The sequence below is a fragment of the Serinus canaria genome, chromosome 3, assembly GCF_022539315.1.
Source record: "Serinus canaria isolate serCan28SL12 chromosome 3, serCan2020, whole genome shotgun sequence".
NCBI classification, from domain to species: Eukaryota; Metazoa; Chordata; class Aves; order Passeriformes; family Fringillidae; genus Serinus; species Serinus canaria.
In genome coordinates this window covers 102,873,273-102,945,361 of record NC_066316.1, presented here as the reverse complement: position 1 = coordinate 102,945,361, position 72,089 = coordinate 102,873,273, and the positions used below count along the sequence as shown (strand labels likewise).

Sequence of the window (72,089 nt, the reverse complement as noted above, 5' to 3'; positions counted from 1 at the left end):
TGTGGTGCTTAGCATGACACACCTCACAGGAGTCCAAGATGGAGAAATTGCTGGGCAAGCACCTCTGAAAATCACACATCCTTTTTAGCCAAAATATTTGTAGCCTGGGGGAAGTAGAATTGTTCTGTAAATTACTATAGACCTCAAAATAGTCTTAGGGAGAAAAAACCCTAAACTTTATTACGTTTGCTTTACAGCAGAGGTAACTAAGAGACAGGAAGGCTAAAGCCAAAAGTGTTACTGAAGAAGTCAACAGAAAATGTGGCTTCTTGTTGGAGCACTTTGAGCAAAACTCCCATTTCAGGAAAGCTGAGGAGCCTGCAGCAAGAAGGCTGAGAACCTAATTTAGTTAGCAGAATAGGAGAAATCTAGCACCAGGAATATCTCAGTCTCTGGAGAAGAAAGATCAGGCAAAGAATTAGCACCAGCACCATGGTCTAGCACCAAGAATGCTGTTTAAGTTTGATGTACATATTTAAGCTTTTGTCCAATTTTTCTGTCAAGTCCAAACAGTCTTAATTCAACTTGATCTTACTCTGAGATTAATTATTATATTAGATGTGTACTTCAAAACAGCAATATAAAATACTGCTTAATGAACAGCTGAGAAAATAGGCAAGTGCCTGGAAGAAACTTTTCAAAAATCAGTCTGGCTTTTAAAGGAACCTGAATGTGATCTGCACTTCCTTCATCCCAAATTCAAGTACAATTCATACACTTATTTACAATTTATTTAATGCCTTGCACATAGAAGTTTGTTTTAGATTCCTCAAGCCCTGGAACTTCTAAGCATTCTCCTCAGCTGCTGAGTTAAGAGAATAAAGGGTATGTCATAAAAGGCATTCATTGATCTTCCATGAATCCTGTGTCCCAGTACTGATGAACTATGTTATGACTTAGGTTTTTATAAGTCCTGAGCAGCATTTCTATCAGTGTGCCACCTTAACCATAAGTCATTTGTGTTTCTGTGGAACCCTTAACCCCAGAAAATGTGCCAAGTGACTCTATACATAAGTGACTAAGAAAATGCTGTCTTTTGTTTATAATTGACTGGACTAGTAAAAAAACCCAAGCACGCCCAAAGACATTGGATCACTCCAAGGAATCTTCCCTTGGAAGGCTCCTTCTGTCCTTTCAGGGAATGACAGCTTCCCTCCATATCACAGCACCAATCTGAGACCCATCAGAAGTTTATTTCAAATGAGAGGTGTCATTTCAAAGACAAGAATGGGCTGCTCTGCTCAGGGAATTGGACATAAAACAGAGGGAAAATAAGAGCCTGGTGGCTGGGGCCTGCCATAGAAAAAGTAGGTAGAATGAACACTGAGGTTTTATGGGTTTTCAGCTTTTGGCTGCTGCCCTACTCCATCTGTACATTAAGTCAACCTCTGGCTTTAAACTCAGTGCTCTCCTCAAGCTGTGTGCCTGCCCTAGATTATGTCTTTCTCACAATGAATACCCAATATTCTTGTGATCTGAAGGGAAGAGATTAGACAAGTTATTTGGTGTGTTAGAGCCCCATGTATTCTCCTCTTCCTCATTCATGAAAGGAATCTGAATCGCAGTATTTGACTCCCGGGAGGAGGCACCTTTGCTTTGTATGTGAACGGAGGCTAATGCTCTCCCTAGCTTGCTTGGTAAAAAGTTCTGGCTTGGGATGTAGCCTGTGTATTAACTTGAAAAACCTGGGCTCTAGACCCTTTGAAAATAGCTATAAAGAATGGCTGGGTATTGTGTGTGTGTGCAGAAGACACATTTTACTCACATTGTATGTATGGAAGAATTGACACGGTGGATAAACCCTGGATATCTCCAGGATTCATCCAAAAAGGCACCTTGGAGTTGCAGCTGGATTTAGGTCTACAATCTAACTGTTGTCTGGATTACTCATCACTTTTTTCCTCACAATTTCTCTTTGAACTTCCCCTCTTACTGGAAAACCTGTATGTTACAAATAAGCATATCCCCAACAGCTGGAAGTAAGTTAAAGAATACTCACCCAGAAGTATTTCAGGTCTTAATAAAGCCACTGACCCAAGAAATGGAAACCTATAAAATTTAGTGCTGGCAGGTGAAGAGCTTTTCACTGAACCTGTCTTCTTAGATCATGGGTTTTGGCTATGCTGTGTTTGTACACTCTAGCCATGACACAATATGGGCCATTCTCTATCCAGATCCTGCCCAACCAGCTTGCAGAAGATCACAACTTGTCCCCACTTCCCCCAGCCTTGGTGGGTATGCTAACTTTCATCCAGTCTAAACACCCAAAAAATCCCTCACTTTCTCTCCAGCACTTGCACGGTTTTGTGGGGAGCTACTCCCCTGCCTGATGGAGAGAATTCACCTTGAAAACACTTTTACTGTCAAAACTTGGCTTTTGAAGCTCTGCACAAACTCCAGTTAAGCACCTTTGACTCTGCTCCCACCACAGACAGACCTCCTCAGTGGGTCCATGTCTTCATTGCCTCAGCAGAAACTTTCTGCCACATATAGTCCACTGAAGGCAAGTGCTGAGAAACAAAATAGCTGCTGTGAGATAGGAAGTGTGTCAGTGCAAAAACAAAAAGGATGGGAAGAAAGAACAAAACTAACAGCAGTCTGAACAGCCCTAGAATTGAGGAGGGAAAAGTTTTTTCCTCCTCGTTCCTGCAACGAGCAAATACTGGGAGTCAGATGACTGTGTCTGCCTAAGTCCTATCTAAAGATTTTGGGATTTATAGTTTGATTCCAGCTTTATTAATTCCAAATAGCATGTAAAAAAAGTTTTGTCTTTGGAGTGCTTCTGTAGATCACCAAGACAGATAGACGGTGTCCCGGATAGAACAGCTGGATATTGAGCACTGGTGGCCTGTAATGCCCACAACCTGAAAGGGAAGATAATCTGAGCATACTTGTGCTCAATGCACAGTCACTTTCCTTACAAAATAGATGGGAACTGGACAAATGTATTTTGTTATATTTCTTGGTCCTGGGATGCTTCAGCCCAGTCTGAAGATGTTTGGACCTTTTGCTCCCACCCTGAGTGAAAGTACCCAAAGACTGCCGATGAAAGAAGACAAAGTGTGTTACTCTTCTGTGCACACACACACGCCAACACCCAAATGTTCCTCTGTGCACCCACAAATGGTGCTTAATCGTGAAACCAGGCGCTGGAACTACTCTGAGAACTGTGAAAATCTGTCCTTTTGGTCCTTTTTTTGAACATTTGTAAGAAATGTTATTCTTTGACTTTAAATGGGACTAAACACAGCTCATAAGTGAATGGCATAACATCAGGATGGAAGATATTTACACTGAATGAAGGGCTAGTAAAAACAGTGTAGCCTAAGGCTCAGCTCCAAACTCAGCCCTGGCTACAAACACTCTTACCCATTCTGGCTGTTCTCACCTGCCATGGACAGAGGCAGAGATTACCCCTCCCTCTGATATCTTGTTTCCTTTCCTGTGGTGTGGTGGTGGCAAAACGTGTCCCCACTGCTTTTGTAATGTGAGAAACACCTATATCCTACAGCAGGGAATAGGACATTAATAGGGATTAATGTCCCTTACTGAGACAGCCTCTAACTCCATCCCACCAGGAAATGTCTGCCTGCTTAAAAGGCAATGACATAACCAATGAACATGGCAGAGGAGCAAAATTGAACTTGGACATCTTTTCTTCCTTGTTATGAGAACTGGCAAAGAAGGTTAATAAGAGCCATGTGTCCTCCCACCCCTAACACACACCCCTTTCAAGAATGAATTCTAAGTGTTCTGCCCTTATACTGATTAGTTCAGTTTTCATGACAAATAAATGGTGTGGTCATCCTTGCCAGAAAGAAAACCCCTTCAAACCATTAATCTTTAATAAAATTTTAAAGGCTCAGCCATATTCATGTTTTATTTGGAAAAATATGGTCAACAGAAGTCATCAAGTCATATAAGGTCACCTTCACTTAACTAAATATGAATCAACAGATTTGATGAGTCCAGGCTGGGTCCTGGCAGAAAGGACTGGGCATTGCAAAGGCTGCACCCCTCCACTGGGATAACTTGGCAAGGCTTGCTGGAAGAATTGGCAGAGGAGATACAGATCAAATGAGGAGGGCCTTCCTTTTCACTGTCTTGTATCCTGAAGGGGCAAAGGCCACGAGCAACATGAGAGAGTGATTCTCTGCCAAATACAGCAGGAGTGTGTTTGTGAGCAGTAGGTGCTAAAAGAATGGGCTTTAAAACAGGCTAGATGATTGGTATCCTGCTACTGCCTGCTTCTTCCCACTGGTGCCAAGGCAGTTTACTCCAGAGGCAAACTTCTATATTGCAGATTTCTAAAACTGAATAAAACAGTGCTATTCCCTGTTGCTTTTCACACTTTCTGCACAGAAAACAGAAATATTCCAGTTATAATTAGTAGTGACTACCAGTGATCATTCTCTTGGTCACTGAAGTTAAGAAAGAAAACAACCAAATATATAAACTGAAAAAAATACCTATTTTTGCTAATTTCTCTGTATCACCTACTTTTTAAAATCATAATAAATCCTAAACATATACCAGGGTGGAAAACTTTCAACACAATTCAGTTATTACTTTCCTTATAAATTAATAGAGACTGAAGGAAAACTGAATTGCAGAAGAGGGCTTTGAAGTGAACCTTCAGCCTGACAGTCAAAATCACACTGCATAAATTATGCAAAAGTAATATCTGAGAAACAGCATTCAGCTAAAATTTCTAACTCATTTTTTTGGTCATGAATTTTGGTAAGAATGTCTTAGGGAATCATTTAATGGAAATCTGGGGAAAGTAGGGATTCTGTGAAAATGTTTGCAGCTTACATGTGCATGTTGAGAGCTCTAACACAATGGGTTGAGTCAAAGTAGAACAGTAATATATGATCAGAAAATTAGTGAACATGTGAAAACACAAATAAGTCTCCCTTGCAAACAGCTTGCAAGCAATTCATTGCCAAATGGAAAACTTAATATGCTATCCATCAAATGGTATAAAATAAAGCCAGATTAAGTAGAGCTTCCATTCAGAATCCATAAGTAAAGTGTCATGAAGTATGAAATATAAAAGTTTCATCTGATCTGAAAAGTTAAGCTCGGTCAATTTTTCCCAAGCATCTCCTTTAGCAATACAGTAGCTTGCTAATTCTAGCAGTAGTTTACTTAAACACTGTCTTTAAAATCTAAAGTAAGAACCAAAAAAGCACAGATACAAGTTTTATTTTTAAAAAATAAATACAAAGGGAAGATCTTTGACAAAGATAGAAAAGGTGGAAAGGATACTGTAGTCCTCTAAGACAGGAAGTCAGGATTGTATGGTCACTGGAAATCAATACTGTTAGTTCCTGTGAGAAGTAGATGAAAAATATCTAAAGCCAACCACAACTATAAACATCTGGATGCTCAGCTGCCCTGTTGGATGAGAGGAAGCAGGTGCAGTTGTCCTCTTGGTTTGAATTAGCCATATACTGCTGATGGCAGACATTCCTGGAAGAGGATAACAGCCCCCAGATGGAAACATGACCAGTCCCAATGCAGAGGACAGGACAGTCTGGATTTCAGTGGAAGAAATGGTGCTTGGGTAAAGCCACAGTAAAGATCTTATCTTTGAAAGTCATAACCTTTTCCATACCCTCTTCCCTCAGTATACTCTCCCTTAAGCCAAGAGAGAGATGAGAGAGCCTCAAGCAGATGGAAAAGGAAGAGGAAAGCCACTCAGCTGGCCTGCCCACAGCAAGGCTGTAAGCACTGAGGTGTGTGCAGACAGGATGTGTCTGTTCAGAGAGGAGATTTGTAACCAATATCATTCAGGTCAACTGAGTTGGAAAAAGAGCTCAAGTGTACAACTCTCCAGTTTGTGAATAACATGTTCTTACTTCAAAGGGGGCTGTGTTTCAGACAATGTTAATCAAGTTTATTTGTATGAATGAATGAGGCTGTAGATGCAAACATTGCATAACCATGTACTTTGGGTACCAAATACCTGTGGCACTTAAATTGCTGTAGAAACCACCATTAAGACCATTAATTCATAATGAAGGAGATGCAGAGAAAGTTCATCGAAAGGAAATTGGACATGAAGCATCCATCCTTCTGAACAGGATTTGTTTACATTAGGGTATAAAAGATAAGGAAAAGGAACATCAATGAAGATAAACAGTTTAAATTAGCACAAAACATATGGGTATAATAAACTGCCCATGAGATGTAAGATGTGGGATGTTAGAACCTGATATGGCTTTCTCAGAGAGATAAAAACATGAAAAAAAAGCATCTAAAATAATTCTCAGCAATTTTACAATTATGTGTAAGAAATCCATGAGAAGACAGTCAAACTGGTTTGATTGGGACAGAGTTAATTTTCTTTACAGCAGCTAGTATGGGTTTATGTTTTGTATTTGTGCTGGAAACACTGTAGATAGTGCAGACATGTTTTCATTGTTGCAGAATAGCTCTTAAACAGAGTCAAGATCCTCCCTCCACCCCACCAGTGAGGAAGCTGGGTGGGCACAAGGAGCTGGAAGTGGACACAGCTGTGACAGTAGACTCCAACTGACCCAAAGGATATCCCATATTTTATGGCATAATGTTCAACAGATAAAGTAGAAGGGGAAAAAAAAGAGGGGGAACACTCAGAGTGGTGGCATTTTGCCTTCCCAATCACCATTATGTGTGATGGAGCCCAGCTCTCCTGGGAAGTGGTGACCACCTGCTTCCCCTTGGGACCTGGGGAAATGGTTTTACAACTCTTGTTTTACTTTTCTGATATAATTTTTGTTTGTGAGGCTTTTAGTTTACCTATTAAGCTGTTTTTATCTCAACTCAAGAGTTTTCCCACTTTTACCCATCCACTTTTTCCTCCCATTCCACTGACAGGAAGTGAGTGAGCTCCTGTGGGAGTCTGAATTGCTGGCTGGGGCTAAATCATGACAAAATTACAAACCTGGACATCCAGAGAGCAGATACTAAACTACCCTGACTCAGGAAAACCATTCAAGTTCAGTTTCTACCCCAATTTTCTCCTGTAATTAAAGGTCTGAGTTGTACCTTTAAGTTACTTTCTTTCCATAAGGATTATGCTGAGTCACAGTTCAAAAGACAGTCTCTGCAGCTTCCAAAGGAGATCAAGAAATATAAGTGTAGACCTCTCTCTTGGATAACTATCCACAGGTGAGAAAAGCAGCATTATCTGGTTTCAGCATTGCTCTTCTTTGGGAGGGGGTGGTGGTGACCACTGGTCAGAAGTCATGATGTGCAGCCAGAGAATGACTGTTGTGGAAGGGGTAAGGTTCAATTTTGAGGCTCCACTCCTATCCAGGACACTCTGAGACATGCAGAATGTCCTGGTTATTTCCCACCAGAGTCAGAAAGAGTAGAGCAAGTTATAGGTTGAAGTCCATTACTCTAGTCCTGCCCAAAATCTGCCCCCAAAGAGAAGCTGGCAGTTTAGAAACTTGTCACTACTTTGTGTGAGCAAGTTTTTGTGAAAACATTCACAATTTAAGGAAGTAATTTTGGCAAGCTGACATTTCCAAGCAAAGGCTCCCCAAATTGCTTAAAAATTGCATTGTGACTGAATTCAGAATACAACAGTAGCTGAGTCAAGGCCAAATTGAAGAAAATGCAGATTGCCAGCAGCTATTTTCCCCTCCCTGAAATATGATATGTAATGTTTTTCTTTACATACTCCCTGGCAGTGAGGTGAACATTTTTACCCACCTTTCAAAGATGTGTATTCCAGAACAGAGAATTGATCAAGTACTTTGAACAAAGCTAGACATAAATTTGATAGAAGCAATTGATCCAATTCCATGCCTCTTCATTCATAGCTGCCTTTGTCTCTTTTGCCCCTTTCTTGGGTAGAAAAGTGTGGTTTTAAGCATTCACATTCACCATTACACCAGGGACATCCTCTCCTTAGTTGCTTCACTTGAATTTGTTTATTCTGCTACTGTTCTCTGATCATCCTTATTACCACACACTAAGCCAAAATTATTTTGGAGTTGTGAGAGACTGAATTGTTAATGGCTAATGACTCAAAACAATTGCCCATTTTTTAACTCTTTGGATCTTCTAACCAATATTTCTATCTTAGTTTTTCAGTATTATGCTTACATTTATGTTATATACCTGGGGGTTTTTTGTTATTTTTCACTCTTCCTGCTTTCTACGTTTTTTTTAACTTCAGTACTTTTGTCATTTTCATTATGTAGAGCATTGAATTGAAATTCAAATGCAATATAAGTTAAAATTAACAGGGTTTAAGTCTCATCTGTTTCTCTATTGTTGTCTTCCATTTTGGAAAGCTACCCATATTTCATTTTTCCTTCTCCACTGTTGGCTATTGAATTCCCACGCCCTGCTGCACTCCAGCCTCACACTGACCACTGCCCCCTTCCATGGGACACTTGGTCACTGAGTCTGGGTGAACCCAGCCTGCAGTGCCTCTTTGCTGTGTCCAGAACCTGCTGGCTCTGAGGCTTTTTTCCTGTAGCTTGTGCATTCCCAATCCTCATCAAGATATTGTAAACTCAGTGTTAGTTCTGAAGTGTGTTCACATTGTATTTTGGTTTATTGTATAATGGTCTACCCAAATTAGCTTGGAATCAATGAGATCTGTCATCTAATTTAGCTGACTGTAGAGCAGACAGTAATGAAAAAAGGCAACATATATACCTGACTTATTCAATTGGCAAAAGAACTTGTTATCACTAAATAATCTAGAGTTGCTTGCTAAAATGTCAGCATAACAAAAAGTTAGATGGTAAGCTTTAGCATTTGAGAGGTGTTCCCTTTCCCATTATAGGAATGAGAACTATTTCTAATGAGATGTCAAAATCTCCAGTTACTGTTTAGTAACAGTAAATAAAAGCAGTAACAGCAAATAAAAGACCCTGTGGCAACACAAATATCACAAAAGAAACCACAAAGATTCCTGATGTAATCATAGGGGAAACAAAGAGGATGTATAAGTTTTAAAATGCATTTAATGTAACTCACTTGTACAAAAATATTTAAGCCTCAAGAGACTATTATTCATGCTGAAATATTTGATTGTCCATTTTCAAACATCACAGCAACACAGTGTCACACGGAGATTTCAGATGAGAATTATTTTTTGCTTTAAGACAGAAGGTCCCAGAATGAAGGCTTTAACTGGCGAGAGCATGAACTGTGGGTTATTTCAGCTGCTGTGAACAGGAAAACACCGAGTTCAGCAGGAGCTGTCGGAGAGGGGCAGCACGAGGAGGCGTTCGGCCAGCAGGTGGCGAGTTTTCTTCAGGATTGCACTTCCAAAAGCAGATTTTTTTTTTTTTTTTTTTTTTTTTTATGGTCCTGTCTCTTGTTCAGTGATGCCCTGACTGTGCTATTCCTACGGCTTTAAACGCAAAAGCCTATCTCAAAATAACCTTAAAGGCCTGACCTCAAACCACGAATAGCAGGAAGTTCTGAGTTAGGGTTGAAACTCTGTCACTACTTAATCTTCCCCTTGGGCCAGTGTATTGCAGCTAATTTGGTATTTAGGATCACCTGATGGCACAAAGCCCCCCCTGGTAGGTGACCTTTGTCTCTAACACTTCAACATGACTGCGTATGACAGAAAATTGTCTTTCCAACTTGACTCTTAACTTCCTTTGCTTTTGTGACTTTTAGTTGGCCCCTCAGGTTTATTTCCATGTAGTTTCAAAGGGAAGTTATATCGTTTTTGAAAGTCAACACTAAAAAAACAAAAAACCCTAAAAAAACCTCTTTTTTCCCTATAGTACTGGTATATATTTAGTAACTGCTAAAAACAGGAAAACCATTGTGAGTGATTATACAACTGAAATTCTGATTTCATATATATTATCCTAAATAAACATCATTTTAGGGTTGTTCTAAATAATGAAATTCTCACCAGATCAATATTTCTACATACTTTAGCCAGACACAAGTCCTGTATTATTAAAACCAACATTTTTTCTTAAAATAACACCTTTCCACTGAGCAAAAGCCAAGAAATTGGATCTGCAGTGACACAATACTATAGTTGTTAGATATTAATGTCACTGAAGTCAATCATAAAAAATCATATGATTTTCTGTGGCAGAACGAACACTTGAACTCTGTGGCTGCTTCAGTGTCGTGCAGTCATGTCAGCAGTGTACATATGGCTAAGGACCAACTGGCCTCTGGCAATCATCATTTTACAGAAGAGAGAGGGCACAGATGTGGTTTAGAGGATCAAGGACTGATGCAATTGAATTTAAAATGCCCCTGTCCCCTGCAGAGAGCAGGCCATTGTGCCTGCCCGAAGAACTGGTCAATGAGCTTACAGCCAAGGGAGTGGGCAGCAGAGCTGGGACCAGCAGCCATGGACTACACATTTGTTTGGAGCAAGGAAGGTGATCCCAGTGCATGAACAGCTCAGTCTTGTAGTGAATTCCCATCACTCTACAGGACATGAAGTACTGGCAGTTTCAAATATTTGCTGAAAGAGTGGAGGACCCAAATGTGTTTTTAAAGTTGACTCCCATTGGTTACTGAGCCAGGTTCTGCCCTCCCTGGATGTCTTTCCAAGGTTCAGGCTCAGGATATTTAAACCACCCACATTTCTGAGCTTTAGGCTGTGATTCTGCAGACCTGACCCAGCAGATCTGCCCCTGGGGCCTGTCCAGGACTGTGGAGAAAGTTTGCACAAGATCTTCTCATTCTTCAGCACCTCTTCTCCCTGTTTGCAGTGCCAGACAGGCATGGCAGCTGTTGTGCCACAGGCATGGAAAGCTCACAGCTCTTGGCAGATGGTTAGAGCTCTGTGGCACAGGTGATGGTCCATTCACCCCTCATACCTCTGACATGGATTGAATGTACCTCTGGGCTCCAGCGTCCAGTCTGTTGGCATGAGGAGATAAGAGTGTTGGCAATTGACTGAACTCAGAGCCTTGTTTCATTGCATACCTATGCAGAGGACAAGGCCAAAACAAGATCCCAAATAATTAGGATGTAAATTGTGGAGCCCTGTCAATTAGTTTTGTTATCTCTAGTTCTGCTAATCCCAAAGGAGATGCTGAACTGCTGCCATGAAATGTTGCTATAATTAAACTAGGAGAAGCTTTTCTAAACCCTTCTGGTGCAGAAAATGTTTCATTTTTTTCATTTGTAACAAGCTTGTTGTCACATAGTTGTATGACCTATCAGCTACTGCAGATATTTACTTCATTAAGTTCTGAAGATAAAGCCTGATAAAAATGTAGAAATTTAAAAGACATATACCCATCCCCTAACTTTCAGGCTATGAATTGAGATAACTAAAACAAGGACCACTGGATCTGTGTATGCACCAGCATACAGTCAATGAAAAAAAAAGGAAAGGTTTCTCTAAAATGACCTCAACAGGAAGTTCCCTGCTTTCAGGAAGTGCTGGATCCACTGGAGGTTACTAGCCCAATGACACTGTGATGAAATCCCTCCATGGAAGATAAATCTTGTGGAATCCAGTCCTGTGATAGACAGACCATAGCATGTAAATGTTGTCTTTATTCACTGAAATTTATGGAGTCCTCTTTTAAGTGTTAACAATAGTAAATATAAGCCTTATCAAGTTCCATATCATTCAAAAAAATGTAAAAGTTTAAAGGTCACTGATATTTTTTGATTCAGTATAGATGTCCTCCACTCCCATTGCTCATCCTGTAATGCTGTCTGTGTCAGTATTTCTCTGTACCTACATATACATACTAAGGTTCTTCCCTTTCCCAGTGTATATGTATTTATGTGTATGCACATGTAACTCTTATTTCATACGTATCTTTTAATACTACCTAGAAGTAACAGGTTGAAGACTGAGAGATTGCTCTTGGTGATCCTTTTTCCTAGACAAACCAGAGCTGGATGGTTGGAGGATACCCCTACTGAGTTTTCAGGCTAGCAGAAATGTATATTTTATAGCAGTAGAGAAAGGATTTCCCTTTAAAACATGTGGCATAGGCATAATCCCCAGCAAAATGATGTGATGTCCAGGCTTCGCTGGCATTCCACTTCAGGGTCCCAATTCACACTGGTCTTTGTCTCACAGGCCCCTTTGGAACTCATGTCACCAAAGCCTCCAGTTCCTCTGGGATCATTAAATCCTTACTCAGTTTCCAGCAGATATGGGAATTGTATATGAGCAAATGTAATGTACACAAATCATTCCAGCCACCCTTGTATTAAATGAACTTTTTTAAGAAGCTGCTTTTGACCTGATAGAACATAATGGTTTCAAGGGAACCATATAGCCATTACAATCCATCATATAAATGAATACTTAGGGACACCTAAATCCAAAGATTATTTGTCTGTTGTACATAGACTTGCTTAGAGGAGGCTGGAGGATAGACCTCTCAAATCTGCAGTGAAAACATCTGTACTTTTACAAAATTTTCCTTAAAAATGAGCATATACAAAATCTTTCTCAAAAATGAGCATACACAAAAGTCTTTCTCAGATTTCAAAATGATCAGTTCATTTTGAATCAAAGTTACCCCCAGCATCAAATTACATTTTGGATGTATTGCTAATAAATTATTGGTTTAGAAAAGCAAAGGATTTCAGAATGATAAAGAGTATTTTACATGACCTGTTCTGATTGCAGACCCTGGTTTCTCTATAACCTGGTGGTTTTTCATGTGTTATTAATTACTGTGTACTGTACTCCTTTAACAACTATGGCAGATACTGTAAAGCTGAGGAAAAGCAAGTGATATAAAATCCAAAAATGTTCTGCAAACACTGCTTTTGCTTCCTTTTGTTGCTCTCTCGCAATGTAAAAACAGATAAATGGTTTCCTCTTTCAAATACAACAAAAAGAAATGACTCCTGGGAGGAGCCCTAGGATGCCAAGTTTGAGCCTGGATTGAATTTTTATGACCACTGTAAAAACTCCTGAAAATAGGAAATTATAATGGAAATGCTGACTCTCGCTGCACCAGTGTGAGCAGCACCACCACGGCATTATTAGTGATCTAAGGGGGCTGGAAGTTAAAGTGGAATCATTTACACAACCCACTTCACACCGCTTTGCAAACAAGGGGTGTGTGGGGCGGGGGACTTGTGGTGGGGGGGATCTTGTGCTTAATTAGTTGCTTGCAAAATCCATTGTGATTCTTGAAGAAGACAAATCCCCTATCGCTCTATTCCGTGCCATGGATTTTCTTTCCTACTCCGCAGAAGTTGCTAGCAGAGGGCTGTCCCCGCCGGCTGCGCGGGGCGCGGGGGGGGCAGCCGGGGCTTGCGCGCCCGCGGATCTCTCCCCCGCCGCAGTAACTCCCTAGAGAAGGGCGGTAATACATTAAAGCGCCGTGTTACATCTCAGCATCGCAATCAAGCAAGAACGATTTCTCCCTCCTTAACAAAATGGAGATGTTCCAAAGTTTGGCATTTATTTTCAGGGAGCCCTAGAAGTTTGAAAAAAACCGCAAAAAATTCCAAAGCTAGCAGAACAGCGTTATATCCATCTCTGCACCGATTTTCTTTTTGAGGGATGGAGGCTGGAGCTGCTATTTGAAGAGCGTTTACTCGCACCGCGGGAGCAGTTTCCACCCGAGTTGTTTGCCCCTATTCTTCCCTTTCTTGTCATTAGCAGCTATTAAAATGCTAAGGCTACAAGGAACCTGAGGAGAGAACTGTGGTCGGGAGGGAGAGGGGGATCAGTTTGGGAAAGGGGGTGCGGGAGCTCCCGCGCTGCCTGCGGGCCGCGCCCGGCGCCCACGGCCACCCGCATTCCCGGCCACGCTCCGCGCTCGGCCCCCGAGAGCCCGTGGCCTTCCCTGCCCCTTTCTGACTCTCCCTTTTCAACTCAGTGCGGGCCGTTCCAGGGAGGGCAGAGTCCACACGCTATAATCCTTCACTGCGACCATCAGCAAAATCGGAGGAAGAGGAGAAACCAGGCAAAGCGAAGAAAAGCAGAACATATATATATACACATACAGATGTATATGTATCCCCGGTGCCACAGATAACGGGGGCGTTCCACCTTGCCCGGGGAGGCGTGAGGACAAGGAGAGCAATCCTGAGTGCACTTGTGCCTGCTCTCCCCTGCGTGTCTGCCGCCGGGACTGCTCCATCCTCCCGGTGAAGTTCCGCAACCTCCGCCGAGCGCTGCCGGCTGCTCGGTCCTGCTCCTGCTTCCTTTCCCGGGAGTGTCGGGAGCTGCAAGGCTGCCGACCGGAGGGCAGCCTTTGCCCAGCCATCCCCCACCCACCGCCTCTACGTTCGCCAGACTCCGGGGGCGATGGAGCCCCTGGACTCGCCGAGCACACGAACCTCCCCCTGCTCCTCCGGAGCCGCTGCTCCCCCCAGCCCCAGCGGCGGATGATGCTTCGCGAGTAGCACAGTTGTTTCTTCTCAGTAAAAGAATTTTAAGGGACAAGCGCAGTTCCCCGGTGGGCAGAAAGTCCCACGGAAGCAAAAGGGAGTTTTATCCTGGCCATGGCCACGGAATGGGGCAGGGAATCGTTTTTCTTGCAAAGGTTAAGTGGGTGAAGTTTGGTATTCCAGCTGCAGCAGGGAAGAGGAACATCAGCCAGTGTAACCCTCTCCCAGCACGCGTGTAGGTGCATCCAGGGATGACCGGCATCCAGTGGAGCGTGACCCAGAGGAGGCGCGATCCCCAGTGCCCGCAGCGCGCAGGGCTAGCCCTTGAACCCAGAACTCCTTAGAGAGGAGGTGACAAGCGCAACAGGCTCCCAACGGGAGCGATGGGGAATTGCCCTCGGATGTTCTCCCCCTGTCCCCTGAGTCTGCTCCGCAAGGGTCATTGAGCCGCTCCCCCGGTTCGGGCGCCAGCGCCGGCACCGACGGCACCGGAGCGAGGTGGCCGCGCCCGACGGCGACTCCGGCGCTGTGGGGCTCAGTGGGCAGGCAGTCCCGGTGTGCTGAGTCCGGGATGCTGCTCCCCGAAAACGGGGTGCATAGAACTGGGGGCCTTTGACTTGCAGCTACAAGGGGCAGGATAGGGACGGGGATGATTTTGGGAAGGGGATACAGGTGGGAAACAGGAATGGGGGCTCCGGTCTCTCCAGTCATCCCACAGGTTTCTCTTGCAACGAATTGGGTTTCGCTGTCACGTCTAAATCCTACAAACGTGGCTAGCTTTGGGAGCAGATGCCTTCACTTTACACAATTCTCTTGAAGTCGTAACATTCCTAATCGACAGCAGATCTTCGCTGCGGAAAAGCGCAGCATATTCCCTGCGTGTTGGAGTGGTTTTGTTCCCCGTTCCCCGTATTAGGTTCCCCACCGCTGTAAGTTGACATAATGCAAATTAGCAAGGGACATAATAAAAATCCATTCGAGTATAAAGGTTTTGGAACAACATACGCTTCATAACTTAAAAGCCATATATTTAAAACAAATGCACTTAACAAGACAGTTAACCTGAAACTTCAGTTCTATCGCCAGTGGGTTGACAAGTCCAAATATTTTTATTTTTTACCAAATACGTAAATATTAGACGACACATTATCCAGGCAGCTTGCAGCTACAGCTTCCAGGAATATTCTAGAATAGATTTGTCAATGATCTGCTTTGATTATAAACTACTTTCGCGTGGGAATAATTTTTTGTGTCTCCCTCCCCCGTAGACAATGAGATCATTTACTGCCACGCACTTCGATGTTTAAGTGTTTATTTCAGAATGATGGGGTTTGTACCTGGAAATGCATTTTTTTTTTCTCTCAAAAGCAGCACGTGCAGGTATCGTAGATGGTTTTGTGTTTACCTTCTCAGCTAATCCTCTATTTCTCTAAAGAGAATTGCGACTTTTGTTTTATTAGTGCATGCACCCACCCTCAGCTATAACAAGATTTTTCCTATTGGGAAAGATACATCTCCAGCTGGAGGAGCCTATCTGCGGTGTGTATCTTGGTCTGGGGACACTTGGGAATCTTAAATTCGTATTCAGACAACTGAACTTAAACTATACTTGAAAATACAAACTTATTCAAAGAATACAGTTTACAGCACCGGGCACCGGATCCCATTCTCGACAGGAATGAAAATACGAGGTTTAGGGGTTTGGATTTTGAGGGTTTTCCCTTTTTGCTTTTTTTTTTTTTTTTTTTTTTTCGCTTGGGGGGACGTTTTGTATGTTTGTTTCTTGTGGTGTTTTTTTTTTTTTTTTTTTGGGGGGGGGGTTTGAGTGTGTGAGGGTTATAATAAAGAAAGAGAGAAAATAACAACACGAAACGCTAGAGAACTGAAGAAGAACTGGGAAAGTCTTTGCTTCCCCTCTGCCTCATAAAAACGCCACTCTTTTCCAAAAAACGGGAACGAAAATCTCTTCGCCTGCCTGGAGTAGAGTGCAATGGACCCCAAATTGTTCATAAAAATAAAGAGGACTTGAGGTTGAAACGGCAGGGCTAGGCTTGCTTCGCCACGCTACTGTCATGCTCATGAGCATTTATTCTGCAGGATGATAACGTAGTGTTTTCTTGTTGCTGTTTTGTTGATTTCGATTTTATTTGTTTGCTTATTTTTCCTTCGGAGATGGTGAAAAAAAAAAAAGGTGTAATAACAGGAGTGTAATGAACAATAAAAAGACACATGCGTGTCCCTGAGCACGGTACCGTGTTATCCTGACTGATCTGTCTTCGCTCGCGTATTATATTACCCTGGCTTCTCGGGACAATGTAATATACCCAAGCAATTTTCTCCCCTTCCCGGATCTAAAGGAGTGTGAATGGATGGATGAATAGAAAAACAAATAACTGAGGAGATTACGGCCTCAGGATTAATTATAAAGCACGTTTAACCTTTTTCTTTCGAGGGTTATTTTGCTTTTCCTGTGTCGCCCGGCCAGTCGCCTCCGGACGTAAGCAAAGCTTTGCGGCTCCCTATCCACGGGGAACCCGCGGAGTTTCGCACGCCGTGGAACCCCTCCGCGGAGCGGGGAGAGACCCTCCCGGCCCGTGGGAGGAAAGACAGGAGGAAGGCACCCAGGTCAGGGGCGCTGGGGCGGAAAGTGGGGATCAGGAGGGATGATGGGACGGGCGGAGGAAGCGTCCTCCCGGGGGTGGACCCCTCACAGGTAAGCGGTTCCCGGGATCCTCTCTGAGGATCTTCTCAGAGAGGCAGAACAACTTGCGATCCCTAAATCCACCCAGCGGTAGCAGATCCCTCCCTCCATCCTCCCCCCCACTTTTTCATCCTTTCTGCCTTTGTCCCCCTCCCGCCCTCTGGGCAGGTCCCGGTGAGTCCGGTCCCGCGGCTCTGCCCGGCGGGGAGGGGGCGCAGCGCGGAGGCGGGAGCGGCGCGGTTCGGCGCGGTTCGGCGCGGTTCGGCGCGGTTCGCAGCCCTGAGGTGCCGAACGCAGCGGCGGGGCCGGATAGGCGCAAGCAGCGCTGCCGCGCAGCGGCGCCGGGGGAGCGTCCCGAATCCGCGGAGCTGAGCGAGGAACCCGCGGGCCCCGGGAGGACGCTCCGCCGGGAGACCCTGGGGAGATGCTCCGGGAGAGGCTGCGGGAGCGGGGAGGGGGAGAGAGAAGAGAGGTTTGGGGACTGCGAGCCCCGAGCTGCTGTGCCTCCCGGAGAAGAGGGTTGAAAAGTTGGTTCTTCCCAGCCAGAAACTTTCTCCCCGCGTGCGCATGCCCGGAGTGCGGTGGGAGGTTGAGGGGGGAGCTGGGAGGGGGGGTTGAAATAAGGAGGAGGCAGGAGGGAAGGGATCGGTTCAGTCTGAGCGCGACTGCTCCCGGGCGCGTTCGCACTCCAGCGCACGCAGCCGGCTCCGGGAGCGGGAGCAGGGAGAGCACCTCCGGCCCCGCCGGCCGGAGCACCTGGACACCTGGCCCCGCTCGGATCTGCCTGTACCCGCTGGAGGAGCAGTGGGGTGGGTGGGGTGAGCTGTGCCCCCCAGGGCCAGCACAGACACTGACCTAGCCCAACCTCCGTTTTTCTTTTTCTTTTTTTTTTTTCACTTTTTTTCCCTTTTTTTCCCTTTTTTTTTTTTTTTCCATTATTTTATTTTACCAGCTCCAATTTAGCCCAGGATCTTTTAACTGCTGCCAGCGGTGGAGCACAGATCGGGATTAGGTAAATAAAAAGAACAACTCATTTTGTTTGGTTTTGTTTTGCCAAGCCTCGGGGGTTGGGGATATCGATTTAAACACTTCCTTTACTCTAACTCTTTCTTTCTTTGCCCCCATCCCCTCCCACAATCCGCTGGATGGTGCAGAAGCGTGAATATTGTGGTTCACGTGAGGGGGACTGTTCTCTTTGGGGCGGGCGAAGGGCTGGGGTAAGCCTTCACATGGGTCTCGGATATTTTGATGCTATTTAAATATTTGTCCTCCTCTTTCAAAGTTCTGTCTCCCCCCTTGCGGAGAAGCAGTGTTTCAAACCCGAGCTAAAAATGACACATACGAGCAAAACAGAAGCCTTCATGTCCTTTACGGCCTTGAACTTCCAGCTTTTCTCCTTTCTATTATTGGCATTTCTTTCCACTTCTTTCTCTTCTTTCTTTATTTCTGAGACGTTTCTTCTTTTCTTTTTTTCCTTTTTTTTGCAACTCCAGTGTTTTAGGATCCGAAAAGCCTTCTCTCTTTCTTCCCAAGGCCATAACAGAAATGAGCCTGATGTTTATATTTGTCTGATCGAAACAAGTTCAGCGCAGGAGAGACTAAGTTTCTCTCGAGACCGAGCCCATAAAGTGTCAGTGCAAAGCCGAGTATTAGAGTTTGGTTGTTATAGTTGGCTTTTGGCGGGGAAACTATAAAAATAGAGAATTTTGGGGATTATTGTAGCGCCGCAGGAATTGTTGATAGATCGTGAGCCAAGCAGGAGGGTCCCGGACAGGTGCACCGTAGGTCCAGTTCAGTAAGTCCAGAGTCAGCTGAGAAAGAGGCCCGACCCCACTGCAACGCTGGGCCCGGGGTCCCGGGGCTGCCGCTCCGCGGCCGAGCCCCGCTGCGGGCCCGGCCCCGGGGATGCTCGCGGTGCCCTGGCTGCCCCCGGGGCTGTCACCGCAAAGCCTCGCCCCTGCCCGCGGCTCTGCGTGCTGTGGCCGTGGGAAGCGAGGAGTGCAGAGGCAAGAAATCCTCCCTGCGGCCGGAGGAGAGGAAGGACCATGTATTCCTGGGCAGGGGAGGCACCGGGTATTTCTCTAGGGAGAAAGCGAGGGCGAATGTTTTGCTGGTGGCTTTTCAACACCCGAGGGGATTGCAAAAGCTCACACACACAATACCCCAAACCTGCCTAAGAGCTTGTGCGGGGAGAAGGTGAGGAGCTGGCCCCTGCGGCCGTCCCGCGCAGCCACCCACGCCCGCCGCGGGCCGCGCTCCCGCCGTGGCCCCGCAGCCGCTGTCCCCCGGGGGCCGAGCTCGGGAATCTCTGCTGTTCTGGGTAAAGGCTGCCCCGGGCAGTGTAGCCATGGCTGGTGCACTCGTTATTCTTTATTATTATTATTTGAGAGACTAAAGCCCATCTCGTTCACCCGCGCTCGCAGTGGTGGTCTGGGGAGACTTGTCAACACCGATTTCGTGATAAAATGTGAATGATGATTTTATAAGGATTGAGCGGAGATATCCAAGGCACACGCTGACTGAGTCCTTCCAGTCCTCATTAATGTTAGTAATTAACTCTTTCACGCTCAATTAGCCCCAAATAAACCTGCTTTAATAGATTCTGCACACTTCATTAATACTTTGAATAAATCTGTGTTGAGCAATGCATTTTATTCCTCAAGAGCACCACGCTCGAAAAATGCGGAGCGAAAGGGCAGTTTTGTTCCCTTTCCACTTAGTTTCCCAAATACAGATAACTTGCGAGCTCCGTTTCTCCACTTTAACTTTAGGAAGGGAAATTTTCTTCCCCACAAAGGAGACAAAATAAATAACCGACCTGGTGGCAAAATGCTGCACACCGATGCGTGCAGCCGAAAGGACAGGGCTACCAGACTTGAAAAAATTCAGGCAAAACTGGGGAACTTTTTTTTACGGAAGAACCTGATTGCTGTAGTTTGTCGCAAGAATGCATCATTTTATGCCCGCTACTTTATCATGTTTGTAAAAATAAGCAACGTTCTCAGGGTAATTTACCTCCTCCATTCTTCCATGTGGAACTAATTAGCAAACCTCATTATTTATGAGTCAGGTATTTAATGTAACAAATATCCCTTTCAAAGGATACATCGGAAATTGATAATTCAATGTAGAAAGGAAAAATACCGACTAGTCACAAGATTACTTAAAAATCAATTTAATTTCGCCTCTTGCTGAGCTACCAGCAGAAAACCGGGTACATTTTTTTTTTCTGGCGTACAGAGTAGGTAGAATTTAATCTGGATGGTTAACATTGAAATGGTCTTAAAACAGTGGCAACTGGACAATAGCATTACCGTATCTTCACTCAGGGCAAAGGGTAAAAAAACTGGAGACAGATGTAGACTTTCAAGTTTATGATCCTATTTTGCAGGGTAAATTTATCTTGGCATGAGTGGGTTTTGTTTCAGTCAGAACACAAGTGTTTTGTTCTTAATTACTCACCGAGCTACTCTCTGTTAAAAAAGAAAACCCCGTACAGTTTTATTGCAATGGGGGAATTCAAGCGGAGAACTCGCGGGGTCTTCTTCTGTTAAAAAAAAAAAAAAAAAAAAAAAAGAAGACCTGATAACGATCTGTTTACATGAAGCAGAATTAAAGGTGGAGGTGACACCGAAATCAAAGCAACGTTGATCTCTCTGCGGGCAAGTGGGAGACCAGAGAGCTACTACACTGTGAAACGCATTCACTTTGATGTCCCGAAGTGAGGGGACATTATGAAATAGCCTGCTCTTCATCCATATTTTTGACTATTACGGTCGTACAGAGCAAAAGTGTAGCTTACATTTCTGGAAAAGTGCCAAAAAACTTGTAGTAGCATGAACAGTCTGCTCCCACCTCCTCTTTTCTTATTATTTTCTTCCTTTTTTCTTCTCTTTTTCTTTTATTCCCTTGATGCCTGTTACTTTTTCATCCTTTTTAGGATTTTTTTTTTTTTTTAATTTAACAGACCTTCTCTAGCAAAGACCAAAAAACTGTGGGCATAAGGGATGGTATTATGACCTGACTGCATTTCTCCTTGGTTTGTGCCTTGCTCTTTATTGGGAAAATAGAAAAAAAATTTTTAAAATGTTTTCAAGAGAGAATTTACCCATATTGATGAAGTAGATTTCTGCTTATATATTTCATATTAAGTGCTTTCTAGGAAGACAAAGAAAGAAAGAGGGATAAACTTCATTTGTAGTAGTCTGCTTCATGTTTGAGAGATCTAGAGCTACCTAGACAGGGAAATGGACACAGGCCATAGTGATGGACAGAAACAGACATTTTCAGGTACCCAGATGAGAGGACAAGAGTGTTTTCTGTGCACTTTGTCCTTGGGGTACCAGCTGAGGCATTTGTGCTGTGATGTGGACATGCTTAGTGTATAGGCAGCACTAACTAAATAAAAGTATATCCCCAGTAGAGGAACAAAACAGTCTGGTTGGTTCAACAGCCCTAAATAGTTCAGCCAAAAAAAAAAAAAAACCCTGAAAAAACATCCAACCACAAAAACCCCCACCAAAACAAAACAAAAAAAAGAGAAAAGGAAGGAGAACAGAGAATATAATGTGTGCATTTTTCAATCAGTCACTATCAGAAATGTATCCAATTGAAAACCAAAAAATGTCACAATCTCTTATTCTGGGTCATTGCAGTGGAATTCCTCTAAGGTTTGAGTCTCTCTTCCTGCTGCTGATTTATGTAAAGCAAAGTGAAAGGTGGGCCTGGAGTATAGAGCTGCTCAGAGTAAGCTTCTCCCTCTCACACCCTCCCAGCCGCAGCTCCTCTTTCCAGGCAACAGCACACATATAAATCAGATTTGTTTCCCTGGTCTTTAGACCTCTTCCACCAGCAGTTTCCACACCCCCAGACTTCCAGCTCAGAGGGACAATTACTGCTCTGCTGTGTTTTGCTGCCTCTGTTTCTCCAAAGGGGCTTTACTCTTCACATGGGGATGAACTCTAATCTGAATGCTGCCAGGACCCTACTGGAGTCCCCTGTGGGGATCTTGTGGGGGGAACCTGCCGTGACCCAGCAGGATCCCAGTCAGGATGTTACTCTGTGGATCCTATGGGAACACTGCAGCAAACACGTGGGGATTCTGGCAGCAAATAGCCCCACTGAAGGCAAATCCCAGAGCTCACTGGGGGGAAAGTGGGTATAAGCTAAAGACTGTGGAGTAAGGAGGAGGCTCTCTGGGCTGAAGGGATATGATTCTTCCAAAAGCCATGGGTGCTCTCTCACACCCACAAAGGGAGGAAGCTGTGTCCCCACCAACAACCCTCGGGAGGCATCTCCTGCCAAATGGTTGACAGCAGCCAGGGCTCAATTTTCAGACTGGGCCAGATGTGCCTCAATGCTGCTGCCTTGTAGCATTTTCCCCCCCGTCTTGTGGGGTGGGACATGTAGGGATCTGGCCCAGAAGAGAGGCTAGGGGCTTGGCAGGACCCTGAAACCCAGACCAAAGTGGTGGCACCCAGCCCAGGGAAGGGCTGAGGCCCTGCAGCTGCTGGTCTGTGTGCCCCATGGGAAGGGTCTCACCAGCCCTCATCTTTTAGCCTTTTGAAGGGCTCTAATTAAGCAATTGCTTAGATTAGAGTGTGGGCTTGAAGCCAGGCACTTCTCCTTGGGAAGAGCAAATAACATTTCAGGTTTGTCACCCAAATTCAGCATTTTCCTACTTCTTTTTGCAGTAAACAAAAGGAAGGACTTTGGCAGGTATTTTCCCCAAAATTATTTTATTTTTCTGAAAGAGGGAGAGCATGCAGTTCTGAGCATCCAAGTGCCTCTATCATCTCAGAGGCTTGGCTGAGGTCAGACCACAGGGAGTGAGTGACTCAGGAGCAGCGAGCTCCGCACCCTTCCCTGTGTCACCTCCAGAGTCAGGGCTAAATGCAGCTTCTCTGGACAGATGTAGTGGGCAGTATCTCACTATTTTCCAAAGGCTGAGGTCACCTAGGAAGAGATTTTTAAATTACTGGGAGATGACTGAGCTTTTTGGGCCAAAAATGGCATCTCAGCTGTCCCCCTGTTCAAGATCATTGGAAGTCTGCACAGCAGGGGATGCTGCTGAGAAGTGAATGATTGTGGATGCAGTACAACAATTGTGTGCAAGAGAGAGATGGGGAGAGGGAGAATCTGGGGATGCACTCCCAGCAAAGACCTGGTGAGGCCTCTCTAATTCCAAGGCAACCTCTTCCTATGGCTTTGGAGAGGGATATTAATTAGGGGTGAGGTAAGGTGCGATGGTTTTAATGTAAATCTACTTCTTCCTCTTCCCTCCCTCCCCATCTTTATTTTCCAGATATTTTCCTCCCCTGTTCCGAAGATCCTCCTCCTGAGCGGCCACCATGGGAAGTAAAACCCTGCCGGCCCCAGTGCCCATCCATCCTTCCCTGCAGCTTACCAACTACTCCTTCCTGCAAGCATTCAACGGGCTGCCCGCCGTGCCCTCTGACCACCTCTCCAACCTCTATGGCTTCAGTGCCCTGCACGCCGTGCACCTGCACCAGTGGACTCTGGGCTACCCGGCCATGCATCTGCCCCGCTCCTCCTTCTCCAAAGTGCCCGGCGTCTCCAGCCTGGTGGATGCACGGTTCCAGCTGCCCACCTTCCCGCTCTTCCCACATGTCATCCAGCCCAAGCAAGAGGCTGCCAACATGACCCTCAAAGCCAAACCCCGCTTTGACTTTGCCAATTTAGCAGTGGCTGCCACACAAGAGGACCACTCTAAACTGGGACAGGCAGACAGTCAGGGCTCACCAGCAGGGCTGGGGTCTTTGCTTGAGGTGACTAAACTCTCTCCTGAAAAGAAACCCACGCGGGGAAGGTTACCGTCCAAAACCAAGAAGGAGTTTGTGTGTAAATTCTGTGGCAGGCACTTCACCAAGTCCTACAACCTTTTGATCCATGAAAGAACCCACACCGACGAACGGCCCTACACATGTGATATTTGTCACAAGGCTTTCAGAAGACAGGATCACCTGAGGGATCACAGGTAACTATTTTTCTTTTCCTGTTTTTTTTCCCTTGTGTACTTGTACTCTTCCAGTTACTAATCCACACTCAAGATTTATATATGAAATGTTAAGTTCCAATCCAACCAAGAGTGTTCCCTGTAGTTTTATCTCTGCCCACTGTTGGTGGAAGAGCCCAGGTAACTCACAGTGGAAGACATACCTCACTCACTCAATAAATACAACTTTCACAACCTACTTTTTACTTCTACAGATGTTTTCACCCTCCATTTGCATCATGCGTCCTCTGCCTCTATGATCACTCAGAAGTGTCATGAGGACACACAGTCTGGTAAACCCAAAGTAAAAGAGAAGTTTTTTATCCCTAAGAAGGGCACCCTATAACCCTCTGATGCCCCCCTCTCTTGCACACATGCATACCAACAATTGCCCAAGAACCCCACTCCAGCATTCTCAATCTCAGCAGCAGGTCTAAGAAACATCCAGCCCGTTCTCCCTCAGCTCACTGCTGAGTTTAGGCCTGTTATTTCTGACATGTCAATTGTTTTTCTCTCTCTAGATATATCCATTCTAAAGAAAAGCCTTTTAAGTGTCAAGAATGCGGGAAAGGATTTTGCCAGTCCAGAACACTAGCGGTCCACAAGACACTGCACACGCAAGTAAAGGAACTGAAACCTGCCAAAATTAAGTGTTGAATCTCCATCTTCTATGAACTTTTCCTCCCCTTCAGACTTTACACCAAAACTAGAGCAGAAACAAAACTTTCAGGATGGGAGCACTGGACTTTATGCTTTGTTTTTGTTTCTACTTTAAAAAGGGCAAAATCTGCACCCCTTCAATTTCCCTGTCCAAGCAATTCACTTCCTAAGTTGTGGGTGAAAAGATTATTTTGAATTTAAAATATATGTGAATGATGCAGAGAGTGCTACCTGACTTGTGTGGCTTTGATAAACTTTATGCCAAAAGGTGGTGCTCACGTGTTGGACAGGAATCTCTTTAAAACCAAACAAAAACCCACAAGACACCCCCGACCAACCCTGCCCCCACCCAAAAAAAACCCAAAAAACCAACCAAAATCGTAGCTTCCAAAAGTATTACTTAAGAAAATCCAAACTCTTATTTTATACTTTTTTTTTGACTGTATAAAGCTTTTTATTTTTACACTTCAGGAAATACAAAGAATTCCAGAAGACAATTAAGAACTGAAAAACAGTGGTTTCTCGTCACAGCACCATTAAGAAAAGGAGAGGGGCAACTTGCAAATCTCATTTGCTAGTTTGTTTTCAGAAATGAAGAAAATTAATGTTTGGAAATGACCTAAGTCTCTCAAGTGGGGAGTCCTATCATGCGTTAGAAAATGCATCGAGATCTCAGACCCATGGGTTCCTGGTGTTGGGACAGATCAGTGTTCATGGGACATGGAGAACTGTTTTATTACCTTGTGGTCTAGTGTGCTGTGAGGAAGTTTGTAACTTCTGGACTTATTTAAAAAACCCAGAGGAAAGAAAGATGGCAATACGTCAAACTGACGGTATGCACAACGTGGTTTTAGTGGTACTTAAAGTCTTCGTGTGTCCTGGTGCGAGAGAACAAATCTCAACTTGAGAGCATATTTTTTTAAATGCTGGCTTTCTGAACAGTGTATTCAAACTAAGAGACATTCCAATAAGTTCTGTTTATTAAAAAAAAAAAAAAAAGATGTATGGCTGTTTGGCACTTTATGCTGATTATTGGTAATTGACATTTATCACTGGATTGTGTGTGGTTTTTAAGTATTAAAATAAATTGTTATTTTACAGGCAAGTCTGCATGGAATACATATGTGTTCATTTTGTTTCTGATCTCTGATCTCTTCCCTGGTAAATCCTCTTTGTCAATATTCAGAACTTATTTATTTTTTGATTTTTTTTCCTCAGTCATTTCCTCAGTGGTTGTTTCTACTGCCCTACAAACCTTAGAAAGTAGTCTGGTTTTTTTTTATGCATTAGCTTTCCCTCTCCTAATTTTCCTTTTCTTCCCTTTTTCTTTTTTTTTTTCTTTTCCTTTTTTTTTTTTTTCTTTTAATGCTGACAAAAATAAACATCTGCGGAGAGTCCAATAATTTTGCCGCTAGTGAAGAAAAAAAATCGTCTTGGGTAACTAAATCGTGGGTATTAGCTGATAAGATTAGGTGTCAGAAGTGTTATAAAACAAATCAGATGAGTAATGGGTGAACTGTTGCTGCTTTCGGTGCCTGGAGGCGCTGCGGGGAGAGACGCCTTCGCACCCCCATTCCCGCGTGTGTCAGGAGAGGGCATTTTTCAGTCACATCTTCGGCCGGTTCCGCGCTGATTGGGGCGGCCTTTGATTCCCGGCAGCTGTCTTAGATCAGAGATGTTTATTCCACTGCGAAACCTCTTTGGATCGAGACGGGGGAGAGCGCTCCGCGCTGGGGCATCCGCTGGAGCCTTTGAAGGGATTCTTGCCGCCGTCCTTTCTCGTCTTCTCGGCAAACCCTAAACCTTCCTCCTCCCGTCACAAGTCAGTGCCCCCGCGATAAGAAAAGCCTCTTTTTTTCGCAAATTAGCGACGCGCCAGAGGTGACCTCGGAGCTGCCCAGCGGCTCCTGCGCGGCCGCGGCGCGGATGCTCGGCCGGAGCGCGGATGTTCACCGAGCCAGCCCCTCGGCCCAGGGCTGCTCCTTTCGCCTTACCCCCTGCTACTTTTAGTAATTATTTCTTTATTTGGTCAAAGAATCCTATCAAGGACAGGAAAAAAGGTGCGTTTCTAACTCATTTAGTGTAAGGGGAGGGGGGAGAAACCTCTCTCCCACTCTTATTTATTAGACACCCATTCCAGCGCACCGTAACTAATGAAAAGGAGCTTGCAGGACGGGCTGCGGACCCACCTCCAACGTGGGAAGGCCCTCGGGGAGCTCGGGATGCGAAGTGCCGCCGGTGCCTGCATCCAGCTCCGCGGACTGGGAGCATGGGCAGAGCTTAAAGTCAGCTTGCTTCGGCTTTGCTTTGGCTTTGCTTCCCACCCGTCACTCCCTTCTCACGCGGCGAGAAGACTTTTGGTTTTGGCATCTGAAAAGCAGCCAGTGAGGGGTGCGGGGTGAAGTCCGCAGTAACCTGCAGGCAGCCGGGGCCGGCCCTGCGTGGGAGGAGGGCGGGACGAGCGCGGAGCCCTGCGCGCCGCTCCGCCGGCATCTCCTGCGCGGAGCCCGGCTGGAGCGAGGAGCATCCGCCGCGGCGCTGGTTCCGCGCAGCAGAGCCGGCCCGGGATGTTTGCTCGGCAGCTTTTCTCGGAGGCAATTAGAAGGTGTCGTCTCCCGCGCCTCTCCCCGGTCCTCCGTGGGGTTTAGAGGGATTGCCTTGCACAAACCCGGCAGGAGCGGCGGCCTTTCCGCGGCGTGGGTCGCTGCCCCGCAGGAGCTCCATGGGACACGCCAGCCGCCCCCGGCGTGCCCCGCTGCCGGCCAGGGGCACGGCATCCCGCGCCGCGCCGAGGGCGGACCAGCAGCCCCGAGCATTGACACGGCGTTAAGGGCAGCCTGAAGGCTGGGTGGTTCATCCTCCTCTGTGCCCTTCTAAACGGAGAATCAGAGAGAAAATCCCCGATGGACTTCCCGTCCCTTTTGTGTCGCTCCTGGCACCAAGTAAGGGAACAAGGATGCACCGGGGTTCCTGTCGCCGAGCGAGAAAGTAAAGGGCACTGTTGCTCGGAACCAGGTTTTCAGGGGTCTTAACTACAAGGCAGAAACCGGAGTCGGGTCCACAGGGAGGGAGGAAGGGACTCAGGTCACTCTGCTGAGGCTTTCCCACGGTCTCTCCACCGTCTCCTTAACACCGGGAAACCGAAACACCCGTGGCGAGGTAAGAAACCGTGTCAGTAACTGGTTCCTGGGAACCATTAGAGCTGCGGGGTCGCAAAGGTGGAGAAACCACTCCTCCCATCTGGGCATGAGAAGCGTTTCATTTGAAAAGCTGAAGCTTGGTGATCTGACTGCCAAGAGTTTCTTAGGACCTGCATTTTTATGTACAATTAAAAAGAAAAAGAAAACCTCCAGAACTGACATGATTGGAAATACAGATGTATTAGAACTACGTGGGCATGCCGAGCACAGGATGCACATACAACCTCCCAATGCCACTTGTACTACACTTAAATATGTGTGTATTTCCTCCTCCCAGAAGGCCGCTTTTGCCCTGGTGCTAACAAAGGCTATCTATCTCGTCCTGCTCCCAGCTGCATGGGGGAACAGTTTGACTTTTCCCTCCTCCAGCGTTTTGAAATTTGCTAGGCAGTATCAGTTCAGTGATTCCAAGGAAAGCAAAGTAAAGATGAAATCATGAGTCAGAAGAGATAAGTTGTACTAGACCCCAAAATAAATGAAAGGAATTAGATGGGAAATGTGCCTTTTGAATCAGGATCACAATTTAAATGATTAATTGCCTTCTCTCTTTCTTTTTATTTTCTGTCTTTGCATGTGTTTTAATTTGACATTCATGCAGTGAACAAAACTTTCTTAGGCCTCCGTCTGCCAATCGAGAACTGATTCTGTTTTCACAGTTGCTTTAAATTTTGCATTCTCATCATAAAAACATCACTGAATGAGAGTTTGCAAGAGTAAAAAACCGGGCACCTGACTCTAGCTGCCCCTTCCTGCAAGATTTATAAGGAAAAACAGATTTTTATATTATAATTCTTTATTTTTAACCATTTCCAGTTACAGAAGGAAAACATAAAGATGTGTTGGCACATCTCTTGGTCTCTTTCCCCCCCTTTGCATTCCAGTCATTCTTTTTCTGCCCATAAACTGTTAGTACTCCACAAGAGCCTGATTCTGCACAGCCTACTAAGCTGTTTTTTTGTTAGATGCAGGAAGAAATCCTGTCAGATGGGGTCTTCAGTGTACATTCATGCAACAGAGCAAAAGCCTTTCTCAGAATGTGCACTGGAACAGCAAATAGTTACTTTTCAGCTGCAGATTGCATGTGCCTCTGAAAAGGGGACCACAAATCATTGGGTTTTTAAAGGTTCCGCATGAGTTGTATATTAATCCCAGTTTCCCTAGGGATGGATTAATCCCAGCTTCCCAGTTGTGTGGCTAGAGACAATGTAGATGGGGTTGGGGGCAGGGGAGAAGCGAGATGGGGAAAGGAGAGGGAAAATAAAAGATATATCACAGGAATACAAGGCCTAAGTGGCGAGGAGCCATAAGTAGTTTCAATACCTTTTCTACCTCTGTCACCACATGTAAGCTGAAGCAATTTAGGCTCCCTGTTTCAGTTTCTTCCTCTGTAAATTGGGGGTAATGCTGCTGATTTTGCTCCCAGGAGACTTGGCACACTCATGTAGAAACTCCCGCTCAACCCTCAGTAGTGAAAGGAGAAACTCCAATTCGTCTGAGGGCAACTGAAAGCAGGGACTGAGCTGGGTGATCTAACGGACTGTGGACGACAAATTTATACGCACGTGTAATTCTTTTCCAGCCTGGCAGTTTTGTTGAGAGATGGAGTCCTAGAGCCCAGTGTGCTTTTCTTCTCTACATTCCTATCTGGTGACTACACAGGAGGAATGGCATGGGCCAAATTCATCCCTGGTGGGGCTCCAATGACATCAGTCATCTTTATAGGAGTTTTTTGAATGAAGTCAATTCGGATTTACAAGGACCAAGTTTGGCCACAGCGATATTTAACAGCTCAGAGCACTGCAGCAGTGAATGAAGCTTCCCTTCCCTTAGGAAGAATCACTTCTCAGTCTGGGAGACACAAGCAAAGCCATTGACTTGTTTTGCACAAGTCAAGTTTACCTTATTTAAACTCAAGGAGTGGCTGAAGTGTGCTCAGCATCCAGCAGAACTTCAAAGAAACAGCAGCCTAGCTGCTCTGAAATGTTCCCAGCTTTTGATGGAGCTCTGCATTTGTCCACAGGCTCAGCACAGGTCCCCCCTGATCCCCAGCAGACCATGTGTCCATGGCAGAGGGCAGTGCCCAGCAGGAGCACCAGCAGGAGGCCTGTGAGCAAAGCAGTGGCTTCAGCGCAGGGCTGTGTCAGGCTGTTCCCCCTGCCCTTTATCAGACCTGGCTCTTCCAGGGTCCCTGTCACACTCAAATGTCTCTGCCCATTCCAGTTCACATCTCCCTCTAAGCTGCTTTCTGGGGCTGTAATTCCACTACCATTCCACCTGATGGTAAATCACTAAAAAGGGGCATTCTGACCTCCACCTGTGACTTGGCTGCTGGTGCTGACTCCCCCTAAACTTTACTCCTATACTTTACTGGAGTCTGACATTGCACCAAACATGTAGAAAAGTTTATAGCAGCATTATAGTTCCTGACTATATAGTGGCTATTCAAAAGTAAACCAACAATCTGATCAGTGTCAGTGATTACCAAAAGTTTGTCTACAGAGTTTGTCACAACTAATCTCTTAAATTATTTGCAAGGTCAGTTCATTTTGTTTTCTTATTGCATCTTCTAAGGAACAAGTCAATTTGAACAACTAGAGAACTGTACTGCTAAGTCTGAGTAGAAGAACATGTGCTCTGGTCATAAGAGGGACCTCAGCTCTTTCCCAAGGGATGAATGTCATGCCTCTTTTCCTGATTTCTAATGTGCCTTCTGTCTTTGCTAGATCTTTGAGTGATGGAAGTCACATCTAATTTTCAGTATTTCTTACATTATTTGTGTGTAATAAAGAAATCTGAGATTATGGACTTGTTCATCTCTTTTACATCAACTTGACTTTATTGAATCAAACAGAGCTATTCTAGTTTTACAGCTGAAGTTGTGAATTAGTAATGGTTTTGCTGCAGCCACAAAACCCATACTATTGAGACCGACTATCACTCTTTTGTCCACTTTTTATTTTCCTAAGTTTTATTTTACCACTTTGTCTTCTGTCCCTATGAGTCTATCTCATTTAGGAGAGAGAAAAAACCAGAAAGTGTCACTTACTTTTCAACAGGATATATCAACTTGTATTAGAGACTTGATAGGTTTTTCTGTTTTTCCTTCTTCAATCTTTATTTCTCAGGTAATATTGATTTTTTTAAAATTCACATTTCTAATACTTTCTCTCATCTTTTTTCTTCCTTTGTGTTGATAGAATTCATGTCCTGCCCATTTTAATCTGTGTTTCTGCCTTTTATTCAGGTCCATTTTAGTTTACCTACATGTTGCTGAAACTTTATAAGTTTCATAAATAAAAATAATTCCCCACAACACTGGATCTAATGCCTCTATTTAAATCTGACCTTTTTTTTTTTTTTTTTTTTGCTACCCTCTGCTCTTCTTCATCAAGCTCAAGTAAGTCTTCCAGAATGAAATTCACTACAAATATTTCTTCTTCCAAGTCTTGGAATTAATTCATCTCTGTATGGTCTTGCTTTCTTCACTTGCTCCAAACAACTTCATAATTCTCAGCCTTCTCTCATCATGACACTTTTTCTGGCCTTTTGGTCTCAAACTGGAACTGCTCAAATAATATTTTATGAGTGAATGATTAATCTATTTAAATTTTTTTTATCCTTTCAAGGATTGGCTAGACACAACATGGCTTTCTTCCAAATTTATCTAAAGATATTTCAGTTTATATATGTCTTGGAAATTCTTTTGAGGCTTGCTTATTATCTATTCATTCTCTAGGAGTTCAGTACTAGGCTAAAAAAAAGAAGTCTCAGGTATATTTTCAGAGAAGAGAGGAGAAAACTTCCCAGTTAGGAAATATAAAAATAGATAAAAACAGATCTCATCTAAAGTTATATGAGGTAGGAGAGGTCTGTGCTATTTTGGGAATGGCTCCATCTTGATCAGTATGTTCCTGACCCTACTGTCCTTCCTCACCTGCCCTGGCCCTCGAGGCTGGTCAGACACACGTCCAGAGGGCTGCACTGCATGGCAGAGAGCAGAGCAGGCTGTCAGCAATTCACAGCTGCAGGGGCTGTGGGACTCTTCCTCTTCTCAGGAAAAGTCTCTTTTCAGGCTCTTCCATCTCATATTAGTCGAACTCTCAAACCTCAAGAATAAAAATTCCCCATGTTTCTTCCCAAATTTACACAGACTTCTGAGGCCACCTCAGTGTTCCAGGCACAGCCACCTCTGTTCTGCACGTTTTCCTCTTTCCTGGATGTCTCTGCTGCGTGCAGAGAGCACCTGCAGCCTCATGCTGGTGCCTCTTCCAGTCTGACGTTCAGCTGGTCTCTCTGGGACCTGCTCAGGGGTTACTGTAGCTGGCCACACTGTCATGAGGGCTTGTGGATGAATTTTTTCTTGTGAGTTGCATTTTGTTGTAACTGAGTATGGTGATAGGACAGCTAATTGCACGCTTTTATTTTGGCTTTGGAATTGTTTGATCTGAACTTTAACAAAATTCTTTATTTTTTCCCAAGATGTTTTTTTTTTTTTTTTCACTTCAGATGGGAAATTTTGAATTATGAGTGAAACTCTATTGGCTACAGGCTGCCAGGTTCTTTTCCCTATCTCTTTGCACATGAGAAACTGGGTTTATGTAAGTGTTCTTGAAAGGGACACGAGAAATAGCATCATCTGTGCAGAAGGAGAAATCACAGACCATCAAGAATGTGCCACTTTCCATGTCTTCCCTTTGAACTGCCAGCTAATTCATTTGGTGCCTATTGTGTACTTATTTTTGTGCTCTCCCTTAAAATGCACTTTGCTTGGAAAATGACTTCTCTAACACTTTACAAACATCTCTGGCTTTCACCACCCCTCAAGTGCATTGCTGGATGTCTACTGAACATCCAGTGAATTGCTGGATACTTCTGGTATGCCAAATTTAGACTGTGTGGTGAAGGCTGCCCTGAACAACTCTGAGCAGAGTGTTGGCTGCTGGTCATAGCAACCAATAAATAATTAAGAAGCTGGATATTTGATGATACTTAAAGAAGGATGACTCACCCAGCCCTCTACTGTTGATTTCTTCATTAGCACAGACTTAGATCCAGGCCAAGAATTGGTTTTCCCTTATGCTTTTATTTGGTGACCACTTGGATGTGGCTTAGGAAACAGTTAGTGTCTCTCCAGCAGTTGGGAAATGTTTATTTCCAGCTGTTTATTTCCCTCAATGGATTAATAAGTCTATGTCAAAGTGCTGCAAAAATGAAAACTCGATTTTCAAAATGGAGAAGGAAGAAAATTCACAGAGACACAGTGTTTTCATCAAACTCCCTTTTTTCTGAACCTCAATGTTTAAATGAGTGGTCCAGTTTCCTTGGCTTTCCAATGTACCTAATCAAGCATATAAACCATATGAAGGGTAGCAAAAGTAATTCCCTCCACTGGAGAGAACAGAAGGGGAAACCAGATAGAGCTGTTAATATTCTGGAACAGAACCTTTCCACTGGACTGGTAACAGCTCGATTATCACATTATGGAAACAACACTGAGTTCCTGCAAAGATTTCACTCAGTATAAAACAGTCAGCAAGAAGGACTCAGTGATTCGTTCCTTTTACTCAGAAACTGTGATCCACAAAGCCTCCTTGTCTTTTCCTCTGGCACAAAGTTTAAGTCTTAAATAGAGCTTCAGACTTTTGGTCTTGTTTACTGATGTCTTGTATTCCTTACCAGGTGTTTTTTTTTTTTTCTTCTGAGTTTGGGAGAAATATCTATTATACAATTATCATGATTTTAGTAAGACAGGCATTTTATCCCTGGGTGGATGGAACCTAGTGTCCTGTTCTCCTGGGTGCAGGAGACTTCTAAATTCCCTTCAACAGCAATCTTGCAAAAGCAGAATGAGCACGGATAAAGCTGATCATAAGGACAAAGCTCTCATTACCACTGACACTCCTGTGAGAGCAATGAGATGCATCAGGAGGGACTGAATGGTGAATGAGAGAATAAGCCCCTCTTCTGGGCAATTCCATGGCCAAACAAAGAAGCAGAAATGATGGGTACAAGTCTGTCTGGCCCTGGCATGTTTCTCAGACCAATTCCTGCCACTGTGGACAATATGGAAGAAAAAGATCAAGAGAGGCTTGACTAAATCTGGAGGTGTGAAGAGGGATTTGAAAGTCAGAATTCCAAAGCCAAACTTCTAAAATTAACATACAAGCACCAAACTCATGGTGTCCCAATTTTCAGAGGTACAAAATGCCAGAAAGTCCCAACTAAAGTCTTTGCTGGCCGCAAGTGTTTAGCATTCACAGCAATGATTTTGGAACTTAAATTCATGATTGTTGGTTTCAGTAGAGTACCCAGTTTATAAATCACTCCTTGCATTTGGACCAGTGTTTGGAGCCTCTCCAGATGGAGAAGAGTGTGACTCAAAGGTGGATTTGGCACTCCAAAATGCTTTAGGTCAAACATCTGTAGGGAACATGTGTCTGATTTCCTTACAACTTCATTGTTTCAGTAGATGGTGTATCCAGTGCAATGTTATATCTGCTACTGAAATAGCTGAACGCAAATACCAGGAACCTCTGGGAAATTTTAGTTAATAGGAAAATAATCTAAAACAAATTCATCTGCTTATACAGCCAGGAGAAAAGAAATGAAAATAAAAGGAATTACTGATCCAACCAAGTAGGCACAGAAATGAAACCCCTCTAGGATTTTCTTTTTTAGTTTCTCCAACTTCCATTAATTTAACGAGTGAACTAGGTCAGCAGCGCAGTCTTGTTATGCTAATAAATGAATGCCATAGATTCACTAATGTTAGAATGTCCAGCATCATTTGCTGCTTTGCAGAGGGAGCTGTGGCACAGCAACTCTGTCTTTGGCTCCAATCCTACTTCAGACACTGAGCCCTATGAGTCAATGTAGCAACTGCTGTAATGAAAAGCCAGCTATGGAGAAAGCAAGCTGCAGCACCAAAAAACGTCAATTAGCCCTTTTCTAGCCAGGGTAAGAGAAGTAATGTAAACTGATTTTAACTTCCTACATTTGGATTTTATGCTGATAAAAGACTGGGAGGTCAGCCTGAGATGTGGAAAGTTTTGTATCAGGCTCTCATTACAATACTGATGTATTTGCTTGTACTCTTCAGTAAACTTCAATAGTGAAACACTGTAAAATCTAAAGAAAGTTTTGAGATGCTGTTTTATCCATGTGCTGTCCCTTTGTGGAAGGAAAGTTTATTAACTGTTAAACTGGTTATCAAAAATCTCAGTGGACCAAAAACTAATATAGCTTCATGTAGTAGTGGTTTATTTCTCATGTGGTAGGTGGAGATGTCTATGTGGAATTCCGTGTCCCCCTCTTATTCTTGCTTTTTTTGCTGTCAAGATACAAAACATAGAAAAAATGCAATTAACACATTTGACTTAATAAAGCTATAAATCATTTTAGCCCTTAAAAAGGCTGTTTTCCTGATCTGGATCAGAAAACTTATTGCAGAATAACTTCTTGGAACACAGGTAAAAAGTTTTGCATAACAGATTGAAAGTGAACAGTTTACAAAAAGTTCAAATGTTCTTTGCAAGAAAAATTGGCATATTTATACAAACAAAAATACATGGCAGAAATGAAAAAAACATGTAGAAATATAGCTTAAATATATTTAGGGTAAAATTATTCACTTTATGGTGATATTTCAACACTATCTAGACTACTGTAGTGCTTCTTCTGCTTAGTTTTATGGGCATGAAAAGGACTTTTAAAACAACACATCTTGAATTTATAACTTGTATTTTTGATAGAAAAAATAATAAATCGGACACTGAAAGGTGGTGAAGTCATACTAAATTTGGCTCTCTATTTCCAAAATAGTATTTATTAATCTTTGGGTTGTTTTTTGTGTTGCTGCTCTCAGAAGCAGGAGCTACCAAATCCTGTTGAGAATATGAACTACTCCTGAGTTTGGCATTGCTGAGGGCAGTAATTCCTATCTGAACATCCATGTATGAATAGGAACATGCATGGCTCCTTGGCTGCTTTTATGCACCAGTTTTGACCTTTGGAGAACTTCTTGTCTCGATGGTAGAGCTTACAGTTTTTCTCAACTATTTCAGGAAAAGTTTCAAGACTTTTTTGGATCTTGGGAATGATTAATCCTTCAAAATGCTTACAAGCTAATTGAGGAATGTAATCTTGCCTCTTCCACTGTTTCTGCTGATGTGAAGTGAAGATTGATCTGCCAAAAGGAAATTTGCTACATAATGGGCATTTGCTTTAAAATTATGAGTTAGTTGTGCCAAAGGTTTGTCTGATCACTTTATGGTATATACCACATCATAATATTTCAATTTGAGAACTTTTTCCTGTATTCTTTCAATCTTTTTGTCATAGAAACAGTTCACAGTGACAACTCATCCCATATTCACCAGGTGATGTCAATGTTTTAGATAGTGTGTCTTGAAGAGACACCAAAATCAACATCATTTGTGATCTAGGATGAAGTAGAAAATGAATCAAAACACTTTAATCAAACCAGCCACTCTTCTTACTTAGCACTGATGTTTGTATGTGTGCAGCATATGAAGCCACATGGTATGTGGCTTTGTGATTAAGTCTGTAACTTAGATACAGCAATCTGTAAGACAAGTTTGGTAAAAGAGCAGAAAATAAAAATATATTCAGGATGTTTGTTTATAGCATAATACAAAATTAGTCAAATTAATGAACAAATATTTACTATATGAGAGTATTTTAGTGTTTATGTTGTCCAAATGATCTTTGCTATGTAAATTGTATGTGGACAGCCAATATTTGCTTTTCAAACTGTCACTGGCTGGACTGGCTGCCTGGCAATATTTCTTTTTCCTGATTAGATGTGTGAGTAATGTTTCCAATTAATATTTTTGCAGTTATGGGTTCCACAAATACTTATGTATGACTCCTTTAAATCTGGTGTCTGAATCCATTATGACAGCAAAATTCAATGAAATTGTGGCTTGATGATATTAATTAACAAAACCAGCAAAAGGATATTTCTATACAAAATGAATTGCAGTGTTTTCCCCAGCCTAACACCCAGACACTCATCCTCTGGTAATACACAATGAAGATACTTATAAAGAAATAAATATAAATAAATAAAACAATTGAATTTTATTTCCTGCTTGCAAACTGTGTGTGGGTGGCAGTTTATTCTCTTCTCTTCTCCTATTCCAACTGGGTCGGATTCAAGTTGGACTTCAACACAATTTGCATCTTGCCCTTTTTCTTGTGAAACTTGGGAACTTGTAGAAAGGGGTCATCTGGCAGGAGAAGGAGTAGTGTTTAGAGTTAGACTTTGCAGCAGAGGTGAGGCCTAAGTCACTGTACTCATATGGTGCCTGGAGAGTGCTTGGTCGTTTCTCTCATGCTGGCAAATCAGAAGCCAGAATTTTTTTTTTTTTCCTTTAATTCCAGACTCAGAGTAGTGTCTTGCCAGGGTCAAACAAATATCCATGTATTCAGAAGCGAAAATCATGATCATGTTGAAGGGTTTACAGTCAAGTTGGAATGTCTCAGAATCTATTTTTGAGTCAATGTCCATACCGGAGCTTTTGTTGCAAAAATCAGTTTGAAGAGGAGGATAAAATACTTTTACTTAAATACTTTGACATTTTCATCTACATTATATGAAAATAAAACTTGTTCTACTTAATTTTTTATAGGTGTTCTGTAGACACAACATCTGTTTAGGCTGGCATGAGTTATATGTCACGTGTATAAGTCTATTATTTCTTGCTATTGCAAAGGTTGAATAGGAAGTTTGAGCTCCAGAAAGCCCAGACTTAGTGCCCTGTATTGTCTTGAGGGTAACATCCAAACTGCCCATGGCTGCTGGTTCTTTAGATAACATGCTTCCAAAGCTACAAAAGGTCCAGCCTGTGAATAGGTCAGGGATGGGTGTCTTGACTCTGGAACATGAATACACAGTTAAAATGTACACTTAAAGTTTTTGTTTATACAAAGCTTAGAGATGCAATAATTTCAACCTTTTGTGATGTCTGTAGGACAATGTTTAAAATTGGGAAGTGTAGCTGTTGCATCACGAATGTATTCCTTTGGAAGAAGAGAAATGCTTTTCATCCCTCCTGCTTAATGAAGTCTGCTGGAGGCTTCCTTTGGAGTCCTGTCTGTGATGGTTTGGTGTGGTTGTGGAGCCAGGCCAATGTAGTGAGAGGGAGTGGAGGCTTCCAGAAGTGATGGGATAGAGAGGAAAACAGGCAAGGTCTTTTTAGAACAGAGAACCAGCAATAGGTATGATATTTGCTCAATGAAAAAATCACCCAGCTGTTCGATAATCACCACAGTTCCTCTGGCAAAGGATTTGCCTCTCTCTGCTAGGCAGAGTTCCTTTCACTGCTCCCAAGGGCTAGAAGACTTGGATAAGGGAAATGTCACCTCCTCCTCCTTCCCAGGGAAAAGTGCTGTCAGAAGCTGTCCTGCATTTAACAGTAAATTGACTTGGACACTAATATTATTTTCTGTCTCCTGTATTTTTCTCCACCAAGGAGCTAGATAGCACCAATCTGGGTCTGAACTCTCATTTGAGAGACCATTTTGGGATTTTTTTCTTCCTCCTATGTATGGTCCTGGGACTCTGGCAAATGAATTTTGAAGTTCCTGGCTTGGTCAAAACTGTACAACCAATGAACTCTGAAGTTCATCTGAAACCAGGGGGTTTTGGTCTGTTTCTGGGAGTTTTAGTGCTAAGAGACTGGATAAGAGAGTAGAGGGAGAGGCATCCCTTGTTTCTGGAGAGTCAGAAACAATCTTTGAATGATCTTCCACTATTCATGTGGGCTGCTAAAACATGACTGAGCCCAGATTTAAAAAAAACTTCTGCAAAATTTATCCTTAGAATGTTCACCCAGTGGGAGAGAGAAAGACCTCCTCCCTAGAAAGACATCATACACTGCTGTAATTGGCAACATGTGCATTTGACACACAACCTAAAATTAAATTGACATGTCTCAGGGATTCCATCTGCTGTCAGATCTAACCTACCACAAACTGAGCAGCAGAGCTAGACTCACTCAGAGCCTCTGTCTCTTGTCTCAAGCTTCAGTGATATGATAAAATAGGAGTCAAGGTGCAAGATTTGTCATCATCTTTCTGTTGGGTATTCTGAAGAAAGACATGATCATCAAGATGAGTAATAATGGCTGAAAACTTAGGAGTCCACTTTGTCCTGTGTGATGCTTTCTTACCAATTCTTACATCTTCATTTCTGATGAAGGTTACTGGATGACTGATTTACCAATTGCATGACTTTACATGCAGATTGTTTCTAGAAATGGACTTAACAAAATCAAATAAAATAGGTTATTAATGAGAATTAAAAGGATGGCTGGCGTCTGAAGGAATGCACAAGTCTGTAAGCCAACAGAATGACTTCTAAAGCAAATATGACTGTGTCTCTTAAACTCAGGGATTAGAAACAAAAGAAGCCTCATTGGTCTCAATCATTCATTCTTTATGGCTAAAATGGCTCGTGGTAGTGGGCACTGTGCTGCCCACTAGATCTTAATTTTGCTCTTGTGTTGTCAAAAAAAGGAATGTCCACATGCATAGGGACTGATACATTGATTTTAAACTGAACAGGAGCAGGCATTTGCAGTTCATCTGTCACTTACAGACAGAGAAAAATTTCTTGACTTAGCAGACGGTTACATTTAAAATATTTTTTAGCTGTAATAGTAATCCCTAACTATTAAAAAAGAACAAAAACCCAAAGCAAACTAATTGGAAAGAACTGTTTATCACAGCTGAGCATTCCCAGAAGGGGAATCAATTTATATAAACATGCTAAAACTGACCTATTTATGAAATGTTATGGAGAGCTGAGAAGAGAACCACAACAGATCTTTATCTTATGTTCACTGCTTTAGAAGATCAATGGTTGGGTGAAGGCTGAGGCTGGCTATTGCATGTGTTTTAGATGTGAATGTCAAGGTCATCTAAAATCTGTTGCCAAAGCCACTGTGATTGCCAACAAAATGTAAACTAATGTTCCAGGGCTCTGATTATATGCTTAATATGAATATGTTTCCCTTTGCACGTAAATCACAATGAATGCATTAATCAGTTACTCAGTTTTGTGAAAGTCACAAAACACAAATGTCAATGAAAGAAACCATCATAAATAGTAGATGTAGCCCCTAAAGAAAAAAAATACAAGACGGTTATATTTGTAACTTAAGATGTGGTAATACTCTATTTAAAAAGTTACATTAGTATATATATAAGCAGATTTATTTGTAATGCAGTTTAATCTAGTAAATTAGTACACAAGTCAGAAAAATATTTGAAAAGCCCAAATATGGTCTGCAAGTCCTATTTTGTCCATAAAATGTCTGTCACCTTCAGAGAACTTTCCATAGACCTCATTTATCTTAACCAAAGAAGAAAATCCCCACCCACTTGAGATCAATTGCAAAATCACCACAGGAACCATCAGAGCAGCAGTTTCTCCCAGACTTAATTTTACTGGGCATTCACCGGGATTCCTTACACAAGGACAGCAGTATTCCTCTTTCACCAGGTGAGAGTTAACCATGCATGCTCTTGTACACTTAAAGACTGGGAAGGCATAAAACAGCCTCCTTCCATCAGGACTTTTGTGTAACAGGTTGGCAAAGTTCAGTTACATCATTTGCTCCTCTCCATTTGTACCCAGATGCAAGAGCTGCATTCAGGGCTCCTTGGGAGCTTGGGCACCTAGTGCAGAATGCTCCACTGGGAGTGGAGCTGCCTCAGGGATCATTCAGCAGCTCCTGGTCTGTCTGCATTGATGTTCCTGGTGTTGATGCAGATGTTTCTTCTGAGCACCTAGTTACCACAGAAAACTTTAGGTCATACAGAAGTACTTTATCATTGCTGGAAATTGCAGTGCTCAGTCTCGAACTCTAAAGTTCAGTGCAGGAGCGAGGCAAAGTCTTAAGCAGCATCATTCCAAACCTACAAAATTAGATCAGTTGGAAACATTGACAAGGAGTAAAACAATTTTCCAAATGAGAGAAACACATACAAGTTTAGGAAAGAGCAAGATATGGATTGTCTAACAGTGCCCTGTAACAGTGTTTTATTTATGATGTTGCCCAGTAGCACTGCTCTAAGCTAAGACAATCACTGTATAAACATGGGTATTTCTAAGGGTGTTAGCTTTATTCACTGAGGAGCTGAGTGAGAGATAGGGGGAAGGCAGACATAGCAAGGAGGAAGGGAGGGGAAAAGGCTGACAGAAAATACAAGGAGAGTGCCAAGGCAAGGAAGATAGTGTTTGTGTTTAAAAGTAGAAATTGAAGCTGTGCCAAATCAGAATTTTCTTCAGGAACTTGAGAGCTGAAAACTTCATGAGCATGCTCAGATCATGGGCAGAGGGAGACACTGCAAATTCACTCTAATATTCTGCTATGAGGCTAGGGAGAGAAAATGGAGAAAAAAAGGAAAGAACTGGCCTTTGGCCACTACTGTAATGAACTGAGGAAGGATAGATCACAAATCTTAGCAATTCTTTAACAAACCTGGCTCAAGCAGATGGTGTTTAACAAAATCTAGTAGCAGGCAGGGAATTTCATACTCTTTCTATTCTAGGACTAATAAATAAATAAATGATTCATATACATAAATATATAAACAGATGAGATTCAGCTGGTGGATTTGGTTTTGCTCTGAATTTGCAGGGGGAGGTTTCTGAAAGATGAAACTCTGAAACTCAGGCTTCAATGGCTGAATGAACGTGGGCTCGAAGAAATTCTGCACCAGTTCATAAGTCCCTGGAATAGCACAAATTCATATTGATGGGAATTACTCTAGAATTGAGTTCAGCCAGGGGGTTCACAACTTTTATTTTTGGTGCTCTGAGATCACGCTTACATGAGACACCCTTGTTGGGAAAATATACTTCATTTGGAAGATTATTTTGAAATTTTATTTCTGGCTCAACACAGTTCTGGATAGTTTTGTGCAGACTGTAACTTTATCAACAAAGTTGCAAGAACAAAATTGCTTTCACTGCCATAAGAGAATAAAATTTTAATTATTTTTTTAATACAGACTTTAAAACATGGCATCTCATCTGTGGGATTTGTAAGATAGGTAAGATTTATAAGGTAGGTAGTCATCTTCCTGGCATATAATGATTTCTAAACTACTCTTTAAGAGATAAACTGTGGAATTTGGACAGAATCTAAGGCTCCTCTCCCCATGCAGGAAATAATGACATCCATGGTTGCAGGGTCTTGGTGTCAAAAGTTTCAGACATAATAAGTTGTATGTTTAATGAGGTAGGTTTATTCACTACAATTAATGGTCTTATTGTAATTAAAAATGCTGAATTCCTACCATAGAAAGAATAAAAGAGTGAAGCCATCAATTCTGCCTTGTCCTTCTTCTCCAAAATGGGGCAGTATGGTGCATTACAGTAAGAGAAGATAAATGGGCTGTAAAAAGTCTGTAGAATCTTGTGGAGCAAGGTAAAAGGCAACAAGGAATGATGGTTCAGATGTGCTCTCTGGTCCTCTGTGGGCATCTTTTTGCTGGTCTCTACTGGAGTCCATGTGCTGGACCAGCTGAAGGTTTTATTGCCTTAGTCCTGTGGTTTACTCTCCTGTAGAAATCATCACTGGAAAAAGATGGATGGCAGTGTTCTGCTCCTACATTTCAAGGAACTGAAGAAAAAACCCAAGAGATTTTGGTCAAACATCGTTGCTTTCTTTATTGAGAAAAATGATAATGACATTTCCTCTAATTTGTAACGGGATGAACTTTACAGATGCCATTCTGATGAAAACTCAGAACATCCCATCTCCTCCTCGAAGCACCAGCACAGGAACTGCTCACAGAATCACAGGGCTGGGAATGACCTCAAGAAACTGCCAGCATTTCTCCTGCCTTAAAGGGCTGTACTTCTGTAATTTCTGACAGAAGTCCTTCTAATCTATTTTAGAGACCCTCAATAATGAAGACTTTCTGACTTCCCAGAAGTTTTACTTCTGTTTGAATGTGGTTGCCTAAGGTCTGAAATGGCTCCTCCGTATTTCAGTTTTATCTTACTACTATTATTGGTCTGCTCAGCCTCAGTAGAAGGTGTATTATTCCCATTTTCCTGAATTCAGTCTATTAAGTGTTATTATGCCCTTCTTTTAAGGTTTTATTTTATACACTGAGTTCACATTTGGGATAAGACCTTGCTCTGGGTACTCTATTCTCTCTTTAGTAAAAGAAATTTATGTCATGTAAAAGATGAAAAAATCTGTATTTAAAGTAATAACAGCAGAAACTTGAGTGTGTGCAGCACTTTATCCATGCAGACCATTGCTTTGAATTAGAGTCCACAATTCTGTGTAACCACAAAGTTCAAGAGCTGTAAAAGGACACTGTGGCAGGAGTAGACTTTACTATTCTATTTTTTATTTAAATACTTTATAAAATATTTGGAAATGTCATACTCACATAGAAGCCAATCCTATTACAGCTGATCTGCTACTGCCTTCATGTTGCATAAAAATAGAAAAGTAAAATTGTGGATAAATTATTCTTGCTATTAAAATCTACTTCAATTTTTTTACCTGCAGAGATAGTATCAAACCTCCATGAGAAACCATGTATCTCAGGCCTGATTAATTAAATGAGGAATTTGTTTTAAAAAGGGAGATTTCTCTTAGGTGGGTTTTTTTGAGTATACAAATTTTAATAAAAACATTGTGCTGTGATAAATTTGATCTCTGCAAGTGATTTTCATGCTCTCAAAATAATTCACAGTTAAAGCTTGCTCTAACTTGCTTCACTGGATATCTGTTTATTCTTAGGAATACTGAACTTTTTAAACAGTATGACTCTGTCCCTTGTCCCTGATTAGTAATTCAGTAGAAGTGTCATAAAAAAAATCATCAAAGAAATGAAAATAAGTGGCATGACACTGGAGACCCCATTCGAGCAATGTTGCAGCTCATGCTGGAAATGGAATCTCCAGTTTCATTTGTTTTGATGTACTGTATAAATATTTAAAGAATGCAAGCTGCAATTTTATCCAGCCTTTGCTGAATTTCAGTGTCAGGTCTTGGTGGGGGTCTTGGTGCTGATACTAATTGCTCTTAGAATTGCTGGTTCAGCAGACCAAGGGGGATGTATGTAAGCCCATTTGCTCAGAAAAACAGCACAGAACAAGTTTGACTCCAAGCAATGGTTCAAGTCTTATTGAAATCCCACAGAAGACAGTGAACCTTGTATATATGTTATGAAATTCAATTCATGAATGATGAATCTCATCTAACCCTACTCTGCAAATATGTCATTACTGCATTTCAGGGCTTTTTGGTGTAGAAAGGATATTTTCATGCACAATGAAGTAATTTTAAAGTGACTAAAATAGCCAAACAACTTCACAGAAGTAACAGTGTCATTAGAGAATGTTTTGTGATACTTTTATTTAGGACATTCATATGAAGATCTCATAATCTGCTTATTGAGAAATCAGATCCTTATAAGATTAGAGAGCCAAGACACTGTCTCAGAAATTAACAGTGGTGTAAAATCAACAGTTGAAGATTAATATACTAAAGTGACACTGTAATGCTCTGTGGATTAAACTGAGGAACATCAGGGCTAAAAATATGATATGAAGACCCTGGAAATTCTATCATAGGTTAAAAACAGAATCAAGTTCACCAATAAAATATGTCTGATGGATACTTGTAACCTAACTTGGAGGATGAAAATCTGCCACCTGAAGACCTATCAGACTCACAGGGTAATTGATATGAGCTGCAGCATGAAACATTTGTGGGAAACCATAAAATAGCATCAGTCATTTGGCTGTTAATTCATCCTACTTTCCAGCTGTGTTTGCTGAAGAGTGGTCCCAGCACCTGAACAGCAGTATGGGAGGATACTTCTGTAGGATCTCTCATCTAACCACTATCACATCCATACTCTTAAATAAAATAAGGCAGGGCTGCTGTTTGGTCCTGAAGCTAAGTGACAGAGAGTGATTCCTGTCCACAACACCCCTTAAAGAGGGTGGCTCTGTCCAGGGTGGGAATGTTGCTTGGTTTGTGCTATTTCCAAGCTGTGTTCAGGCACTGTGAGTCCTTGTATCCAGAGCTGTGCTTTGAAGCACCTTAGGAATTCAATGTCAGGGAAAATCACAGGAATGTACCTGGCTGATCCTGTACCAAGCCCTGTTTCATTAGAAATACAGTCAAAATTCATGGACAGGAGCTTTATCCAGCTTATCTACTGGTGGTGATGCTAATAAAGGAAAGGGAGGGTGTGTGACCAGCTGCTGGATGACTTCTTATTGGTTAAGAGCAAAGGTCCAAAAGTTAAGGAGAGAAAGCTTTGGTTAGTTCTGAATTTCACCAGCCTGCATGGTTCATCAAAAAACTCCTAGACTAATATTTTCAAGCCTTTAGTCTCTAAATGTAGCCCTGAAAGAGAAAGTGTTGGCTTTCCCTAAAAAAGGATGGATTTTTGTTTAAATAATAGCAGAGAAAACACATAAAGATATTGCTAAATATTACTGAGGTATTTCTGGGAGTCTGAAGACTTTATTCTTCCCTGGGAGAGGATTATTCATGAAGGCATCATTTAAAACTACAAAGACTCCCATACTGCAGCACAGCAGCTCACTGAGCAGACAAAATAGGGGCAGCACCAAAAAATGTGACCTGGTTTTGGAACCTGAGGAGCTGGAAGGCAGTTTGCATCAGAACTGCTGGTTTTCAAGCTTCCCAAAACCATTTCAGAGGCAGTGTTTTCTAAAATTTTGTTTTGCTTCTGGAGTTAGAGAAGCATTTGTTCAACCCATTCAGACACATGTTGTGATTCTTGGGATGTCCTGTGCAGGGCCAGTAGTTGAACCTTGATGATTCTTGTGGGTCCCTTTCAACACAATATATTCTATGGTTCTATGATTCTGCTTGATTTCCTTGAAAACAATAGATGAAAAAGTTGTGTTGTCATTAATATTGTCCAAGAGAAACATGTTCTCCAAAATATATTTATGTTTATTTCAGAGACTATATCTTGTATGATCTACTCTCCAAGGATGCAGTCCCACATTTAAACACACCTGTACAAAAATATGGGGACTATACTTATTTCAGTTGTTTTATATATAGGTGAATGTAACACTGACTTCAAGTTATTAATCTCATTTCAAAGCAAAATTGTCTTTTCGCCACATGATAGAGCTGTTCTTTCTGGAGCTTGCAAAAAGTACTGGTTTATGCTTTGAGTCTGTCTGTCTTTAACACATTACACAGCAGTTTTCTCATTCTCCTCCATGAGACTTAGATAATTCACAGTGCTGTGTAAATAGCTCTTGAAATTTGCCCTGTGAGAGATATGCAATTCCAATAGTTTCCTACCTTTGTTACCTCTGAAGTGTAATTTGCTTCCTTTAAGGAGACTCTTGTTTTCAACACAGGCCTCTGTTTTGGTTTTGGTGCAATGAAGTCTTGCAAAGAAAGCACACAATGTTCTCTCTTGTAGCCTTCACTGTCAGTTTTTCTAACTTTGCAATGTCTTGCTAAATTTTTCCATGCTTCATAATTCTGATAAGAACACCAGGAGTAACCAAGAGAAAGTTCAGAATGGAAAAGAAGAGAAGAAGCTTCCTGATTAGCATGAAAAATAAGTATTGAAGGGCCAATAATATGACAGATCTGCAATGCATGTCTACTTAGAAAAGGACAGGAAAAATGTATGTGAAGGTATAGCAGATTCACAACTGCATTTGTCTTAAACCTTTGGGTTTATAGAAGATAGTTTATGAAGCTGCTTTGTGATTCTTCTGGTTGAAAGGGAGTACATAAACAGAAAGTGCAACCATGGCTGCATTATGTACTGTATGTCAGATGACTGAAGAAATTAAAAACATGATGGACTGTATGCTGTGAAATAGAAATTAATGAACAAATGTGCTAATAAGTAAATGACATATTAAATATATTATGAAGCATAATTTGTAGTAGAAAAAAAATATTGTTTGCAGAAGACCTAGATTTTTTACTTTTAAAGCAGAATCTCAAAGTAAAGCAGGTGGAGATTAATTCCTTGTCTTATACTCAAGTCAATTAATTTTCTCTTTCTACAGTGTTGAGGGAGGAAACCAAGATTAGTTTTCAGAGTGTTACATGAATAAGTAAAATTAATGTGATATCTCTATCTCCAGAGTGCATTTTTACATGTGAGGATAAATTACTTTTGTGTCACTTTAAAACCTAAATAGTCTCTGTCAAGAAAGTAAAATATCCATTAAAAAGATATTTTTAATGTTTATCAGAGATGTTTCTGTGCCAAATACATACTATCCTGTGAAGTACAGAAAAGTGTGCTGGTTACTCCTTTGATCTCAATATCCTCCATCCTGGTCTGCTGCCAAGGATCATTCACCCTCTGCACACATCAGCTGGGACAGGGAAAAATGAATGCAACTGAATTCACATCTGACTTTCCCTATTTCTCTGAATCTGATGTCCTCAGGGGAGCTCTTCCTCCCTGGTGTGGCATGAGCAACACCACCTGCAGCTGTACCTTCAGCACAGACAGATGGCATCTTCCTTGCTTAGTCAAGCAGCAGACAAGTGCCCCTCTTTAAAGCTTGGAGCCAGCCATGTTATGATGACTTTTCTGAGGAAGGACAGCCTGTGGCACAGATACATTACAAAGTATAATGCAGGACTACTGATCCAGCTTTGCCCACATCAGGATGTGATCACCTCAGCATGGCACTGTTAGTTCAGGTGCCAGCACTATTAGTTCAGGTGCAGCAACGTGCTAACATGGCTCTGCTGCTTCCAACATCCACAGAATTTTTCCTGCAAAGCCTTGCCATGCCTTGCTCAGCTCTGCTATGTGGTGATACAAGGACTTAGACAATTTCCCTGACTACATGATGCCACCTGTTAGATACAATATCTGCATTTATATAGACTTCTTTATTGGATTTAACAAAAAATCAATAAATTTCCATGTAGGAAAAAATTCTTTAATTTTGGTTAGGCACTGGAACAGGTTGCCAAGAGAAGCTATGGATGGCCCGACCCTGGAAGTGTTCAAATCCAGGATGAGGCTCTGAGCAAGCTATTCTGGAGGGAGATATCCCTGTCTATGTCAGGGAAGCTGGAGTGAGATGATTTTTAAGGTCCCTTCCAACCCAAGCCACTTATGATCCTGTAATTCTGCTCTATGAACTTAGGTGGCAAATTGACATCCAGTAAAAGACTTTGCCTTGAATAGTTCACCATCCTAATAGAGCAGGAGGAACTGGGGTTTGCCTAGCAAAGCAGCAGATTGATGTCTGGCGTGCTGGGGTTTGAATTTGCACTGAACCAGCTCCCCCATGCCTCTGGTGATGCCTAAAGATTTTTAGCTGTTTTGGAAAGACTGTGTTTAATTCCAGGCATCACTGGATGCTGCTGCTCAGAGGTGCTCTTGATGCCTCAGGTTTTAGCTTTTATATTTTTCAGATTCTGTACTGCTTTAGTGTGTAGTTCTGAGCTTCATATTAGGGGATAGCAAGCTCTCTTCACAGAGTAGGGAGACAAAACAATTCCTTCTCTAGTTGGGGACCAGGGACAAATGATCCAAATTTCAGGCCCAAGAGCATAAACAATGGTGGACTGAAGAGAGCAAAACAAGAAGGATGGGACTTCATAAGATAAAGCTATAATTGGACAATTAACTATATAATGATATTAACTGCAATTGGACAATATCCTAATGGACCAGAACTTATAAAAGTGTGAGACCCCCATGACCAGTCATCCCTTTTGGTGACCATTTTGGATTCATCTTGGGTGTAACCCTGGCTGAGCTCTTGTGCTGCCCAAGGTGGATCTGCTGAGGCCTCCTAATAAATACCTACTTTGCTCTTTAACTTTGTCTGGTTTCTGTTCTAATTCAGCCTTCACAAGTACACCAAGGGAAGCCAGGACACATTTGTTGTTCTATACCCACCTGTGTCCATCAAACTAGAGACATCTAACAGTGATGTGGGGGCTGGTCTGTGGCTCTGTGGTTGAGTGTGACCCCTCACAGCCTCCAAGACAAGTTCCTGGCAGCACAATCTGTGGCTGTGCGTGCACAGTTGGCCTGGCCACTGCAAAAGGCAGCGCAGGCTGACAGGGGAAAAAGAGCCAAGCACTGTTCTCTCTTGCTTACACTGTGACAAGCACAAGGTGTGCAAATCTTTACAGCACCTTAGGGAACAAATACCTTGGGATTCACCTGAAAACACAGCGTGGAGATGCCTGAACTTGCAAGCAGGAGATTTTAGAAAACGGTTCCCTAATGACAATACTGTGGTATCAGACATCATAAAAAGCCTCAGAGTATCTTAAAGTAAATACACAGTGTTTGCTTAGACCAGACTCATTTTTCTGTGTAATTTCTTCACTGTTTGTTCTGATTTCTACCATGCTTTTAGGGTATTCTTAAATTTTACTGTTTACTCATGCTGTTAGCATGAGTTTGGATCTGGCTGTATATAGCTTCCATTGATTTATTATTTTCCTGTATGCTGTAGAATAGAATATTTCAGTTGGAGGACACCTCCAATGATCATCTGGTACAACTACCTGAGAACTACAGGGATGACCAAAATTTAAAGTGTTAAGGGCATTGTCCAAAGGTCTCTTAAACATTGACAGCCATGAGGCATTGATCATCTCTCTGGGAAATATAAGCCTATTTCTATATTTAATTTGATATGGTGAAGCTGTGAAGAATCATAAAAGTACTTTTCCCTGAAGTGCTGCCATCAAAGAAACAACAGCAATGGGTCCAAAAAGCCAGTGCTTTACACACAAAATTCCTCTCAGCCTAAGCTTTCATTTTTCCACTAAAACAGCATAATAGTCCCTTGGAGAGGGATTGATTAAGATTACTGGATTACTTATATCCATATTAAGGTATTTTTGTGCTGCAAGTATGGTGGAAGTGCTCCAATTATGAATTAAAATAAGGTATTTTCAGTCAAAATTGCATTCAATTTCTGTAATCATTAATTTAATAATGGTAATTATGATCCATTGCAAGAGTTCCATGCCTGCAACACTGACAGAGCTCACTGTGGTAAACCTTGCAGAGCCAGGTGTAGTGATGTATGTCAGACATTGCTCCAGTTGTTTTTCAAAGGATAAATGTTTTACTGCATATGTGTCTGCAGGCATTGGAGTTTGGCAGTAAAACAGACCTCATGGCACATGGTACCCACACAAGTGGCTCCTGTTCCTGGCAGTGAACAGCCAGAGCATCACCTCCTCTTGCACTAACAGAGATTGCACAGGGTTACAGTCAGGTGGTAGGTGCAGCTATCCTGGAACAATCAGCTTGGAACTGTCTATTCTGGAACTGCAGACACCAGATGGGAATGACCCATAACCTGCTTGTAGAAGCTCTTTATGTGTTGGAAATTCTTTTGTTTCCTTTTGAATTACTTGAACTTATTCCAAAAATCCTGTCTGTTTTGAATTTATTTCATGATCTTTCTCATTCTAATGCAAGATGAACAAATTTTGAACACCTTTTCATTTACATACTAAAATCTGATCAGAGGAAAAATTTCTGATGTAATAATAGACCCCAAGAAAGTATACAAGACAAAAGTTCAGCTTCTACACAAAATGGGTTGAGTTTTCAAGCCCTTGTGCGCCAAGCTGGTGACCAGGCAAGTGCAAAGCAAGTTTAAAACTGAAGGAGGTGATAGATGAGAAAGAGAGAAGTTATTTTAATATGCTCTTATTGTCAATTAGAATGATGCTAAAAAAAATAAATTTTCAAGTCTATGCATTGCCAGATAATAAATAAGAGTGAAACCCCTGAGTTTGGAACTCATATGGCACAGGTGCAAGTGATTACTCCAAGTTATGTGAACAGAGGCAGCACATGCTGATATTTGGGCACGAGAGGCTTGACATTTGCATATACATCTTCTGTGGGTGCAGCCTAAGAGCAGAGGCAGACTTTCCACTTTCCAAATCTGCAAGCCAGAACTTGATGAGACAATGATGCTCAGGAGAAGCAGTGAGAATCAGATGGTAAAGTGAATTAGGCAAGGAAAACAAAAAGATTTCAGGAACCCATGTAATAGGAAAGAATATCAGTTCTATTTATCTTACTTCGGTTCCTAAAAGAACACATGCTACAAAATTTTGGCCTGTGCATGCACTTAAGACATTGGAACTCTGAATTAAGATGTTTTCATTCAAATCCCTTTTACTGTAAAAGGAGATCATGTGTTTCACATCACTCTCACCATTGGAGTTTAAAAAATCCATTCATGGCCATGATTTGGCTGATGGACCACATTGGTGAGGATCTATGAAACTGCCTTCCACTAGCAGTCACCTGCATTTTTAGGGGTAATTTTAAATTTTGGTGAAAAAAGAATGAGTGAAAGCAGAACAAAAGAAAAACCAAAGCCCAACTTACTGAAAGCTCCTGGAATAGACCAAGTGAAAACTGATTCCTGCGCTGTTTCATGACACATCTAAGGAAAACTCAACAGAAAAAAACCTCTTTGAAGCTCTTAACTGTTCAGTGTTTGCTGAGGTGCATTGCCTTGCACCTGTGTTTGTGAAATAAGATGTATTTTGAAGGGGGCAGGGTTGATTTTGGAAGGTGAGATGGCTCACTTTGTTGTGCAAGTCAAGTGCAATGGCAGCACACCACAGATGTCTGCCACATGTTGCACACATTTTAATATTCAGTAGCAAATGTTCTTATTATATGAGAGCAAGAAGAATAAGGTTCATTTCATGAAAGCAGGTGAAGTAAACCCCATTGAGATGTGTGTCATATGGAATGCATAATGGATGATGGTCCAGATGCACCCAAAAAAGAAACGTGCTTTGTGTGCAGCTGAGATAGGGGAGCATGTGGTAAATTCTGCCCTTTGTCTATGAGGCTTTGGCTCTGGACAGGGTTTCTTGTCATGTGTTTCTGCCAAATATTTTGGTATTTAACTCATATGTTTTACCATATATGGGTATCCACTTCAGCACTTTTGTGTTTACCATTTGTGTATTTTTTTACTTCTTGCAGAACTGCTTAGTTAAAAATTCAGTGGGCCCAAAGATTACTGATTTATATTAACTCAAGACTTACTCTTTTAGTTTGCAATAAGTAGAATACAAGGAAGAAAACAAAACATAAAATCCCATCCAAATAAAAAAACCCTGAAAAAATTGGAACAAATTTAAATTCTCAGCAAGAGAATATTACAAGAAAATTATGACCTCAAAAATATACTCGGCTACCAGACCCTTTTTGGGATAAGTTGCATGGGGAGCTGTACAAGCTGAATTTTTATCCAGTGGGAGGTATGGTTCCATTTTACAAAGGTCATTTACAGGATGAGAGACCTAAATAAAATGTTGTCTGTTTGTCCAATTCTAATGTTCTCAGGGATCTTTTTCCAATCCAATTGAAATAATGGTGGTTATAACAGTTAGTACACAGTCCCTCCTATGAGATGGAGTTTGAATTCTTAATAGGTCTGACTGAATTCAGATGACAGGGGTCAGGAAATAAAACATTCGCTTTTACCAGAACGCTAATGTGTCAAATCAGGCTGCTTATTTAGGTGCCTAAATATGGATTTATTGCCTGATGTTTGTGTTTTACATTAGATTTGCATGAATAACATCTGAAAACTTGCATTCTTGCCCTGAACAAATGAGTAATGTTTCTTTAAGGAAAACATAAATAAAGCCAAAAAGCTAAAAACCCCAGAGCCTTCATTAGTTTTTGTGCTAACCAACATTCTTACATTTTATATTCAAACCAACATATTAACATGAAACAATCATTCCAGATGGAGGAAAATATCACTTCTAGGGTCAGGAAAGGGGTACATAAAATTCTGGCAAATTAGAAGGAAAAATCTACAGGGGCTAAAAAACTCATTAATATATGCTTTAATCCCCTTGTGCATCGTTGTGGTTTAGACCTGAAAAAACTGAAATGAGAAAATGCTACCATAAGCTGACCAGCTTTAGTGCTGAAAGGCAATACCCAAAATGTTCCTCAGGCTTCCAGGGAATGAAAGGCCTTGAATGGATATTTCCATATTGTTCTTCTCAACAGCTGACTGAGTAGACACCTACCCTGAATTAAGGTGTCTCAGGTAATGGTGTGAACTTCAGCAGAAAGTATGTACCTAGCCAAAAGTCAGCATAATTTAGAAGGTATAACACTTTATAAGCAAGATATTTTAAAGTTTTTTTATTTTTTGAGGAAAATAACAACAACAAAAAAAGCCCCCAACCAGTGAGAATTTTGTTCTGCCTTGGGGATAGAATTTCAAGAGACTACAGTTTATGCTATCATTTAGCTAATCTACCTAAATACAGCATCTGTTACTCCTTTTTGTCATAATTAGCATTTTGACATGGGAATTTTACTAATTTTCTGTCACAAAATATTATCAGAGTATGTTAGTACGTGCTCTAAATTTTAAATTTAATAGCAGAATCAGTTGTCTCTTCCTCTTACATATTTCACCTGGTAAGACCAGCAAACAAGTCACATCTCCTTTTCCTGTCTTATCTTCCAACTATGGAGTTGCTTTGCAGCTGCAGGAGCCACGTCAAGGGGCACCAACTCACAGAACAAGAAGCAACATTTTAAAACCATATTCAGCTACAGCACTTGATTCCTGGTTCCTTTTGATGTGAGCCAGACATTAATTATCTCCAGGTTGAGAAGTGGAACTCATTTCACATGAGTGCTGATTGAATTTGACCAAAACCCAAGAGCTGAAGTCCCAACATGAGGCTGCAAAGCCAAGCACGTGACTAGTTCTGCATAAATTTCACCAGCTGGCTGAACAGCAGAAAACTCAATGTCTGTGGCCAGGACCTGCAGGCATCTGAGGGTACTATTGAAATGCAGCCCATCTATTTCATACCTTCTGAAGCAAAGTGTGATTTATAGCTGGCTCAGGATGGGCCTCTTGGATTCAAACCTCTTACTGGAGGAAGTACTTACACAGAAACTGCTACTTCTGCTTTCCTTCCATTCCTTCTCTACCTCTCTCATCTGCACACACAACACAACATTTGCACGTGTGCTACTCCTATACTACTTATAACTGTTGACTACTTCAAGACTTTGGATCAATAGAAGCTCAGCAGAAAGTGAGGCAATTCTACCAGCCAGGAGCCTGAAACATTTCTGAAATGTTTCCTAAACATTAACAGGAGCCAGGAGGTATTTTGATAGTCTTATAAATTTAAACTCATTTATAACAAATACTGAATTTATTGGTTTATTATGCGAGCAGGAATTGCATATTGTATTATAAAATCAGAGGCCAGCATAGTTCAGATATCTTCAGCTATAATTAAGACTTCCATGTATTTTACAAGATTTGAGTGAGGAATACTATAAAATCTATAGACCTTATTCATTAAAAAAGCTGCTTATGTAATCAATTCACATTTTTCTGTGTGTTTTATGGCAAACTGGAATATTGGCATTCAATATACAGTGGGTGATTTCAGCTATATTTATAAAGTTTATGGCTGTGGATCTGCAAATAGAGATGGGATATGGCTGCTGAAAGGTAGGTCTGTTTTTATGCATGTTATTATTTATTATGAATATCACAGTAGCACCCAAACTGTATCCATATGTTTAATGCCACTCATGTCAGTCCCCTTCCTGGCAGAAAGGTCTGTCCTTGATTTGTAGCTGAGCATCCCCAGGATTGGTGCTCTGGTTTGCTTACCAGTGGTGGGAAGAAGTCTCTGAAATAAACCAGCTATTTTTTAAACATAGTTTGTTTGAGGGCTGCCTTCCTTGAGAGGCAGCTCCTGGTCACCTGACTTTCAACCTCCATATCTTTTTTATGGTCCCCAAAGGATCCAATCCTGTGTCTCTCACCTGGCTGATCTTTCTGTCAAGCCCATTTAAGCCTCTACCCCACATATATTCCTTTGTTTAGCTCTATGCACTCATCCTGAAAAACCACCCCAGGACCCTGACATGCTCCTGGCGTGCAGGCCAGTGCTGCTGTCCCTGTCCCATGCACCTTGCCTTGTCCTGCTGCACACCTGGGCCAGTGCTGCTCTGAAAAGAGCAGCTCTTGCAGGCATGAATGGTGCATCTGTGCCAGCAGCCCAGAGAGTCACAGCCAGTTTTATTTCCAAGCCAGGGCAATGTCAGCCACAGTTCTTTACTCTGGCAGGGTAATACTTTCTCAGTGAGGAACTTATATAGGAGAAAGGAGAACTGCATGCTAACACTGGCAAAAAAAAAATTAAAGGTCCACACATCATGACCTCTTGTATGAATAATTTAGTTAAAATTAGCATCATTACTGTGATTGCAGTGAATGGTTTCTGAGCTGTTGATTAAGATACTAATTTTGAAGGATTTCCATGCCATTATCATCCCAAAATTGTCTATCCACTAATTTGGATACCCATATATTTGGTAAAAAGGCATCTGGAGTAGAAGAGGGGTAGGGATGTATAGTAAAGCAGCCTCTACCTCATATCTAAGCAAGCCTAGAGAGATTTTAACCCATTCTTCCACTTCATGGTTTTCTTGCTTTAAACTGAGCAGTGTCATCTTCACAGTTGGAAGGGATCTGCTCAGCTGAGAGGGTGGTGGTGGCCTCCAGTCATGCCTGGGAAGAGCCTGTATATTTGCTGCCTGTATCTGTTATTAATTTGTGCCTTAAAATAAACTTGTAGGCATTCCCACAGGAACTTGAAGTTGAAAATATATGAAGGATTGGCAGGATCAGATTCATAATGATGCATTGTTCACATTTGTGATCAGATTTTTGATGCTGAATATGTTCCGTACATTTCACGACAGATTTTTTTTTCTCTCTAATTATCAGCCTTGCTGCTAAACATCTAAAGCAGGATGATGTAAAGAACAAACTACTGCACAGTTCACTACAGTAGGGGAAGATTTATTTAGCCTGGGAGATTTCAAGCGGACATTTAGATACTGCCACAGTGGCAGATAAATTAGCACGGGAAAGTGCTGCTGATTCTACTTTCCAATAGATCTAGCACGTTAGCAGAGCACCATGGACTGGAAAAAATTATAATCTACAAGTGGAAAATTGCAATATACTGAAATCTAACCAGGGAGTCAGAGGAACATGTCTCCTGGAATGGCTCCTGTGTTGGCAGAAGTGACTGGGCAGTGATCCCAGAGTGTATTAATCTCCAGTCATGAAGCTAGCACAGGAAGGTCATTTAGTTATTAGGAAAATAAAACAGGTTTTATAAACTGAAGTGTGGTGATCATGAAAGGATTACACTCCTACCAGTTTTGCCCAGGACTGTCCACTGGCTATGGTTAGGGCAGCAGGACTGCTTGTTACAGATTGTCTCCAATCTGCAGGGCAGCACAGCTCGCAGTCACACAGTTTGGCTTTCTGTCTTTGCCCAAAAAAGGTAGTCCCCAAATGTTGCCAAGGTTTGTATCTGAGAGTGGCATCTGGCAGGAGCTACAGCCATGATAGAGAGGGTGTTAACAGCTGAAGAGTACAGGCAATTGCTGTTCACTGCTTTAGCTAGCACCTTCTTCTCATTTTATTTGGTTATACAAGCATTATCCATGTATCTTATACCAGCTCTCTGCACAAGGTAACCTCTGGATGTTCCTTGGCCTCCAGGAGCATCCTAGGACATGATCACTGGAAAGTTGGAATCTCAGTAGCCAAAAGAAAGGACAGAATACAAGAGTGGAATACTTCTCACCAAACTTTAATGATTTACATGTAGTTAATTGAATTCCTTCTTCTATTTATGGATTGAAACAAGAAGTTTCACAGGAAAGCCACCTTGGCTCTCCACCTCACAGAGGACAGGTTTAGTTTAGGTTTTAGGAAAAGTTCTTTTCTGTGAGGGCAATGAGGCCCGTGGACAGGTTACCCTGGCATTTACAATGCCTCATCCCTGGAAGTGCTCAAGGCCAGGTTGGATGGGGTTCTGAGAAACCTGGTCCAGTCAAAGGCCTCCCTACCTCTGTCAGGAGGTTGGAATGAGATGGTTTCTAAGGTCCCTTTCAAGACAAACTATCCTATGATTCTGTGATAGGATCAAAAAGCTCCAGCATGGATACTGCAAAACTTCTCTTGGTAACCTGTTCCAAAACCTAGCTGACCTAAGCTTTTTGGCACATGCTAACTTGTGAACTGTCCCTGGACATCTGACAGCAGCCCTGCTGCACCAAAGACCACTCATTGGCCTTCTTCATTTATCAGCATAGACACAAGCCCTCAGATTGCCAAGTGGGACCCCTAACAGCTGGGGCAGGACCATCACTGAATCAGGGAATGCAGCCTCTCCCCCCCATCCTGGCCTTAGGCTCACACATCATAGAGAGAGTTGAAAAGAGATCAGAAAGAAAAAAATATCACTGCATCTATGTTTTTTCATTTGCTTCATATTTTAGGAGCAGTCAGACAAAAGGGCAAGGAAGGAAGCTACAAATCCTTTTCAAAAGGCAGAGAAAAGAAATGAACAGCAACAACAAGAAGGAAAAAAAGGAAAAAGGTAATTTTGAAATATATCCTTAACTTCTAAGCTGTAGAGCCAGGCCTTGGATATTGTTAATGAACCATTAGCCCTGTCTTAATCACAACATCTCTTTCTTTTGTTCTCACACCCCACTGCTTTTTCGCAGCCAGACACACTTGGATTTTCAGAAGTGACAGCACTCCTCTTGAGCATGGCTCACGCTGGTTATAATGGACACATCTGTGCTTGCAATGTTTGTCTGTCATATCCACTGTTTGCTTTTAGCAGCACGAGAGGAGAGTGTGGCAGCCTGTGTGTGTGTGCATGTGTGGGAGCAGCAGCGAGAATGCAGAGACTACTTAAAACCCTGCTAAGCTGCTCTGTTTCTCAATACTGTATTTATTGCAACTCACTTTGTAGTCAGATGAATGGAGTATTTTTTTAAAGGAATTTTACTCCCAATTGTTTTTACTACGACATAAATTTGCTGACTCTTTATTAGACGCTAAGAACTTGGGCAACCCTTTGTGAGACTTGATCTTCTATTGAAATGTGTTCAGCTTTGCCCTGGAAGTTGGCCTTTCAGCTGAATAACAAAAACTCACAGGCAAAGCTCCCCATACTGTCACAGCATTAGTCTTCTCTTCACAAGCCTTCCTCCAACATTCCTCCTCAAAGGAGTTCCCTGTGGCAGTGTCAGTACTGCTGAGTGAAACACGGCCAGGGCGTGCTGTTAAATTGTGAGCACAATTTTGGGCATGGTTTTGGGCATGGTTTCAGCCCTGGCCAGCAAGCAGCTCCTGCACAGCGCCTGGCAAGGTCTGGGGAGCCGCCTGAGAGATCTGGCTGCAGCAATGCTGATGTGCTGAGAGTGTGAGTCATGCCACGTCCTTTTGGCCCCCTGCCTCAGACTGGCCTCCAGTATTTACTCGAGGAGATGCAATCACACTATCTGCCTTTTTCTTTCCCTTTCCTTTTTTATCCTTCTCTTTCTTTTGTCTTCTCATTTTTCCTTCTCTTTTTTTTTTAGTTTCTTTTTCTCTCTTTTTTTTTTTTTTTCGATTTCTCCTCCCCAGCAACAACTTAGATTACCATTGCTTTAAGCTCCAATTCTGCTCTGAAGGTTGCATGAGTGATTCTTTCTGCAGCTTTGGAGAATTTCTCATCTGCCTGCAATTCTGATTTTACCCTACAACAATTTCACTGACCCTGTCTTTACACTAAGGTGAGAGAACACCTTACAGCACTCTACATAAGTTTTACTTTTTGTTGTTCTTGAAACTGTAGAAATAAAACCATCCATACTCTTACACAAGGAAAGGATAAAAAACCCTGTTCTTTTTTGCTCTCCTTGATAATTATTTTATTTTGCTCACATATTTTTAAAAACAGTTTTCTTTTCATATATTTTATCTAGAATTTACATTTCACATAATCATAGAAGAAGAAAATGTTTTGGGTCTTAAGGGATGTTAAAGATCATCTAGTTTCAATTCTGCTGCTATGGGCAGGGAATATGTGGATATGCATTTCATGCTGTTTCTTACCTTCAAGTGAATCCAATAAATTAGAATGTAAGATACAAAGGGATGAAATGTTATCTTTAAAGCACGTTAAGATTTTATTTATCCTTTTGTGCATCTTCCTCCTATCATTCATTCAGTCTGCTGTTATGTTCCCTTTTGTATATTGTATCCTAACAATCCTTTAGAGCATTTCCAGAATGTTTATTAGCCAAAATGGATATTGTGGATCTAATGTTGTTAAATATCAAATTAATTCCCTTATTGGTTCAATATTCTTGGATTAGTAACACGCTGCTTTGAAATAACCCATATTTCAGACACAAACTGATTCTTCTAAATTTATTATTCATATAATTGAGGCAAAGAGTAATAATATGAAGCAATAATACAAATTAATATTAAAAAGATTCATAATTTACTTTTACTTAAGGATGCTGATAGCTGGAAGAGCAATGGCAAATATAATTAAAGTTGCATAACTCTTCCATTCTATCCGTTCTTTAATTCACTCATAGTTTTCTTAATTGATCATTATCCATTCCCAACATTTGTATTCACAGTTCCTGTCTGTAACTGATTTTTTTTGGTGAAAATCTATGTAAAAAATGTTCCAGCAATTCTTGAGAATAACAAAACTACAAAACTCAAAACTCAAAACAATCCCACAAAAAAAAGCCATTATTTTCCCCATAAAAAGAATAACTCAAAAAGTCTGTCTTTTAAGAACAGCCTTCATTAAGATAGCTTGAGGAGGAAGATGAAGAGCCAAATGCTTTGTTGTTACAAATGGGGAAATGTTGATAGGAGAAACAGGACTTGTGGTCATTTTCATGCGCAGAAAATCTGGCACATAACTTGCTATGGAAATGGCCTCCTTTGAGACAAAGTGGTTTGGTAAACATTGGCTACATTGACCAGAAGGGGAATCTTTGGCAACTCATCTCTGTTTGCATGGAGTATATTTCTTGTTTGTAGCTATGAGCTGTTACTCAGGGAACTACTTGTGCAGTGAGTGAGAAACAGTTCGAAAATTTGGGTTAAACAGACATTTTGCCTTCCTAAAACTTGAAAGGCAAACAAGTCTTTGATACACAGAGTATCCAACATCACTAAAAAGCCCCTCTGAAAAGAACGGATGGATTCATCTCATTAGGTCCCATTTTCATCTTTCAGAGTTTAATTACTGCATGGGTTTTGCATATACTCTATATTAAGAAAAGAAATTTAGCTTAAGTCTTGATTGAATGGTCAGTGATCACCACTAGTACAATTTTCCACTTCTGCTACATTTTTCTTCTTTACTCTGTATTTGGGAATTTATTGACATTTGGATTCAATTTGACTGAATATGAAATTGCAAATACAGCACAAATAATCAGGTTCCTTTTTGAGAGGAATGTTAAGCAAGCAAGCCAAATAGTTTGATTTTGCCACAGATATATTCCAGCAACATTTATTTAAAAAAAAATTTTTTTTAGAAAAGCTCTTCCTGTCTTCATCCATCTAGCATTGAGAAAAATTGTACTGGTTTTCTGTAGATGGAAAAGATCAGGGTTAGTCCCAAAAGATTGTGGGCTTTGCTAGCCACCTGTCAGCTAAGGACCAGCACACTGGAGGAGAAGCTGTAAAATACCTCAAAGAAACTTGTCATGCTATAAGTTCTGACCCAACAACATTATTGACTGTGGAATCCCTAACATCTTACTTTAACCATGCAAATATTAGGAATTTTGTTTAAATTGGTTACTAAAGTCCATCGTGTAGGCAGTGGAGAAATAGATTTGAGTCTTTTTAGATAGTGATGCACCCCAGATTTCAGAAAATGGTTGTGATACAGGATAGACTGTCCTTTGAAAGGACCTTTCTGATTCCTTGAGATTTGGAAAGTTCTTCATATATTGTTGCAGGCACCTAACCCTTTAACTGCTAAAGTCAGTGGGGCAAATCCCAGAGCAGATTCTCTAAAACCAGCAACAGTCAACTGTGGGTTGAATCCAGCAGGTTATTAAATGATCCTTTTTTAATTAAAATAATATCAAGATTTGGCCATGCCACTCAACAGAAGTGAGAGGGGACAGGTGACACATGAGGAAGCTGAATATGCTTCACACAATTAGGAGTACCTTCTGTGAATACTGAGTCTCAGAGACATTTTCTTCCCATTTCTGCCACATTCCAGGTGGAAGTTGCTGCAGTCCTGTTAGTGCTATTTATTGTATACCTAAATTGGCACAGAGGTCACTTTATGACCTTTTATATGTCACATTCACTTCCTTAGGTAATACTAGATCAGTTTTGAATTATATTTTTACTTCTAACCCTGGAATTAATATTTTCAGCTGTTTAATATGTTTAATCCACCACAAAACCTTTCCCTTGAATATATATTTTAAGTCTGATTTTTACTTATCTTTAAGTACACAGCATGCTATATATGAAAACAGAATGTCTTCTGAATTGGTCAGCACACACATAAAAGGAAGGTGTGAAAAAGAACCTATTTCATGGCTCTGAAACCAGTGATCTCTGTGTGTCACATGAGACCACCCCACAGCAAGTAAGAAATTAAAAATGTTGGGGGCTGCTGAACACCAAATTTTCACAGCAGATTGGCACAAAGTTGTTTAGCACAGATGTTTCTGTAATTGTGATACACTGGGAAAATTCTCAGTGTTCCAACTTCAATGGCTCCCAGACTCACACTTCCACCTGCGTGGCGCGGTGTCTGCTCTGAGCACACTGGCCTGTAATGTGAACCATGTGCTAACATGTGCATGGCTCAAAAACCTGTTAAACCCCCCCTTTCCACCCCTGCTCCCCTCACATCTTCAGGCTTGTTTCCTCATTTATATTTTTTATGTTTAAAGGACTTACAAAATGGAGAAAATAGAGACAGCAGAAATCTTTTGGGACTGGAGGTGTGGGAGGGAGTTGGGAAGTTGGTCAGGTACTTCCAGTTTGGTCGAGAATTAAATTTGCTCACTGCTCTGTGCAGGGCATGCAAGGGCCTTTGTAAAGAAATGAGGTGATGCTCTTTGTAACTGGATGAACAATTTGTGGAGAAAATTTTGATGCATTGCTTCTTTTCTTCAGGTTAAAGTACTACTTCAAAAAAATATTGGGCATGCAAATACATTTCAAGCCATTTATTTTTCTAGTGAGCTGGGGTTTTTTTTTGACCAGCATTGTTATGATTCCTACTAGCTCTCACATAAAACTTTGCCTAAGTAAATCTCAGTGGGCTTTCAGTTTTCATTGTATACTTGTTGTCAGAGGTTCACTGCTGAACTCACCATTGTGCAAGTGTTTGTTTATGTGAACTGAGGAGTCTCAACCTCATAACATAAGAAATGTGGACCAATATTTTGCTAATACTTTTATAAACAAGTAGCAGAATGTGGGTCCCAGAAATGCATAAATGATTTTTATTTTAAAAAATTAAGTAAAAATGTTAGTTGATATCGGAACATAATGGACATGAATTCAGCACACATTCTCTATTAAAAAAAAAAGACAAATTTTCTCCCAAAATCCTGGTTAAAGCAAGACAAGTAAATTTTATATTACTTATGTTTTTACATGTACTCTCACTTATTGCTTGTTGTTTTGTACAGGTACCATAAAATTGATAATATTTTCAGCCAGAACTTTTTTGGAAATTCTCCCACAGAATATATTTGCACAGGAAAATTGCTGATTCATGAAGAAATTCTTCTACAGAAGGAAAAGCTGCAATGAAATCAATGAAATTGTTTTTAAAGGAAATATACAGAGGTATTTTACTAAGATCAAACCTATTAATTTTGTCATTTTCTAGAAGAATTTTGTTTAATGTTCCTTATTTAAATATTTGTTGTAAGTATAAAATCTTGTTAAAATTATTTTTTGGAGGGCATATTTAACTGGCCTAGAAAATTTTCCTTCCTTCCTTCCTTCCTTCCTTCCTTCCTTCCTTCCGTTCCTTCCTTCCTTCCTTCCGTCCTTCCTTCCTTCCTTCCTTCTTCCTTCCTTCCTTCCTTCCTCCTTCCTTCCTTCCTTCCTTCCTTCCTTCCTTCCCTTCCTTCCTTCCTTCCTTCCTCCTTCCTTCCTTCCTTCCTTCCTTCCTTCCGCCACTTCCGCCACTTCCGCCACTTCCGCCACTTCCGCCACTTCCGCCACTTCCGCCACTTCCGCCACTTCCGCCACTTCCTTCCGCCACTCTCCGCCACTTCCTTCCGCCACTTCCTTCCTTCCTTCCTTCCTTCCTTCCTTCCTTCCTTCCTTCCTTCCTTCCTTCCTTCCTTCCTTCCTCTTTTATTTCTTTCTTTAGTTACAATATTGAGAAATAGTGAAGTTAGAATTTGAGCTATTCAAGCTGGTTTTGTTTTTGTGTCATACTTAAAAAGACAAATCTTTACATTGCTAAAATGACAATTTTACCATGGACAATTCTTTATACTGATAATAAATTTTTCAGTATAAGTATTTTTATATAGGTTGAACAGTGTCTAACCTAGAAAGGTCATTTTTGTTGTACTAAAATGGTACAGTTTGGACTTATATATCAGTTAGAAAAGGGCTGTCATGTTTGTCATCTAAAACATTACTGTGCCACCTAGAAAAGCCTTTGAGCAGGCAGGAGTGAAGCCCCCAAAGACTTAAGTATCCCTCTTTTCCTTCTGTTGGTAACAAAATAACACAGAAGCAAAGATGGGAAATGGACTGTCTTTGTTCCTGAGAAGCAGGGCTGCCTCTCTGGGTGCTTCCCACATCCAGGGAGAATGGCTGAGCTCTTGGCAGCCCTCCTGGTCCCCACTGACCTTGGGCTAACGCTTCACCAGGGGGTCACTGGACAGCAGATTGATCACCCTGGAAGTGCCAGTTTCTCAAGGGTTACACAAACAACCTCCAGTCATTAAAACTAACTATAAAAAAAGCCCATTCTCCTTTTTTTAAAGTGGCTGAGTCACTGTTTGAGAATGGAAGGTGGACAAAACCGCTGAATAAACTCATGTTAATAAATAATTTATTTACTTCTATTTATCGGGCCTTGTAGATGAAAACAGAAGTGGAGATGGATGTAAATACCCTCTGTTTAGAGCTAATACAATTACTTATTTTTTCACATTAAAATTAGAAAATTTGAATATGAAACTCCAATTCACACTTCAGAATAAAGAAAAGTGTTTTCCTTCTACAGATGATGTACTAAGTTGTTTTTTTCTGATGGCGATACCTGAGTCATGGCTGAAGGAATAATAACCTCCCATGTACTATGAAAAAGATTTGAGTTTAAGAAGGAGCAGATTTAAGCTGGCTGAAATAGTAGGGATTTAGATGATATTTTCATAAAAACTTCCCTTCATACTGAAGTTCAGTTTTTAATGGAGCAGAATATCACAACTTTGAATAGCTTTGCAAGTGTTTGGACAGAAATAGATGTCATTTTTTTACAGGCACAGAATTTCTAAATAAACACAAACATTCTAGAAATAATGTTCTGAAATATTTTAATTTAGAAAAAAATTAAGACAAAAAGTATTTTTTTTTCACTGAAATTTTCTGTGTTCACCAAAAAAAAGCCTAACCAACAAATTTAAACTGAAATCAAGAATTTAAATGTTGTGGACTGCAATGTACATCTTCACAGAGAACTGAGAATTCACCCAAAATAATATTGAAAAAGTAGAAATGATTCTTACTTTCCTTTTTTGAGCACTGTATGAAAAACAAAATTAGTAAGATCTTACCTTTTTTTTTTCTTTCTTTCTTCAAAATAGATAGAATTTTCACAATGTAAAATCTAAGCCAGTTGTAAGGAACTTTCAGAAGACTGTTCTTGTGTGGTGGACATTCCCAGTGTAATAAACTGCACACCTGAACCTCCAGGATCCTGGCATTTCATGAAGAGGAGGGATGTGAAGCCTGTGCAATGCTGGATAAAATTATGAATTGCAGTGGTGGTTTTTAAAATTTCCGGAGTGTTCACCTGTTCATAAAAAATTGCTATGATGGTACAAAGTATTATCTCTTTGTAGGTGATAATTCTGTTCTGCTGAAAAATGAATCCAATTAATACAATAAAATTAATTAATTGGAGCTCTTAATGCAATTAAACAGATTTCAGAGTGTCTAGCTTAAATGCTCCAGTGACCTATAAAAGAAGTTACATGACTTAAAAGAAGCCTGTGTTTATGTCAGGAATTGAAAAGTTCCAGTGTCTACATGAGGGGGTGAGTAAAAGGATGCCCCAGTTTCTGCAGCGCTGCACTCTAAGATGCATCACATGTGCTTGAAGTTACTCATTCTCTGGGATCATGAAAAGAAGATAAATTCAGACAGTTTATCACAATTAGAGATGTGCCTCCTTTTTAGTTACTTTTTCTCTGCAAATGACTTCTTTCACTGCAGGACACGAAGATGCAATTTATGTACATTAATGGATTAGCTCTTAAGATTTCTGCACTTGATTCATTACTATTTCATGTACCACAGTCAGAAGGCAGCACCAGATTTGAGTTCTTAGCTGACTTTTAATAAGTGTTGCATCCTTTTTAAAGGCAAAATAAACTTTCCAAAATCTGTGAAATAGCATTTCTTACAAGAAGCAATGGGCCTATTACAGCACCTGAATGCTTAGGTTAGAATTCACGTGCTTTGAGTTTGAAATTTAGATTCTCTGCCACATCTTGTAAGGGAGTCTTGGGAGCTTGAATACACAGTTTTGAAGAAAATGCTTTGCTTTAATGATGTTTGTGTTTTCTTTGTAAACTGCAATGGAACCTGGTAACTCATGGAGGAAATTTACAGCTCCAAAGTTTTCAGCTATAGCTGAGAGAGATGAGGTTATACTGGACTCAACACTTAGAACTCGAGATTGATGCTTTCATATGTAATTTTAAGTTCATAAAAAGCATAAATGTACCTTCTTTCCTTCACCCTAAATTGCAGCAGATATAGTGATAAAAATTGTTTGCTAAAGGAGTATCTGTGGAGAAATACAAAGGTTTCAGCAAGCTTTTGGCTGGAGAAGAGCTGAGCTATCCCATCCTCCTGGACCTTGAGGAAAACAGTTAGAAATTTGATACATCAGGGCTGAGGAGAAATAACAAAATCTTTTTTTTTTTTTGAGGAGATCTTTTTGTATCAGTTTATGTTTAGCTGGGAAAAAAAAAGCAAGAAGAGCTGGGTAGACAGCTGGGTTAACAGTAGGCAAGCACTTGTAGCCTGGTGACATTTGTGAAAATAACAATATTTTTCATTTGTAGACTCTCCATTTAGGCAGCCAAGCTTTACAATCAAGTGAGATCCCTGCAGAGTGAGATCCTTTCAAAGGGTAAACTAATGTGTCTTCATACCAGATGCCTTTTTCCTTGCTCATTTATGTCACTTTCATGCTACCCTGTGTACTTTTTTGAGCTTTTCTGAGCTATTACATTTTTTTTAAAATGACTGACAGATGTTGTAGATTGAATGTCTATGGTGCCAATTAGTTCTGCAGAGGAAAACAAACAAACAAACAAACCAACCTCCCAAAACAAAATCCAAACAAAAGCAACAACAAACAAACCCCAACAAAACAAACAAAAAAACCCCCGAAACAAAAAAGAAGGAAAAAACCTAGGTCCAAACCCCTGGCTTTATGCTCTTTGCTTCCTCCAGCTCCTGCAATCTGATTTAATTTCACTGTCTCCTTCAATACTTATAAAAGTTGTGCTCACCTCAGACCTGACCTGTAGCAGCTCTTCCTGCTGCCAACTTGCAATAAAATTTATTGCCTTGTTCTATCAGATGACATGAAACAATGCCAGCAATTTCTCCAGTGTTATCTATATGTGATCAAACAGCACTTAAATTACCCACACTGAGCAAAAATATGTTGTTTTCTCTTGAATATTTTTAACCTGTAAAGTCTACTGGAAGCATACTTGCTACACAACAGAACTCTGAGGCGGAAGCTTGTCAAAAGGAATACTTGACAAGCCAACATTCAAAAGTGCTGGGAAAAGGAACCTTATTGTACGCTGCAGAACTCTGCAGTATCATTTGCTTTAGAGGTCAGCCAGCTAAAGTTATTTATTGTTCAAAAGGTGTTTTTAATCAATTTGAAAAAAGTATGGCTTCTCTCCAAGTATGCCTCCCCTCTCCACAAGCACCAGTAACCAGGATTAAAGAAGTTTAAATAACAACAAACCAAGCTTTGTATTTGTGCCTTGTGTCAACTTACACTGCTGTAGGAAAAGGAGCATTGATTTTTCTTTGGTTACAATGCACTTAAAATGAAGTAGGAAAAAAATCATCTTGCAGTATTTACAAATACACCCCAAAATCCTCCAAGCTGTTTGTTTCACAGCTTTACACCTAGAATCTCTGATCACTCACTCCTTAAACTTGAGGACATATCAACATTTGCAGTGGAGTGAGGCAGATATGCCTGCGCTCCCAGAAATGGAAGTCAGTGACAGCTCTGTGTGTATCAGCACCCTGTGGGCACACTGACAGGCATCCATAAAGAGGACAGTCATGTTCATGCCTTGCTGTGACCAGGCCTCTTTGAACCTGCTTGAGACCTCTTTCCCTTGATGCATCTCTGCACCAATGCAGTGATGCGCTTTGCAGACCAGTGCAGCTCTCCCCGCATCGCGCTCTTGCACGTCTCCACCAATACCAGGGGAACTCTTTTGTATCTACAATAAACTATCATGTATTGTACATGATAGTACATGATATCTTTATTTCTTTCTTTCTCTTCTGGAAGCCTCACACATTTTGTTGCCTTTACACTAACCCACCTTCCCCTTTAGGCAGAGAATGCTATTAGTATTTACAAAGGAGTAAGTGAGGCACAAAAAGGCTAAGTGATGCACCTATGGCCACAGAGGATGTCCAGGGAAGGTGTAATTACCTTGGTAACTCAAAGCATCCACCTCCATCTAACTCAAAGCCCTCGAGCTGTCCATTTTCTTTCACTGATGTACTGAATAGCAGCGCCAAAATTATTTAAGTAGTATCCCAGGATGAATTGAATACTTCAAATACCTTGCCCCATCTTCAGATTAGCTCTCCCTTTCGTTCCTTCTGGCAGGTTGTAAAGATGTGTCAGCATACAGATCAAATTCTATACTCGTGGTAAACATGAACAAACCTTGAGGTTGCCCAGTTGCAGTTGTTGGCAGAAGATTGCTTAAACTCAGAGAATGCTGGTCAGCTGCTGACTCTTCATGTGTTGCACACTGTTTTGTTACATGTTGTCTGAGTTACCATTCAACATACGATCTAAGTTTTGATAATGACAAACAGTATAAGAGAAAAATATCTGAAAGGCAAAAGGGAATAAAAGCAGTGCAGGTCAGTGGGAGTTTACATGTATAGAGAAAACTTCAGCACTGCTGCAGTCAATAGGAATTTTGCCTTTGGCTTCAGAGGAGCCAAATTTTCACCCACAGACCTTCTGTGGGATGTGTTCTCATCTTCCAAAAATCTACGTTGCTTATTTTATTTGCCTTTTTTTTTTCCAGTTTGATGGTTGAAAGTAGGTTCAAAAACAAATTGCTAATCACAGTCCAGTTATTTAGATGTATTACCCTTCATTTTCATAATGTGGTCTATTATGTTTATTTTTATCTAAGTTCTTTCTTCCTTGCTTCCCTTTTTTCTTTTCCATAGTGGTTTTACTGACTTCTGCAGAGTTTTATAAACTTACCTTATTTCAGTAAACTATTTGAAAACAACCATACTTTTATAATTAAAATTTTTCTTGCTCCTTTCCCCCAAATATGTTGTCAGCTATGTAAAAGCAAAACAATCAAGTAGTATTTATTTAATTATGATTTTATGCAGTTATTTAAAAGAGTTTATTAGGTAAGGTTATTTAAACCTAGCTATGTTTAAAAAAATATGCACTGTACAGAATTAAATCAAATTTGTGCAGTCCATAACAACAGAATACTACATCAGCATTTTGATTCTGTATCAATATCTCAAGTTTTTTTACTTATGATGAAGAAAAAGACATCTTCATGGAGAAATCCCAATAATTTTAACACTACTCTGCCTGTAGAATGTGCCTGTCTTACTGAATAAAGTAATCAAATGCAATATGACTCTGAATATTATGCCCTTAATATTGTATGAGCATTGTTGATCTCTCTTCAGTCCTTCTACATTCAAAAGTATGCTGGAGGAAGAATTGTCCTTAAAAACTAAGAGAGGCTGGAATTCTGAGCCCTAAGGCAAAAGGGCTCAGAAATTATCTCTTGCAAGGAGTATTGATATCTTTCACCTGGTTGTGCCAAGGAAAGCCCCTTCTAGGCTGTTAGTTCTGCTCCATGTAAGTGGGACTGCTCTGAACTTTGCATCTGACTCCCAGGCTGCCCCAGCCAGCAGAACTGAGCTGGCACATGGGAATGGAAATAACCTGTGCCAGGCAAGGACTGCACTGTGGATCAGTGCAGAGGAGCAGGAGCTACCTCACAGCTCTGTCAGCACAGTGAGCTGCCTCTGGGGCAGCCCCAGTGCCTGGGCTTGTAGTCAGGCCGTTGCTGATTCCTAAATAAGCTGGTGGTGCTTGCTGCGGTTTTAGGATATTCCATGTGACCTATCCCTGCTGGCCTGGATGAGAATGAAAACCAGGGAACTTGCTCTTTACAGATTAAGTAGCTGGAACTCTTTGGTACTGGCTGCAATGAAAAACTGCTGGCTGCAGATGTAGAAACCATTACTATTACGGTATTGAAATTATTCTAGTTAATGAAAGTAGAAAGTATTTCATTTGCATTCTCAGAATTTTGTTGAAGAGTTCTTTAAGAAAGAAGTTGGGGGGGAATTGAAGAAAAAATGTGGGCAGGACTGAGGAATTTTAATGCTTTTCTATCCCGAGTTTTTATAGGAATGGTGCTATTAATGGCTTAGTGAATGCTTGTTTGTTTCCATGTGAAGGAAGATGGATGTGTGAAGAGTCACCCAAGTTCCAGGGAGAAACTGAGCAAGACAGATTAGTCCCACCTCAGCCTGACACCTGGGGCACATCCTTATCTAGCGGGGTAAATGGATCAGAATGTTACCGCCCGTTTATTTATTCTCCTTCTGTTTGGAGACTTTCCCTGATTAATTACTCTCTAGTAATTGCTGCTGTTAACTAATGTCAAATCTAATTAACCTGGAGTCCCTTCATCCAGTACCTTCAGCATCCCTTTGCAGAGACGAGAAGGTCATCAGCAAGGAGGTTCTGAGGATGGCCACACTTTACCCATTCGTTTATTTGCTTTGGGCCTTGTTTGCTATTCCTGCTGCAATGCCTGGCGACAGCTTTCTAGAATTCCCATCAAGTCTAATTGGCCTGCTGAAGCAGCAGTGAACACAAGATTTAAGAAATGTTTTCTTTAAAAACTTCTGGTCCTACAGACACTTTGAGATCAAGTTTCACTCTGCTGAAATCACACACGATTCCCTGTGATTTTCATGAGAAATACTGCAAGAAAGTATTAAAAGAGAAACATGTCTCTGTGGTTTGGAGGGACTGATGGCCAGGGGGGTTGAAGAGTGGGTGGTGGTAACATAGCAAGGCATCTACAGAATCTTTAAAGGTTGCCAAAATTAACACATACAAGGTATTCAGTATCAAAGTTTTCAATATTTGGCTCCATAAACACAATACCGGTTGCAAAAACAAAGCTAAGGATTTCATGCTGATTACTTAAATAAAAATTGTTTAATTATGAACATTTGGGAAATGAAGTTATGAAGGACTGACCAATATTGCTATGGCTTCCTAGTGTTTCTAGCATACTGTGAACACTGTGCCAGCATCTCACTGTGTAGAGCATTGTAGATCCATCTATGGTAAACAGTCCTGAGGCTCACTGTGCCTCGGGCAGATGGCTCCATGAAGAAGGAGGTCTCCCATCATTAAAGCTTATGGCTTTTAGCTTCACTGAGGAGTGGGATTTCCAGTCCAAAAAAAGCTACCAGCATTGTCTGTGGAGAGGCTGATCGGGGATGTCAAGATTTTATCTGCTTTTAGGTATTTTCATAGATCAGCACCAGAAGATTTATTTCAGCAAATGAATAGGAATAATTCAAGTCATGTTAGTATTCAGGAAATACTGGATAACACTTCAGATTGGTCACAAAGATCTGTTTTTTCTTTATGGTTTTCTAAGATTACTACTGAAAATATGCATTTCTTGGAAATTTCAGTCCTGGATTACTCCTGTCTGTGTCTGACTTTTCAACCTCTCCTGTCCATCCCTCTGACTGCCTGCAAACCATTTTTCTGACTTGATTGCTTTAGCTCACCATGTACGGGTCTCATAGATACAAATTCCAGTTGAAGCTTTGGCAACAAATATGAGAGTTAAAGAATGACTATGCTTTAAGAATAATGAGTTCTATGTTCTCAAAAACACAGTTTGAGGTTTGCATGATTTACACTAGAGTGGTAGTGGAACATATTCCCAGTCAGTAACCACTTAACAACTGGTGAGCTCTTGGTATGACTAGCATGTACCACCTGTTAAGGCTCTTCAGTCATAAGTTGGATAGTAGAAAATCTCATAAAGCTAATACATTGAATGCTCTGTCCTGCCCTGTTGCATGAGAAAAAGAATTGTTTATGAAGTAAATTCTGCACTTTAGAGTCTAGCATTACAAGACTTAATTAATTAAACTAGATTTAATTTTAATTTGTTGTAAAAAAATTAGATTGCAGCAGTTCAGTTGTTTCACAAAAAAAAAAATCAATATTTGTACTGAGAAAAAAAGGAAGGTGAGGACAACAGGTATCTAGAGTTTGAAGACTTTTTAAGCATTGTATATAAGTAATTTCTAGCTAGGAATTCAAGATGTAACATTACTCTTCTGATTAAATTAGTCCACTGTAATTACTTTTTGGGTTGAAGGCAGGTATGTTTTATCACAATACTCATTGTGTTACCAGTGTTCTCACCTTATTTACATCTTTGAACTATGCTCCTTTTCTTCACTGCAACTCTTCTGTTATGAAAATTCTAAACCATATCACTCTTAATGGTCATGCCTCACTACTAGATGAAACCATTAGAGATAGTGTTTTCAGGACACAAATTTATTCACCACTCATGTTTGATTGCTAGTGTGGTGCTTGATGTATTTGCCTAGGTAATTTCATATTTTCCCTAAATGATCCCTAGGCACACTCTTGGGGTTTGAAAGTATCAGGGA

At 41.3% G+C, this 72,089-nt stretch overlaps 1 protein-coding gene and 1 long non-coding RNA gene across 4 annotated transcripts; both read left to right on the top strand.

Moving 5' to 3' along the window:
- The first annotated feature begins 17,263 nt into the window (after nt 1-17,263).
- On the top strand, nt 17,264-25,874 carry OSR1 (odd-skipped related transcription factor 1). 3 transcript variants are annotated; one of them, XM_009095516.4, is made up of 4 exons: nt 17,264-17,307; nt 17,976-18,035; nt 23,328-24,020; nt 24,560-25,874. In XM_009095516.4, the coding sequence occupies exons 3-4, from the start codon at nt 23,374-23,376 to the stop codon at nt 24,693-24,695; spliced, it is 783 nt and encodes a 260-aa protein (XP_009093764.1). In that variant the 5' UTR covers nt 17,264-17,307; nt 17,976-18,035; nt 23,328-23,373; the 3' UTR covers nt 24,696-25,874. The 3 variants fall into 3 exon arrangements, with proteins under 3 accessions (XP_009093764.1, XP_030091118.1, XP_030091119.1); XM_030235258.2 differs by lacking the exon at nt 17,264-17,307 and adding an exon at nt 17,669-17,832; XM_030235259.2 differs by lacking the exon at nt 17,264-17,307 and having other exon boundaries at nt 17,927-18,035.
- A 1,674-nt stretch (nt 25,875-27,548) lies between these two features.
- LOC127059406 (uncharacterized) lies at nt 27,549-65,346 on the top strand. Its single transcript, XR_007777161.1, has 4 exons — nt 27,549-27,857; nt 57,320-57,420; nt 62,525-62,684; nt 64,670-65,346. It is a non-coding gene; the product is annotated as an uncharacterized LOC127059406 (long non-coding RNA).
- Nucleotides 65,347-72,089: the final 6,743 nt, after the last annotated feature.

Bases quoted from the DNA above. Each gene is read 5' to 3' on its own strand.
- OSR1 (XM_009095516.4), top strand. From the start codon at position 23,374: ATGGGAAGTAAAACCCTGCCGGCCCCAGTGCCCATCCATCCTTCCCTG. The intron at 24,021-24,559 runs GTAACTATTTTT...TTCTCTCTCTAG, and splicing joins GATCACCTGAGGGATCACAG to ATATATCCATTCTAAAGAAA.